General features: G+C 36.5%; 4 protein-coding genes across 8 annotated transcripts; all 4 read right to left on the reverse strand.

Moving 5' to 3' along the window:
- Positions 1 to 6,248: 6,248 nt before the first annotated feature.
- On the reverse strand, positions 6,249 to 8,236 carry LOC122036456 (remorin 4.1-like). 2 transcript variants are annotated; one of them, XM_042595771.1, is made up of 4 exons: positions 8,094 to 8,236; positions 6,865 to 7,966; positions 6,652 to 6,733; positions 6,249 to 6,566 (listed from the first exon to the last, which is right to left on the reverse strand). In XM_042595771.1, exons 2-4 carry the CDS (start codon positions 7,677 to 7,679, stop codon positions 6,354 to 6,356), a joined length of 1,110 nt encoding a protein of 369 aa, XP_042451705.1. In that variant the 5' UTR covers positions 7,680 to 7,966; positions 8,094 to 8,236; the 3' UTR covers positions 6,249 to 6,353. The 2 variants fall into 2 exon arrangements, with proteins under 2 accessions (XP_042451705.1, XP_042451704.1); XM_042595770.1 differs by having other exon boundaries at positions 8,041 to 8,198.
- Positions 8,237 to 18,670: 10,434 nt separating this feature from the next.
- Positions 18,671 to 23,930, reverse strand: LOC122036458. 2 transcript variants are annotated; one of them, XM_042595772.1, is made up of 7 exons: positions 23,768 to 23,930; positions 23,385 to 23,601; positions 23,203 to 23,287; positions 22,751 to 22,838; positions 21,937 to 22,665; positions 19,511 to 20,591; positions 18,671 to 19,213 (listed from the first exon to the last, which is right to left on the reverse strand). In XM_042595772.1, exons 2-7 carry the CDS (start codon positions 23,581 to 23,583, stop codon positions 18,846 to 18,848), a joined length of 2,550 nt encoding a protein of 849 aa, XP_042451706.1. In that variant the 5' UTR covers positions 23,584 to 23,601; positions 23,768 to 23,930; the 3' UTR covers positions 18,671 to 18,845. The 2 variants fall into 2 exon arrangements, with proteins under 2 accessions (XP_042451706.1, XP_042451707.1); XM_042595773.1 differs by having other exon boundaries at positions 19,053 to 19,208.
- Positions 23,931 to 25,798: 1,868 nt separating this feature from the next.
- On the reverse strand, positions 25,799 to 26,449 carry LOC122036455 (dirigent protein 1-like). The gene has a single exon (XM_042595769.1). It carries the CDS (start codon positions 26,419 to 26,421, stop codon positions 25,924 to 25,926), a length of 498 nt encoding a protein of 165 aa, XP_042451703.1. The 5' UTR covers positions 26,422 to 26,449; the 3' UTR covers positions 25,799 to 25,923.
- Positions 26,450 to 31,659: 5,210 nt separating this feature from the next.
- On the reverse strand, positions 31,660 to 37,174 carry LOC122036459 (thymidylate kinase-like). Of its 3 annotated transcripts, none has more exons than XM_042595774.1 (7): positions 36,905 to 37,173; positions 36,115 to 36,215; positions 35,382 to 35,717; positions 33,345 to 33,456; positions 33,203 to 33,262; positions 32,256 to 32,360; positions 31,660 to 31,889 (listed from the first exon to the last, which is right to left on the reverse strand). In XM_042595774.1, the coding sequence occupies exons 2-7, from the start codon at positions 36,132 to 36,134 to the stop codon at positions 31,770 to 31,772; spliced, it is 753 nt and encodes a 250-aa protein (XP_042451708.1). In that variant the 5' UTR covers positions 36,135 to 36,215; positions 36,905 to 37,173; the 3' UTR covers positions 31,660 to 31,769. The 3 variants fall into 3 exon arrangements, with proteins under 3 accessions (XP_042451708.1, XP_042451710.1, XP_042451709.1); XM_042595776.1 differs by lacking the exon at positions 36,115 to 36,215 and adding an exon at positions 36,577 to 36,674; XM_042595775.1 differs by lacking the exon at positions 36,115 to 36,215 and having other exon boundaries at positions 36,905 to 37,174.
- Positions 37,175 to 72,089: the final 34,915 nt, after the last annotated feature.

Genomic DNA, 72,089 nt, shown 5'->3' on the forward strand with positions numbered 1-72,089 from the left:
CTCACAAGGACAAGAGACCAAGCACATATATAGGGGGAGCTAAGGCAAACCCTAAGGTACCCTTTAAGGCACATTATTGCAATTCTAATAAGAAATATGCTAGTAGCTTTATTGCAATTGCCAATGATGATAAGCATGATAACCATAGAATTCGATACATGTCCTTAGGTGCCAAACATGTTAGTCTAGGTAAGGATAATACTAGAAATGCCAACCCTAGAATTAATTCATCTAAGGTTAAGGAAAACCTAGATAGGAATCCCAAAACAACTAGACATATGCCTAGGAATACCTCAAAGAAAAATGACAAATTAAAACTTGAGGTATTAGAGAAGGAAAATCAAGTCTTGAGGTCAAGACTTGACACCTTAGAAAAGACTCTTGAGAATTTGGAGAAGTCAACTCTAGGGTCTAAGGGTCAAAAGCAAAAGCCCAAGGACATGAGAGGTTTGAGTCACAAACCTAAGTCTCAAGTGGTCAAACCCACTTACCATAATGTTCCATTCAATTATGGAACAAGACCTAGGGCTAGGAAGACCATCACCAAGGTCACAAGGGGAGTCACCCCTAGAGTTGATCTTGATGAGTCCCAAATGACCAAGGCTTTAAAGCCTAGGAGGGTCATTAGGAGGGTTGCTAGGGAAGTCATCCCTAGTGAATATTTAGTGAACCCAATGAGCTCAAGTAGGTTTTGGGTTCCTAGGAGTGTGATTCCATCACGCTAGATGAGTTAGGGTGTGCCAACCTTAATTGGATAGGTAGTTAACCTAATCATGGCAAAAGGTGGCATTTTAGGAAGTTTCAAGGTATAACCAAGCCTTGAAAATGAAATTAAAAATTATTCCTAAGGTGATTAGGATGTGCCAACCACACTTGAGGAATTTTCTAGGGTCAATCTAATTGGCACATAGTGATCTAAAAATCTTTAGTATATGATTTTAGATCTATTACACTTAGGAATATAGAATTTATGGCAAAATGATCAAAATTATCAAAAATGGCAACTAAAGCTAGAATTAGGTATTTTCTATACCTTTATATGTTATTTGCCATATATTGTTTGCCATATGCCATGTCATGACATCATATCTAATTTACTATCATTTGAAATGTCATGATAATGCTTAGGTTAGTTATATGCCATGCCTTATTTAAGTTTCATGCTTTATGCCATGACATCATGACATTGACACATGTTTCCACTTATGATATTATTTTATGCCATGTCATCATCTCATGCATGTATGATCAATTAAATTAATTTAAGGATAAAAACACAATTTGATATGGAGATCAAATTGTTGTTTAGAAAATGCATGAGAACTTAGCTTAAGATGACCTAAACCCATATCTCACATCAAAATTGACTTGGATGTGTTTGATACACCTTAGATGTGTGTGAGATATTAGGATTATGAGTTAGGATCAAGGTGCATAATTCTTGTACCTAGATGAGCCTAATTCGAAATTGAGGATCATAGGGAAAGCTTGTGTACAAGTCATGTACATTTAGCCCTAAGATTGTGATCCTAAATTGAATGGTTTAAAATCATTTCAAAATTGATTTGAAAAACCTTGATGAAGCTTTTCTAGTGATAGCATTCATCATTGAGCAAGTTGATACAAAGATGGATTAACCTTGAACTATTTCAAAGTCTTTCGAACTTTGTATCAAGATTTGAAAATGGAAGTTGTTTTCATAGAAAACTATTTTTCCATGATAATATATGTTATGAGGAATGTATCCTCAAAATTTTACAATTTTTGGAATTTTCTGTGATTTTTTAGGGGTTTCTGAATTTCGGGAGAAAAATCAGAAATCCCTATCAGAGATTTATGGAACGATCAGAGGGGATGCTGATCGGTCCAGGGAGGTCTGGATCGGTCTTGTGACCGATCCAGTGAGGTTCTGATCGGTCTGGTAACCGATCAAAGCATGCCAAAATGCTGATTTTCGATTGTTGTCTGAAATTTCAGCTTTGGAAGTTGGTGTTTTTGATTTCTAAAGGGTTGAAACTCTCCAAGACATTGTTGGTGCAATGGTCAAGGGGGAGTTGACCTTTAGGGGGAGTTTTACCTATTGGTTAAAGGAGAGCTGACTTTTAGGGAGAGTTTTTACTCGATTTCTGAGGATGAGTGATATGGGATTATCACTAAGTTGATTATTGTCTTTAGTATCAAGGGGGAAATTAAGGGTTTCAATGAAAGGTATGAGACTTTCATTAGGAAGAAACTCTTAACCTTGATTCACTCTTTTTGATGTGTGTCAAAAAGGGGGAGAAATGTCTAGAGAATGTTCAAGGAAGAACATTGGAGTTTGGGGAGAATGTTCAAGGAAGAACATTGATTGGAGAACTATTGGAAAACTTAAGTTAGGTTATCGGGTTAACCTAACTTGATTATGGTTTTTGTCAAACATCAAAAAGGGGGAGATTGTTGGTGCAACCTTAGGTCAAGGTTGACCTGGTTGACCCTACTCGAGTTGACCTGACTCGAGTTGTATTTTGATGTTTGACGAGAATAGAAAAGTTGTATCTTGATGTTTGACAAGAATACAAACTTGGGAGATTGTGGGTGCAACCTTCGGTCAAGGTTGACCTGGTTGACCCGACTTGAGTTGACTTGATTCGGAAAAGTCCAAGCATGAAGACTTGGCACGGAAAAGTCCAAGCAGGGAGCTTGGCACGGGAAAAGTCCAAGTATGGAGACTTGGCACGGGAAAAGTCCAAGTATGGAGACTTGGCACGGAAAAGTCCAAGCAGGGAGCTTGGCACGGGAAAAGTCCAAGCAGGGAGCTTGGCACGGGAAAAGTCCAAGTATGGAGACTTGGCACGGAAAAGTCCAAGCAGGGAGCTTGGCAAGGGAGAAGTCCAAGTATGGAAGCTTGGCATGGGAAGTCGGAGAGGGCTCGGCAGCTCGTTCTCCGGACCAGGTCAGAGAGGGCTCGGGAGCTCGTTCTCTGGACCAGACGAAGTCGGAGAGGGCTCGGCAGCTCGTTCTCCGGACTAGGTCAGAGAGGGCTCGGGAGCTCGTTCTCTGGACCAGATGAGGAAGTCGGAGAGGGCTCGGTAGCTCGTTCTCCGGACTAGGTCAGAGAGGGCTCGGTAGCTCGTTCTCTGGACCGGATGAAGTCGGAGAGGGCTCGGTAGCTCGTTCTCCGGACTAGGTCAGAGAGGGCTCGGGAGCTCGTTCTCTGGACCGGACGAAGTCGGAGAGGGCTCGGTAGCTCGTTCTCTGGACTAGGTCAGAGAGGGCTCGGGAGCTCGTTCTCTGGACCGGACGTGGAAGTCGGAGAGGGCTCGGTAGCTCGTTCTCCGGACTAGGTCAGAGAGGGCTCGGGAGCTCGTTCTCTGGACCGGACGAAGTCGGAGAGGGCTCGGTAGCTCGTTCTCCAGACTAGGTCAGAGAGGACTCGGTAGCTCGTTCTCTGGACCGGATGAGGGAGTCGGAGAGGGCTCGGTAGCTCGTTCTCTGGACTAGGTCAGAGAGGGCTCGGTAGCACGTTCTCAAGACCAGGAAGGCCTTAGGGTTTAGGGCTGGGAAGCTCTAAAACCTACATAGGCATTGGATCGGTCTGTTGACTGATCCAGTGATACTTTGGTTTATCTGATCGGTTTGGTGACCGATCAGCAACCAAACAGAAGCGTACTGTGGGTTATCTGATCGGTCTGTAGACCGATCAGGAAGCGATGTTATCTGAGGAAGCGAGGGGATTCAGAGAAGGGGGGATCGGTCTGAGGACCGATCCACCTGTATCCTGATCGGTCCACAGACCGATCAGGGCCCTAAATCAACTCTCTGTGAGAGTTGGGATCGGTCTGGGGACCGATCAGCCTAGGCCCTGATCGGTCCCCAGACCGATCAGGGATGTCCTGGACCGATCAGGCCATAGCCTGATCGGTCCAGGCCTAGCCGTTGAGATACAACGACTAGATTTCTGTGTTGTTCTTTGTCTTCTTCTTCGCAGGTGCAGATATATCTCGAGGTCGAGGGCCTCTACAGTAATTCTTCTTGTTCCTCACTACTGCGATTTGAGCTTGGCTGAGCTCCTCTTTGCTGAAGCTTCGTGTGAGCTTCCCTCGACTGGTTGATCAGCTGCTGTTGGCATCATCCGTGAAGTTGCTGCTTCATCAACGGACTCCAGTCGACGAGAAGAAGGCAAGCAAACTTGGTAGAGTGTATTTACATTCATATTATCCATTGTTTCTTGCTTTATTTCTTGTACTCCTTTATTGCTGTTGCAAAAGAGATTGTGGCGAGGTTTCTCCACCCAGAAGGAGTTCATATTAGCCGGTTATCCGGGGTCTCATCCACCGACGGATTGATAGGCTTCGTCCATCTTACGGACACGCCGAGGAGTAGGAGTATCATCTCCGAACCTCGTTACATCATCGTGTTTGAGGTTTGATCTTCTCCACTTTCGTTTCTACATTGTATTTCCGCTGCGCTAACCTAAATTGTCGGAAGAAACGATAATTTGAGTTCGGCTATTCACACCCTCCTCTCTAGCCGCTATCCGAAGGTCCTAACAGAGATGTCGACGAAGAAGATGACAAGCGCTGGAAGAGAAATCGACGAAGAAGATGACAAGTGCTGGAAGAGAAGTCGGCGGAGAAGATGAGAAACATTGGAAGAGAAGTCGACGACGCTAGGTTTATAAAAATTATATAAGGATATTTTAGAGAAGAAAATTATTAAAATAAGATCTTTTTTAAAAAAGTAGGGTCTCCCATATTTTTTTAAAAATAGCTTATAAGCTTCAAAACAACTTATAAGCTGTTTGAAAAAAAAAATTACTAAACAAATTTGAAAAGCTTATAAGCTCCAAAACAGCTTATAAGCTATTTTAGAAAACTTATAAGCTCAGCCAAACACCCTCTAAGAGATCTGATTTGATTTAATAGATCCTTAGGAAACCAAAGCTCATGAAGGTATTAAATACTTTTTGGTATACTTGTATATTCAATTCATTAGACTCCATATTGTCAGATAGTGGGTTATTTATGTCTCCGCTAGTTCCACACATCTCTAGGTGGGACTGTCGTCTGATCTGAAAGAAAGAACTTGAAAAAATTCTACTTGCAGTTCACCGTTGCCATCTCACTGCTCAGGACGGAACACCCTCACTTCTTTCCATACCAACACCTGCCACCCAATCTCCCACACGTTGACCATCATCCCGAGGCCGTATTGAAATTAAGCGCATCTCCAATGCAAAATTTTTAAAAAGGTTTATAAAATGAAAAAATTAAATAAAAAATCTAATTATTATGGATGTAAGGTTTGAAATTTGTTGTTAAAGAGCAATAATGAAATTTCAATTTTTTTTTTTTAAATTGATGTAATATGTATGTAGTTATGTAATTACATATTATAAAATGAAGCACAAAAAAATCATTTAAAGCTCTAACTATTGGAGATGTTTCAATAAGTTTTTAAAATGTTTATATAGCATGATGTAACATATTGAGATCGTAAAAAAAAATTTTTTGTAAAACTCCAACTATTAGAGATGCCCTAAATATCTGATCACTTGGCTCTCCTCCGTTGTAGTAGCGTAGCCAGGGTTGTGTTGCACTGGGCTCCAGCCCTAGGCAACCCAGCTAATATTCATGTAACAAACACCTTCTGGCAATATTATTTACTTGACTCCAGCCTTTTGCAGCCCTGCTAATTTTCATGTAGCAACCATCCCTAATAATATTATTTTAGGTTAATATCAGAATAGGTTCTATATGAACTCCAAGTGATGGACAAATTAAATTAAGATTTAGACCAAAACGAGTGATAGAGAAATTGAACTAAGATTTAACCCAGACAAATGATGAGATCCTAACTACGCCATTACCTGAATTAATATCCCACTTCCGCCTCAGATGCATGCGTGTCTTACAAAACTAGTTAACTTGACAGGCCAAATTGGTTGTCTTTAATAACTCCGGAGAGCTTTGATGCATTCGATCGACTAGAGACCTAACACGAAATGCCCATAAATAGTATATTTTCGTACATAAATAATAAAGTAATATTTTTAAATTTTAACACACGCATAAAAGCTCTTGAAGAGTTTTTGAGCACTTGCCTGAGCTACCCCCACAAAAAATATTCTAAAGAATCGAAGTAGAGTTGGACAAAGGCTGCATGCTTCAACTCAAACTCAAAGTCATAATTTTACATTCTCATTATCAATGAAAACGAAGATTTTAGTTATGAAATGTAGTTGAATAAAATAAAACATTTCATGCAAATAGTAGAACTAAGGAAACATTTATTTTAGCGAAAATAATATTACAATATTATCTAAGACACAAATCGATACAAATTATAATTAAGGAGCAATGCCCTTTCAAATTTCAATTACAAAGAGAAGGCAACTTGAAGGAGAAGAAAGAAGAAGGAAGATGGCCGGTCCTTCTAATGAAATCCGCTTTCTCTGTGGTTCTCGCAGCTCGCTCGTTCAATTTTGCCTCCGCGTTCGCACGCTTCTCCTCCGCTACTCTCCGTGCGGCCGCCAACTTGTTCGTGTATCTCTCTTGGGCCCGTGACTTTATTCTCTCGGCCTTAACCTACAAGCGAAGTCTCTAACTTTGTATCGACACTATACTTATTTTGGCAAGAAAATATCTATAAAGTGTATGAGTTATGGAGTACCTCCATCCTCCTCATCTCTAATTCAGCCTTTCTTTTCTCATGATTTTCCCATGCTTGTATTTTCACCTCTTCGCGTTTGTATCTATAGATATATATATATATCGAGAATGGTTTAGCAAAGCAATGAAAAAAAATTAAATGATATTTTTTATATCATTTTTTTAAATATAAGTAATTAGAAATTGAATTATTTAAAAATATTTATTTGCGAACCTAGCCATGAATTTTGCCCGCTCGGCTTCGTCCCAGGCGACGGCTCGGGATTCCAGCGAATTAGGGTTCGTCTCTTTCTCCGCCGCCGCATTGACCTCGCCCAACTTGCAGCCATCGATCTCTGCCTCCGCCCTCAAGGCCCTGGGCCCGCCGCCTCCGTTCGCCCTCCCATAGGGCACGACGCCGCTTCTCCTCTCCACGCTCCTAATAGTCGTCGCTCCCGCCGCGGCTTGGTGGCCCTCCGGTTGCTGCCCGCCTGGTAGGCCTCTGCCTGGCGTGGAGGACCTCGACGAGATCGGGCTTTTCAGCACCGGCGTTGTTGCCCGCAGCGGCGTCCCTGTCCTCGACGGCTCCTTGCTCGCGATCGGCGTCATTTCGGTGCCCGTGTCGCGGAGGCAGATCGACCGAACCGCCACCGCCGCGTCCTCCACCACCGGTTTGCTGGCCCCCCAGTAGTCGATCTTCTTTGTCTCCCCTTCCTCCTGCGCGGCGATCGCGAGAACTATGTCGTCCCCGTCGGCGCTGCTGCAGGAGTCCCTCCCTCTCTGGGACAAAGACGTTAGCAGCCTGCGGTCGTCCGCGTTGGAGTTCCGTGGCTTGCTCGCTGTCTGCTTGTGCTCGCCTCCGGAGAACCCGACCAGCCACTTCTGCGCGTCGTCCCACTTTGAGGGTGTCGGCTTGGTGCGGGATCCCAAGGCTTTGTGCCGACGGAGTGGCTTGCTGCCATTTTGCAACTCGAAGTTGCTCGCGTTGGTGCCAAAGTTATGATCCTGAGTTGCTTCATAGTGGCTCCCCTTGCCGTCCACAGGCCTCATCCTCTCCGAAGTCTAAGCCAGTGTGATCAACAGATCATTCACTGCTCGATTTCTATGGAAGCTACTGAAATCTCAAGCGCCGTTAAAAATTTCAACTTTTAGATCCTCTCCAACACAATAAGTTCCTTGAAGCAAGAATACTGACTAGCGAATGACCAGCACATCTGAGACTGAGTAGTAATGGACTTTGTCAACTCTCTGCACTTTGATCTCTGCTTTTTACGCTTCGCTCATCAGGTATGAGCAAAGAACTTCCAATGTAGATGCCTTTTGAGCTCGAGCATTCTCTACAAGAAGGACAAAAAACCTTGTTGAGGATTCTCTAAGAAAGATTATTCTTGCTCAATCAAACCAAACCTACGGTAGCTCAAATTTCGGAAGGGAGTAGAGTTTTTCTCGCTGCACTGGACTCACTTGGTCATAGAAATTTTCTCAAAGAGAAAACAGAGACACCAACGTCCAGTGGAAACTCATCCCTTTGAAAGTATAATGACAGCTCGAGCATACATGCTCAAAAGTCTTGGTCATTGAGATCTCCAAAGCCACGAGCGATCGAGATCTGATGGAATAGGAGAGGACAAAGGCTGCAGCATGGATGTTAGTGTAGGGGAAGGACGTGGGGGAATGGAAATGTGGAGATAGGCTCTGTGGAGTGAAAAAGATGGAATTATCACACTTTGGAAACAGAGAACTTTTCTCACCCTAGAAAAGGTGCCTCAAAGGAAGAAAGATGAATCTCTATGAACTGAGGCTGCAATGTGATGGAGGGGGAAAAAAAATTATAGCAGTCAGGGCACTGTCTCAGTGTCTTTATTATGACTTCTGGTCCCCCATTTCACTGGTGTTACTAAACTATGAGCAGAGAAGGTAAGTGTTCAGAATTAAGCTTCTTAAAGATTGTTTTGCTTATTGTTCATCTCTAATCGATGCATATTTATTGGGGGTCATGTTCAACAGAACATTTCCTTGGTACCATTTAACTAGTTTCTTTCATTGTTTGAACATTGCATTGCATATTTTTCTTCACAATCAGATGCAAATTCTAGTCTTTGGATACTTCTCTAAACAGATAACTTTTGGTCAAACCCTGTCTGACACTTGTGGTTTATTGAATCATGTGATCATAAATACTTTTTCTTTTCCATAACATGTCATGAGCTAAACTATTTATTTCCAATCATATTTCTAGATTTCATACAGCATTCAATTGAATCATCTATAAATTTATTCTTTTCCGGCCTTGTTTCGGCTACTCAATCAATCAAGAAATAACCCCCAACAATAAAATGCTTTAAAAAGGTTTTGGATCACCGAATGGGATCCAGCATTCTTTAATCAGTGCTCTGTTGGAGTTTTAACGGCTACTGTTACACCACCATTAACTTATTAGCCGTTGGCTGGCAGGTGTCGGGAGCGTGGATCTGCTTGGCGAGGGCGGGGAAGCTGTCTCCACGTGGTCTGTGTCATGCGTGTTTGTGATGGAGTAAGAAGCACATGCTGACGCCGGGACCCACCTACAACTCTACAAGTCGCTAAGCTCTGCTGACCAGAGCTCTTTTCTCGTGAGACGCTGAACTGGCTAATTCAATTGGGTTAACCAACAAATCCATTTCAGATCCAGGTCTGTCAATCCTACTCGACTTGAATGAGGTGGCTCATTTAGCGTTTATATTCAGTGGATGGAGTTCTATTAGGTAAATCTGACGCAAAGCTTATATATTATGATTCAAATTTGATTATCTTATTTATTTCCTTAAATATTTTATAATAATCTTAAATCCTAACTCTAACCCCTGTGGGCTCTACCAAATTTATATGATGGGAGGTTTAAATTAATAGAGAGAATAAATTGAGTGAACTTGTTGTCTCTGTCACGAGTAGTGAATACTGGCAGTAGATACCAGGGTTTCTTGCAGCTGCCTGCTGCCTGCTGCCTGCTGGTGTTATTATTGCTGGTGGCAGAGTGGTGATGATATATTGAGACCCGAGAGGAACAGGACGATGGAGTCACATGAGACTGGGAGGAATCATAGAGGTTCTGCATAGGTTAATTATTGCATAAACTTTATATCAAGAGTATTCTAATTATCAGATCCTGAGTCCTGACCAAAATGATCTGGTGAATCATATATCAAACTATTGGGTCAATAAGTTCAATTATTGTGTATTTAATATATTTACAAAAAAAATATTGCAAAATTTGGCATTCTTCCATTTTTATCTCTTTTTTTTTTTTTCTTTTTTGATTTTATTTGAGGCTGGTCTTTGCTTGCTTTTGTTTCATTCCGGGTTCTTTCACGTCTCTGTACGAAATATGGGAAATGGCATCAGAACAAAAGTTGACGCCATCCAAATCCCCTTTAAGACTTATTATTAGTCTGTTCTACTGTTTTAATGTTTTTTTAGAGAAGGCAAAAAGTTGGAGTAGATTGAAATATATTCAAAACTTTAGTATGAAATGCTTAGAGAGATTTATGATGTCTGTTTTTGGAGTTTGACTTTGTCACAAGGATTTTTAAGATTTGGAGAGGACATGCTTTGTCTTGTTGCAGGATTTATATTCTTTGAAGTCCTTAGAAGATTGTCTAATGATTTTGAATAAGTACCGATTTAAACATATAGAAATCCCAAAATAAGTACCAATTTTGGACTTTCTTGATTTTACTTTTTCGAAGTTTTCTATATTTTATATAACAATTGTTATATAAATCTATCTTGTCAAATTTTATAAATAAACGCACATTGGAACCTCTCCCATTGTTTTGTATCTTTATTTTTTAGAATTTTTTATCAACTTTAAATCTACGTTATAGTTTTAATCAAAATTGCTATATTAGTCTATAATTATTAAAAATCATAAACAAGCACGCATTACTTAATATTTCTTAGAATTTTTTGAGTTGTTTTATATTTTCATTTTATAATTTTGACTTGTCAAAGTTTTATGTAATAATTTTAGTTAAAATTATTATACAAATTTAAGTTTTTCTATTTTTTTTTTTTCAAAAAAACTCCTTTGATCCTTAGAAAAGGAGAGACAGATTTTGCCCTGCCCTACATTCGTGGGCGCCTTCAATATAGAGAGGCGTCTCCATGCGTTGGATATCACCCAGGATATCAAGAACGTGCATATATATATATATATAATTTTTATTAGTTTAGTTCTATATATTATTTTTCTAGTTAAAACCATTAATTGATTTTTTTTTTTATTATTATGTTCCTTTTGCTCTGTTTACTCTGAAATGTGGATTAAAGATGGAAAGGAATATAACGTAAAAGAAAAATCTTAGAGAAAAATAAAAGAAGAACAATGAGAGGGGAAGGAAAAAAGAATAGACTCATGGAATCTCGTGGGTGTGAGCGAGGCAGTTTATGGCTCCGAGTTGCCTCTCTCATTAGCAAGTGACATCGTGGCAATGGGAGAGATTCTAGTAGGCACGTGTAGGAAGGAAAGTTCATTTTATCTAATTTTAAATATATAAAATTTCTCAAAATATAATCTACAGATAGATTTTTTTTTAATTTATTTGTTCGTTATTTTACAATAGATGTGCAATCCATCTTTTGTTTCATCCCTACTTCCGAATAATTAGAGTTTTTGAAGTCATTTTATGGGTTTGTTTTTTAATTTTAGCCAATTTAGATCCACATATGCATTTATCTAAACTAATAAACTAATGCTTAAATTGAAGTAGCGTCCATGTATTATATTCCTTGGAGACTGTCGATTCCTTCTATTCTTTTGCACTTGAACTAACCAAATTTAAAAATGGTTTCTTTTTCATCCTCTGTCTTTTTCCCAATTTATTTCACTTTAATCCATATAGATTTGGCTTAATCATTTATATGGACCTGAAATTGTTGGAGTGTAGTTCTAATTTGATCCAATTTCAAAGACCCTTTAATTGCTATTCGTATATATTTTACAATTTTAATAATATATGTCTTTTTTCAAAATGATCCTTCTATTGTTATTTATGATATTTTTTTATTTATTTGATAAATAAATTTTACTATTTTATCTATATGTATAATATTTTTTTATTTATTTAATAAATAAAATTTATTATTTGGTCTATATGTATGTGATTTGATTTTAAATTTAATTAATGAAGTTCATAATATAAAAATATAATATGATAGAAATTGTGATTGAATTACGACTAGTGGATATTTCATCATGTGTAATTATGTACGTACTGAAATCTTCGCTAGTCAATGAATTGATGATGTTGAACATCGTTAATTCTGTGAGATTAGTACATGTTATACTTCTTAGTTTATCTAAGCAGTCGATTCTTGCTGGTCGGAAACATAGGAATATTAAGAGTTAACATGTGAATGCTAGTTAAGGATAACTAGTTCATCGGATGTGACATGGTATGAGACTTCATGTAGTTTTTTTACATGTCAATGCAATTCTCAATATAGCTCGAGTGTAAGTCTCCTTAAACTTGAGGTATTCAAGTCTTCTTGGTCATGGAGGTTTCCACAATGGAAGGGAGTATTTCTCCCAAATATTTGTGGTCCCCATGTCCACATTATCAACCAAATATCTCACTCCTCAAATATCCCAAATCTCACAATCAAATATCCCTCAACTAAATATTTATGGACCTACTTACCAACTATCTTATTCTTAAATATCTTACATTCCATAATTAAATATCTCACCAACTTTATTAAAATATATATATAAAAAAAAACAAAGCTCCTGCTGCTGCAACAACATCTTCACTTTATTATTATTATTATTATTAAAATACCACCGTGGAGAGAAATCACCGGGTAAAGAATTATGCTCGGTGATTTCTGAATATCCCCATCACCTATCTCGACAATGAGAGATATTTAGAGAAATATCTCCTCCAAATATCCCTATTATGGGTGTCCTTAGCAAAATATCTCCTAGGAAGGGTAGGTCTGAGATGATTGAGTATAAGTCAATTATTGGTGCAATTTTCTTAGGTCAAGGTTAACCAGTTTGACTAAGCTTGAGTTGACTCAAGCTTTAGTCTTGATATTTGAGTTTTGATGTTTGACCATATATGGAGATTGCAAGTGTAATTGTTCATTTGGGGAGATTGGTTAAGGTTGACCAATTTAATGTGAGAAAAGTCAAGTGGGGCAAAGTTGATTGAATTCTTGATTTGGAAAGTCCTAACGGGAGGTTAGGCAAGAACAAGACCAACGAGATGGTTGACAGAAGAAGAAGAGTCGAGTAGGTCAAAGCTGACCAGATACTTTATTAGAAAGTCCAGTGAGTGAAGTTAGGTAGATTGGAAAATCCTGATAAGTGAAGCTAGGTGAAAGCTCTGGCGAGTGAAGGTAGGTAGATAGGAAAGTCCTGATGAGTAAAGTCAAACAGTTGAAAAAACTCTGGTGAGTGAAGCTAAGCAAATGAAAAGTGTTAGTGAGTGAAGTTAGACAGTTGAAAGTCCTGGTGGTTCAATAGTTAATTGGACACCTGGTGATTGGAAGTCCAAGTGGGTCAAGGTAGATCGAACACTTGGCATGAGATGGTAAGTCAAAGTGAGTCAAAGGATTGATCAGACATTTGGTAAAGAAGTCCCAACAGGTCAAGATTGACAGATGCTAGGCAAGCAGGAGTCCCAATAGGTCATGGTTGACCAGATGTTGGGTAAAGGAACCCTAGACTTAGATTTGGAAGTTAGGGTTTGGTAATCGATTAGGATAATCGATTATCATAACTTAAGCGATTGCCCTAATCACTTAAGCTTGATAAGCGATCAACTTGATCGCTTAAGCTAGGAATTCACAAATGCACAGAGAGTTTGGTAAGCGATTAAGCAGATGCTTAATCGCTTACGGGTCATGCTTGCGAAATAGAACCATGCTTAATTGATTAGGCATGCAATAATCGATTACGCTTTAGAAAAATAATTATTATACAGGTTGCTGACGTGGTAGTCGATTAAGGAAATTCTTAATCGATTAAGGCGCCTAAAGAGTACGATAAAAGTGTTGATGTGTGCGTCTTATATACACATCTTCTTCTTCGATTCTCACTGTCAGTTCTTGAAGTTTCTTGGAGCAAAGTGCTAATGCATTTCCAAATATCAAGAGGCATTTCTAAATAAGAAGAGAGCAAGCTAGGGTTCTATTGTTGTAAATCTTGTAAGATTTCATTTGTATTTGCTTCTCTTGTATTCTTGCTATATTGAGAGTTTGTACGAGGCTTCTCCACCTCCGGGGTGTTTCCGAGAATGAGTGTATTCATAGTGGATGCATGAGAGAGGGCCGGATCTTTAGAGTAGTCACCTCATTTGAGGTGAATACCAAGTAAATCTCGGCATTAGCGTTTGCTTAAGTGTTTTCTGCTGCAACAACTCATTGACCAAGCGAACGGAGCTAATCACCCCCTCTAGCTCCCAAAGTGATCCAATAATTGGTATCAGAGCAAAGCCGCTCTTCACCGAATTTATCACTAGAAGGGCAACGAGCTAAAGGAAGAAGAAGTTGAAGCCCCAATTTTATCAAGTCAAAGACTTCATCAAAATGCTCAACTTCAAGATGGATTTGCGAGATGAACTCGGATTCGACATAAGGATGCCTCCACCATCCACAATGATAAGTTTTGAGCTTTGAAAATCAAGGATCAAAAATTTCTTGATGATGGAGATAGATCAATGGTTTACTCTAATGGAAGGCTTTAAAGATCCAGAGAATTCAAAAGGCAAAATTATCAAGAAGAACAATTGGAGCAAGGAACAAATTCAAAGGTGCGAGGTAAATGGTAAGGTAACCAAATTATTAGTTAGTTTATTACCTAGCACTATTGTTTGCAAAATTAGAGAATTTCAAAATGCCAAGGAGCTTTGGTGCAGGTTGGCAAGAATCCATGAAGAACCCTCTACTACACCAAATCAAGAAGAATCCAAAAAAAAACGCAACTCATTGGATCGAGAGGAAGAGGATTAGGAGGTTGAGAGGTGCTCAATATCTAAGAAGGAGATTCAAGAAGATCCATCCTCAATGGAGTGTAATAATAAAGGTAAAGAGGGAGCATACTCTTTGTTTCATGTACATGAGAATGAAGATGAAGAGACCTCCACCTCTAGGATTATGGGGGAGCGACATTCATTGACATCGGAACAAGAAGAAACTTCTATGTCCAAGTCAAATTGAGAGCAAGTTGATGCCACCTCTATAAGTCAAGTAAAATCGAATGAAGGATGAAGTGACATCCTAATAAATTAAAAAGATGTGTTAGACGGTATTTTCTACAATCTAATATTTGAATATCTACGATTAAGTTTACTCGGAGGAGCATAGCACGTTATAAAACAGTTGGTCGACCTTTGTTTTATTTGGAGATTCAAAGACTACAAATACTAATTTTTGAAGCTTTGATCGATCCACACTCCTACGAAGATCAATAGTGGAAGCCCATGTCTTCTTCAAACTCTTCCCTTTCATGGAGCCTTGCTCTTTCTTGCCACACACGTACAAATATAGGGGCTAAGAAGAGTTGCATCACTCCCCTAACACTTTAAAACATGATGACAAAAGATAAATACACTCGCTCTCAGTGCCCTGTAAATCCGTCCCAGGGCCAACCCTAACACTTGAAAACATGCCCCACTGTGAAGTGGATGGCTGGTTGAAGATCATCAATTAGGTTCCCTTCCCTATATGAAGATTTAGTCATGAATGACAAGGACAAACCATGCAGGTGGAGCTGAGAATATGCTGGAGTTTGTGGATCAAGGCAGACCAAATTTCCAAAGTAGTAGTATCTCATTAACTTGGTGGGGGTGAGCATGCCTACTTTTTAGCATCATGCCATGAACTTCACTTGCAAGCTAAGGGTAATGATTTGATTGTTGGGGTGGTCCATGAAGAAGGAAGGACTTCTCCTTCGGTCAACAAGGGTAATCGGTTAAAATGGATGTGTAATAATAATAATAATAATAATAATAAATTGTATTGGCTCAAAGCGTTCTTATGGTATAGTCGAGTTGGTATTTAGATAATAAATTTCACATGAGAGTAAGAATTAAATCCTCGGAAAATATTCTCTGGGAATAAAATCTCTCTCTCAGTCATTGTAATTTACTCTCTTTATCTTACTGTGGGGCCGATGGTGAAAAATACTTGGGGTGGAATGAACAAGTCACCTTTACCACTTGTATTAGCTCGAAGCTTATTGTACATTGGAAGATTAGGGATTTTAAATGTTAAGTCTAAGTAGCCTTTTCAGAGATTTGTCCGCTTGAAAAACTATTTTTAGGGTTTTGAAATACTAACTATGTATTATTTTTCCATTTTTTTTTTATAAATATGAATTATATAAAATATTTTCCTTTCTTTAGTTGTTTTTGCTATATTTGTAATGATTATTTATTAATTATAATTTGTGATGTAAACTTTCTCTTGTTTATTTTCAAACGGTCTAACTGTCTGCTTGGATCACTTGGCTAGTTTAGGTAGGCCACCTTGACCACCACCTACCTAACTCGAATTGTTATCCAAAATTGCCTAAAGTTTGTGCTCATGCACCGGATAGTGTCTGCTTGAGTTTTTTATTTTTATTTTTAATTGGTATTGGATATTCGATTTATTTCGGTTAATGTTAGGGTCTTAGGGTGACCGATCTAATTTTACAAAAAAAATTTATCGACTATCAAAATGAATTAAAAAAAACTCATAATAAATGATCCATCAGTCCAACGTTTTTATATCAATCAATCGTCTATTAAAAAAATTTATAAGACTGAGAGGCCATCCTTAACTATCTGAAGCTTGCTTGCGTTTTTTAAAACTGTGCAATTGAGGATTGTAACTTTTCTAACACTGTATTCCAGATACACGTTAATATGTCAAAAGAATTGGCTTTGGGATACGGTAAATCCTCGTTAATCAGATATTAAAGTTTGAATTTCCACGGTAGTGCATTGAATCTAAGAACACTAGATATTAATTATCTAAAGCTTTCGTCGATATTTTCTAATTTATCTTAATGATATCACAAATTCACTTCCAAGGAGCTTAAGTGGAAAATCATCAATAAATTATTATAAAAGATGATTACGTTCATCTTAGATATCCCTAATAATTTATCTTTAGATTATGTGAAATGAAATAAATAACGGGATCAACTTATAGTTGACTGTTAAGTGGTTAAGAGGTGGAAGAAATTTTTTTTCCTAAGGACATACGTCTATCGAAAATTGATCCTTATTTCATTGTAATAAATATATCATTCTCTAATTAACTAAACACCCTATGAGGATTAAAAATCACCAACAAAGAAACTATAAAAAAAGAAAAATAAAAAATTACAAGCCATTCAGTTTATTTATAAGGGGGAAAAACACAGAGAATATCTCATTGATTGAATTAGAGATAAAAAGGTTTATCATTTTAAGTGGATAACAATCTTTGTTCTGATAAAACTTGCAAACTTTAAATTTTCTATAATGGAACTTTTTTCTCATGAATTTGCAAACTGTTTTAGTGAAAAATTTGAAGGAATCCAACTCTGTGGGAGGGAGGGTTCCAAGAAAAACTATGCGAGACTGTTGCTCCATTTTTTGTTTATAATTTACTTATCAAAAAATTGAACAACGACCTTTCGGCTGTCAATTGAACTTAGTAAGCAATCGTCTTTAGGCGAGTCGACTTCGAGTTGAGCCGAACCCACTCGAGAAAAGTCAAGAAGTATACTTATGGCTTTACTATGTGTTGATGATATGTATGGAAATAAGCTTCTCATGACCCAATGAGTAAGGATTTTGAGTTCAAAATCTTATTAATGAGACTAATTGAGATTATTATTTTTTTTAGTTCAAAACATTAACAACAAACTCGAAGGTCTTTATCAATTCCAAAAATTGGCACTTTCTTTTGCTATAAGAACTAAGGGTCATACTTTGGCATGATTCGATGCAAATTTAAGTGACTCAAAGGACTACTACTCGCACATCTAGGGGCTCCTAAACATTTCATCCTTGCAACTCTCCAAACCTAAAAATCTTTGACGACTCAAGGTCATATCATAGTTGACCAAAACATTCATCCTTTAAATAGGGCAACAAAGTAGTGTATAAAGGATATAGTTTCCAATATGAATGCTCTATCTAAAATCAATTCTCTTACAAGTTTTGGATCTCTTCCAAACATGTGTTAGTTATCCTTTATGATCAAATTATATTATTTTACGGTGGCAAAAGATGAAGCTGTCAGCTTAATGGTCTCACACTCTGAAAGGAAGTAAATCACAAGAACATATTTAGCCTTAGCTAAGTGACCTTCCTAGTCAAGGAACACTTGTACCTTCAATTAGTTCACCAAACTAGACAAACCTTGAGGCATCTTCCACAATCTCCTAATATTCGCCAAAACCAAATCATTGCATCCAGCATTCCATCCATCTGCCTCAATCAAGCTCCTAGTAGCTCAACTAACTTAGACCAAACTACTCTCCCAATTACTCGACCAAACTCAATCCACCTCGGTATTTCCCCAACTTGCTTCCTCCAACTTAGATCTGAGCTAACTCAAGCAATTGGCAAACATCTTTATCGATTGCATATATTCTACCCATAGTGAATTTTCCATAATGAACTCTAGGAAGGACCACCTACACAATTTTCACTGCTTGAGGGAATAGAATCAGACCATATTAGAGCTAGAAGAAGGGGTGCATTAGGTCTACACCAAGCCTAAACAAGATGAACTTGATCATAGTGGAGTCATACAACACCTTTAATTAGTTCATGATCTACTTGAGGTGGTAGTAATCTAGAATTGAAGAAAATGGATTGGAAATGCAAAAATGGAGAGGGAGGTGAACTGAGTCACCCTTACTCTCCAAATATCCATCTGTTCTTTAGGAGAGTAGATTCACTCGACAACTCGGCAGTTATGATCTCGAACCAATCCAAAGATGCATCATACATTAGCAAAACAACAGCGCAAATACAAATCACATGAAGGTTTTACAGCTATGTTGTGGCTATATATGTTTGGAACCAGCACATCTTTATCATTTTGATTACCATTGTAAACAATTATGAAAAAATGTGGCAAAACCCTATATAAGATTAGGATAACCGAGGGGGAAAAATACGACAACTATGATTAAGATGCTTCTCAAGCATCCTTTTTTCGTAAAAAAACAAAAAAAAAAAATCCTACCTACATCACAATGCAATTGCACTTCCTTGGTGAAATTATGGTAGCAGAAGATACCAGCTTATAGATTTTGGCACCGCTTCCGAAGTCCTTGTCTGTCTCCATCTTTTTTCTTGCATCGCTCTGTGAAATTTTAATGTGTATATTAGACAAGGTTTGGAGATCTTTTTCATCTTGTGTAGATTGCTCAACATGTGTAAATGTTGGCTGAGAAGCCTTGGAGAGGACCATTTCCTTTTCCATCTCAATGGTTGCAGCTTTGTAGGCCAAATCATGAATTATGGAACTGCAGAAGAGTATAGACTCAGTTGCTTCTTCCAAAGTGAAAAGTCTCTCACCACTCCTTTGAGCTTTAAGTGATATACCCTGTTCTGAAAGAGACTAGCGTCAGTTGAAAATTGAGGCAAATGATAGTGGTTACCATTGCATAATGAACATATTGCATTATCATCAACATAGCTTATGCACTTGAATTAAAATGAAATCAACATTGCATAGAACCCTTGGTTTGAATAAGACACAAACCAAATTTGGTAGCATTGTAAGTAGTTTCAGGCTTTTTGTAGTTCTACTGCTGTAAACTCTTGGTAGCTTCTGAATTCTAAGGAAAGATAAGATGCACTTGAAAATCAATCAAGTAACTTATACGCAAAAGTTAAGCCACATACTTGAGGTAGCATTTTCAGCACAATTGTATTCCTCTATAGAGGCTGAGTTGGCCTTGTCTGATTTCATCAATAGAGAACACTCCTGGGAATTGTCTACGCCATTAGGTATTTTAGGCTGTGAATGCAAATTCTGTGGGTCTTCAGAAAATGTATCAATTTTCTTCTCCGAGATCGCATCAGAATAATAAGTAGGTGCAGCATGCAAGACGACTTGACAATCATCAACTGAGTTAGAACCTTCATTGGCATTCTCATGCCTCACAACTTTTGATTCTCCAATATCCACTCCTTTTTCAGATCCACTATTGGAGTGGGTCGATAGCTCTGTCAGAACTCTTGAAGTTTCTAAGCAGGAGTTGGCACTTTCAACACTCTTGTCGTGGCTACTATTGATGTTGTCCCCCTCATCCTTAATTCCTCTTGGCTTACCGGGTGCTGAAGTCACAATCGTTTCGATAGGAGCCTTTCTACCTGGTGAATTCTTTCCTGTTTCCCCTTGTTCTCTAAAATTCAATAGCTCGCCTGTTGTGGCACATTCTTGGAAAAAATCGTTGTTTCCATCCAAATCCATTTTATGTGTGTGTTTCCCACATGTCAAATTAGTAATAGATACTCCACTGGTGTTAGTCTTAAAACAACCAGCCACATACGAAGACTGAAAATTTGATACAGTATTGACTGCATCACGTATACCACCTGCAGAACTTTGAAACTTTTGAAGATCGACTTCGGAAGTTCTGGATCCAACATAAAAGTCTCTAGTCTGTGTGCTATTTCCATGATGATAATCAAGGCTCAGCTTATCAATATTATCAAAGTTGGGAGCCTCTGCCTCTTGGATTCCATATTGTTTTGTTATTTCCCATTCATCGAATAGATGATTTCGCGTATGGCTACCATACTCCATGTTATGAGAAAAGCATAAATCACCTTCAGAGTTAGAGTTGTACCTGCCAGTATGTGACAACTTACCAGAGAGCATAGACCCATGCACTTTATTATTTGTTTTACCATCACAAAGCTTGGCGGCAGAAGCACCTGACAGAAGAGAGCTCATGCCATGGGAGGTTTCTTGATGATCCTAGGAAAGGGAAAAACTTATTCACGATGTCAAAATTAAGAATTTGTTACTTGAATAACAACAACCAATACATAAAATCACTACATGGCATAAATAAGAACACTTAAGAATGTAAGGCTAAACTACCACCAAATTTTATCAGATTATTATCGATTTGAACTATGAAAATATCGAGAGACATGAGGATGGAACCCTAGATGGACATAACTTTCCATAATTACTATTATTGTGAGCAATGGAAAGACCTCATATCTAATGAGTAATTTTCATCACACACTGTCTGGTCCACCAAGAAATGCTAACAGCAAAAACTTTCATGATGAATCGAGATGGAATGTGATATGGTCTCAATGTTTGACACAAAAAAATCAATCAACCAATGCTTACAAATATAGTTCTACTACTTGCTATGATGATAGTGTTGCATCACGCCTATCAGTAACATGCTATGCTATCCTTGAATTCATGATAACCCCAGGGAAGACAGATGATCTATGAAATCAAGAACAAGACTAGATGGTTTATGAGAGTCAAATTCGGCAATCAGTTTTCAACTTTTGCACGATGGAGACAATTGCCAACTTTCCATTGAAATGATGAAGCATATAATTGGAGTTGTGAAGCTTAAAATCCACTTAGAAGCACAATAATCAAACAAAATGTTTTAATAAAATTGCCAATCAACTTTACCCTTGTGAAAAAGAAAAGCATATGGGTAGTGAGATTGTCCATCACATAAATAAGCTTTCTCTTGAGCATTGGCTACAAATATTCTGTTTCAGAGGAAATGAGTAATGTCTACTCTCTGCTAGCATATGTACCCATTGTTTCTGTGAAGATGATAGATTTCTCAATATCATTTATCAAATTAAATTGTACAATGGTGAAAATTAACAATGGTCAATATGATAAATCAACATATGTTCTATGATTTTGATCTAACATGGTGAAAAAAACTAGGATGAGGAACAATGAAATGTCATATGCTCTTGCAGCATCAAAACTTAAGGATGACCATTTTCAGATTCTCAAGAGTGTCAAAAAATTGGTATTTCAGATTCAATACAGGCAGTCACTATTAGTAATTGTGAGCAGATATGGTAGCTAAAGAGAAGAAAATGCTGGATTACATGATGCATAACAACAAAACCCAGAACTTCATCTGTCGAGCAGAAAATGTTCCCTTTGCAAATTGAATTTTCTTTGATAGACATATTCACAAAGCACTAGCAAATTCAAGAAAAGGCAATTTCTTATCAAATAGGCTATGGAAATAATTTGCAAAAAAAAAATGAAAAACAAGTTTTTGTACTGGGTAAGTAAGAAATATTGAATTATCTCTTACCACATAACTAAAAGATTCTGTCGTGCCAGAGAATGAAGATGGCAATATGAAAGTTTTCTTGTAGGATGGCACATCCCTACTTTTCTCAGCAGAACCAGTTTTTCTTGTAGAACCTCCTGATAATCCTATACCACTGCAAAAAATTGAATCTGCATCATCATGACCAAATGATGTTGCCGATTCTCTGCAATGAGATTGCTGTCTTTCATGGCTTTGTGATGATATGCAGTTTCTGGCTGGTGATGGTGGTGTTGATCTTGTTCCAAATTTTGAAGATGGACTCATGGAAACTCCTGATACCGGAGAAGTACCACGTACACGTGACCCTGACTGATCTGGCATAAAAGTTCGGAGGTTTGGTGGTGTTTCCATGGAGAAACCAGAAAAGCTAGATCGTCGGCCTCTTGGTGTTGGTGATGCAAAATTTTGATGACTTGCCTTTATGGGGGATGTTCCTCTTGTACTAGAAGATACTGTCTGCCCATATGCGCCGATGCTAATCCTTTGAACTGTGGGACTAGATGACCTAGGACTAGGCGGGGAACGCTTGGTTGGAGGGGTCGAAGGCCTTTTCAAGGGAGTTTTTTCACTTACAACTGGAGTGGAGATGGAGTGAGGGGCTGATGATGGCCTAGCAGCTGTCTGGATTACATCATATGAGGATCTAGGAGATCGAATTTGTCTGGAAGGACTTGCATTGCTTCTAGTCGGCATTTGAATCTTCCCATTCTGTGTTTAAAGATGGACTTAGATCAATAGCTCAAACAAGAAAGAATTGCAACAAGCAGGAATGCCTTTTGACAAATATTCTCACTAGTTGTTCTCTTCTCCTTTCTTGACTAGCTCGAGACTGATCATCATCCAGTGAACGGAAAAGAGGAGATTCTGGAGGAGCTACTAGCCTGATTCATATCAGATTATTACTAGACTATGTCATGTGGCTAAAAGCAACTAGAGACCCTTAGAAACACAATGAACTGTACAGAAAGACAATTTTCCAGACACACAGTACACATCTCAATTCAAATCCACATGAACAAGCTGGCTACAAGTATAAAAAATAAGTAAGATGATTTTCACAAGCTAGAATGTTGAAAAACACATACTCGCACAAATGCTTTGTTAAAAATTAAGAAGTTATGAACCAGTTGAAGAACTTAAAGGAAGGCAATCAAAGAAAGGTCAAGAACAGATTTCAGTGTTAGCAAAATGTAACCTGGTTAGTCTGAAAGCAAATAAAGTGCAACCTTCATCTGTGTAACTCACCAATCATAGTCATTATTGTCACCATTTATGTTCAGTAGATTACAGTTGCCTCCTCGAGGTTGAATAGCGATCTCAACTTTCGAATCTGAAAATCAGGGTTTTTACGATAGAGTATCATAAGAAATCTGAAATAGTTATCTCATAACAAGCATATGAGTGAAGAAGACCAGAGATTGCATTACCTATCAATCCATCGAAATCGTTAGAAAAATGCACCAATAACTTCTCTCGGTCATGCTTGTTGATTTCATCAAACAACGCAAGTTTGTCATCTTTGTCCCGAGCATCAAGTCCGTTATTCAAACTATGGCTCCTTCCATGAGCACTCTCCTTTATGAGTTCCCTTCGAGGAGAAAGTCTCAATGGAGATGAAGGCGGCATCTTTGTTCATCCAGAATTCTCCTCAAACCGAAACAAAATCGTAAATTCAATCAAAAAATAGGGAACAAATTCACCATTCTTAGTTAGAGATTCATTGCGTAAACAAAAATAAAGAAAAAAAAAAAAAGCGAGAGAGGGGAAATCAAACTTCAAAAATTCATACGCATTCTATCATCTTTCTTACCTGCACGCCCCCCGCCGCGAGCTTTTTCACCACTTCGCGAAGCCAGGTGCTAAAGGCGTCACCTTGGAGCTACCCAGACCACCTCCGCCACGAGCTAGACCCGAGAACGAGCGGCGCTGCGCGATTGGCGCAAACACGGCGTTACCCCTGAAGTTATCCCTCCTTACAGATTACACTCATAAATATTCATTATTATGAAAAAAAAACACCGTTAAATTAGCGAAAAATTCCTAATCATAATATTAATTTTACATGTAATTTTCATGTCTATAAAATTTTATTTTCATTCTTACTTCAACTTCCTTATACAAATATCATTACCTAATTGTCTCTCAAATTTTTTTATTTACAAAAATTCAAAAATAAATATAATTCCTTTTAAATTCAACATTTTAAATTAGAATTGAGTATATTTTCTATCAAAATTGTCCCTCATACTTTTTAGTATAAAAAGTCCAAAAATATATAAATTCAGCACTTTAAATCAGAATTAAATATATTTTCTATTAAATTGAGCACGACTTTCTAATTGCCCCTCAGATTTTTTAGATATAAAAAATCTAAAAATATGTATAATTACTCTTAAATTCAATACTTTAAATTAAAATCGAGTATGTTTTCTATCAAAATTGGCCCTCATATTTTTTAAGTATAAAAAGTCTAAAAATGAGTATAATTGCTATTAAATTCAGCACTTTAAACTAGAATCGAATATATTTTCTATCAAATTGAGCATGACTTTTTTCCTAATTAATATAATTTCTCCTAAATTCAGTATCATTTAAAGAAAATCGAGTATTTTTCATCCAATTAAGATGGGAAAAGAGTCGTGCTTAATTTGATAGAAAATATACTAGATTCTAATTTAATGTGTTGAATTTAAGAAGAATTATATTTATTTTTGAATTTTTTATACTTAAAAATATTAAAAATAATTAGATAAATTATGTCTATTATAAAAGTAAGAAAAATTTATTAATCAGAATTGCATATAAAGTTGTCTTTCGGATTAGGACTGCATACACATTTTCCTAAAACACAACCTCATAATTTACCTTTTGATGGAAAAAAAACAGACCATAAGCATTCCTAATGAAAAAAATATCATCATCCAAGAATTTTATAAACCTTAAATATATAGAAATAAAAAAAAGGCCAGGAGCTATTAGCTAAGTTTTTCATGAATCATAAAATAAATAAAAAAGTACGACTAATTCCAGTTCAGATCCTTTGTCCTTAAATTTTTTTGTCTCTGTGTCTTCTGCCAATCGGACGGATCAGATTACATCTCAAGGCATCATGATATCTTTAAGATGTGTGTAGTATTATCGTGATGTGCAAGGCATCCTTGAGATATAATCTGATCCGTCCGATCAGTAAGAGAACATGGGGATAGAAAAATTTAGGGACAGAGGATCCGAACTTCGACTAATTCATGGTCCCACAGCTAATATTTTAAAATTATCATTTTTACTGAAAGAAATTAATTCTACAGTATATCTTAGTCGGGCATCAATCCGTGATTAACTATAAAAATATTTTATCATTGTACTATGCCTGATTTCAATCTCTTTTTTTTCTTAATAATTCTAGGGACTGATTCCACTCTATAAAAAAAATTTTATCAACTATTAAGATAAATCTGAAAATTTATATTGAGAATCGAACCACTAAAATATCTCTCTTTTAGGGAAGGGATAATTTAAATTGCCTTTATGCGAAAGATGGCATCAGAAAGGGCGAAATTTTTTTAAAAAATTTTTTTTTACTATTTTACACAAAAATCCATTGACAGTTATGAAATTTCGAAAAGACATCTCTTAACTTTGAAGAAAAGAATAAAGTAAGTTTACTGAAAAGCTGAAATGAGTAACATGATCAAATTTATCGTCCACTTCAAGTACTAAATCTAGTTAGATCATAATAACAAATGTTTTCTAAGTCCTTTTTTATATTATTTTTTAGAAGAAGGAAAAAAAATAGAAGCACTTAATTTTGCCACTAAAGAAAAGTGTTTTTGGAAAAGAAAAGTGAACAAATTGCGAAGGAAGCAACTTCTACTTTGAATCGCTCCTCATGTAGCTTAAAGTATACATGATGGCTTATTATGACAAAGTAATGATAATTAATATATAATTTAGTGAACTAATTATTCATTAGTAAAACGTGACGTAAGCATCCATCCGAGCTGTCATCGTCGTCGTGGGGTTGACTACTTGTCTATTCAGCACGTAGCCCCTCGCTTGTCGGAACTCGCCGGAGCCGCCGATGATGCTCCAGTCCGAAGTGTCAGCCGACCGGAACACTCCGAACACGGCGATCGAGCTCCCGTTGTGCTGGCCGCCGGTGAACACGATGTTGAACATGGTCGTGGAGGTGGCGTCGGTCATGTCGGAGGAAACCCCGAGGCCCTGCATCGAGCCGACTTGCGGGGAGCTCGGGTGGCGCCCCAATCGGAGGACATTGTCGAAGACGACGAGGTCGCCGAAGTTGCGGGGCTTGTGGAGGTTCAATGATAGCACCGCCGTGTTGTTGTGGACATAGAGGCGTAGGTGGTGGGCATGGTGGTGGTGGTGGCGGCCGGCGGCGACTACGAAGATAGTAGTTATAAAGAGGAAGAGGAATGAGAAGGATAATAATTGAATTGATGTCATTAGAATTCTACTAAATGAATGCAATATGTTGGGCGGGATTAGCTAGATCTCCATATATATATATAAGTATAATTATAAATATATGATAAATAAATTTAGAAATAAATAAACATCACAAAGACGTGTAGAGTAGGTTGTTTTGTGGATTTATTAGGGTTGTTATTAGGTGGTTGATGTGAAAGATGAAGAGGAAAGTGATGTGTGCCTTTGTTGTAATGTAATAGGTTTTCAAAGGAGAGCCAAGTCTACGAATAATATTCTCTAAGTGAAAGTCAACAAAAGAGTTTAGTGTATCAAAAGACAGTCGGTGCACTAAATTCCCATTAGTGCTGGTCCCGAAGAAGAATGATCGGATCAGATTAAATTTATTGTATGTAATTTTATCTTGTATTTTTTAAGATGTTTTTCTGCAATTCAAACATATGACTTCAAAATCGTGGCGCCACAGCTTCCTTAGTTTTAAAAGATTTTATTATTGAATTTTGAACGGCTTTTTACTAAAATATCCATTTTATAGATAAATTTTAAAATGAGCGAATCATGTATTTATTTTTGATTTTGTCCGTATGAATTGACTGATAGTTTAGAATAGTCAAATCGATTCAATTTATATGGAAGCGTCTAATTTTTAATTAAATCAGTGTGAGTGATTTAAATCAGTCGAACTGATTTATTTTTTTTATTTAAATCAAAATTAATTTTAGATCAAATTAGTTGTTAGATCAAATGATCTATGTGTTTGTCTATCTCTCGATTATATTCATATTCTTAAATATCAATTTGACGTTTGATATATCAATCGATTTTATCTAAAATCGACTGATAGATTAAACAACCTCGGATTAACATAAAACAAATTCTTATATGTTCATCTATTTTTTTTTGTTATATCCATGTCCTCAACTGTCAATTTGACTCAATATATTGAGAGTAGTGATTTTTTGAACACGAATATATTTGAAAATTTTAATTTATATTTAAAAAATCATTACTCTCAATACATTAGGTCAAATTGATGTTTGAGGATATAGATATAATCAAAAGAGGTAAAGGACCATATAAAAGCTCATTTCATGTCAATCCGATGTCGTTTGATCCATCAGTCAATTTTAGGTAAAAACGGCTGATGGACCAAATGAACTCGGATTGACATGAAACAAATTCTTATATGTTCATCTACCTCTCTTGATTATATATATATATCTCAAACTTCAATTTGACCCAATATATTGAGAGCAATAATTTTTTTAACATGAATATATTTAAAAAATTTAATTCGTCTTCAAAAAGTCATCGTTCTCAATATATTAGGTCAAATTGAAGTTTGAGGACATGAATATAATCAGGAGAGGTAAATGAACATATAAGAACTTGTTTTATGTCAATCCAAGGTCATTTGATTCATCAGTTTTGAACACTAATTAAATTTTTTAAATATTTTTGAGTTTAAAAAATTATTACCCTCAATATATGAGGTTAAATTGATGTTTGAGGATATGAATATAATCAGGAAAACTAGTTGAACATATGAAATTAAATTTAATTTCATGTCAATCCGAGGTCATTTGGTCCATCAACCGATTTTGGACAAAAACAACTAATGAATCAAACGACCTCGGATTGACATGAAACTAATTCCTATATGTTTGTCTACCTCTCCTGATTATATTCATGCCCTCAAACTTTAATTTAGCTCAATATATTGAGAGTAATAATTTGTTGAACATGAAAATATTTGAAACTAGACGAACACATAGGAACTAGTTTCAAATATTTCATGTTCAACAAATTATTATTACTCTCAATATATTAAGTTAAATTTAATTTTGAGAGCATGGATATAATCAGGAGAAATAGACAAACACATAGAAACTAGCTTTATGTCAATCCGAAGTCATTTGATTCATCAACTATTTTTGCCCAAAATCGACCGATAAACCAAATGATCTCGGATTGACATTAAACTAGACTCTATGTGTTCAACTAGTTCTCCGGATTATATCTATATCCTCAAATACCAATTTAACCCAATATATTGAGAGTAATAATTTTTTAAAATAAAAAATATTTAAAAATTTAATTTGTGTTTAAAACTGACTGATGGACGAAATGACTTCGGATTGACATGAAACAAGTTCTTATATGATCATCTATCTCTCTTGATTATATCCACACACTCAAACTTTAATTTGACCCAATATATTGAGAACAATGATTTTTTGAAAACGAATTAAATTTTTTAAGTATATTCGTGTTCAAAAAAAATTATTGTTCTCAATATATTGAGTCAAATTGACATTTGAGGGTATATATATAATCAAGAGAGATAGCCGAACATATAAGAACTTGTTTTATGTTAATCTAAAGTTGTTTGATCCATCAGTCAATTTTAGATAAAATCAACTGATGTACCAAACGTCAAATTGATATTTGAGGACATGGATATAATCAAGAGAGATAGAAGAACACATAGAAATTAATTTCATATCAATTCAAGATCATTTAACCTACCAATTAATTTAATCTAAAATCGATTTTGATTAAAAAAAATAATTCAGTTCGAATGATTTAAAAAACTCACCCGACTAATTTGATTAGAAAACAGACGTTTTAATACCGAACCATTCGACTACTCTAAAATATTAATCAATTGATAAGAGTAAAATTAGAATAAGTACATAATTTAATCATTTTGAAACTTCTATGAAATGAGTATTTTACCAATTCACTACGTGAAAGGGGTATTTTATAAATTTATTCATAAAAAAAAGTCGAATTTTGAATTATAAGTACAGAAATTATTGAGGTTTGTATTTATCTATCCCTATTAAAAAAATTTTATTTATCATTTTTTCCATTTAGACTTGTCGTATGTGCATAACCATTTGTATCCTGCCTATCTTATCCTGTGTACCTCTTTAAAAAAAATCGATTTTTTTTTAATATTTCATACTGTAACTCAATTATTAAAAATAAAGTCTTAAGAAAAAAAATAAATAAAAATAAACAACAAAACCGCCTATAAGAGTGCGTTGGATAAAAAGTTTATGTGACGCCTAACCCCTTTTAGTTATAAACCCAATTTAATGCTTGATATTGCGTGTCGATCGGTGCGTCTCTAGTAGGTTCTATGCAATTATTAAAAAATTGATTTAATTTTGAACAAAATATATTTGTCAACTCGGAGTTGTTTGTCTATAAATGCATATCAGAGATAGAGATATGTATAATTCAAGTTTCGATATCTAATTATACTTAATAATCAACGGGTACTTGCATTTTTGTCGAGTATCACCATAACTCGTGAATTTGTAGGGCCACCAACAGTTAATTCTAGTAAGTTTCTTAGTATTCAATCTTATTTGATAAAATAATAAAGTTAAATCGAATCTAATATGGACCAAATTATTAAAATAATTATTTAAAATTGACTTGATTTTTTCATGAGTATGAGTTTGGTTCGAATTACTTAAATTTGTTTTATTTAAATATTATCAAATTTTCAGTTAAGCTTGTTTGATTAAAAATTTGTTAGTTTTAAATTTACTTGATTATTAAGATTGATAATAAAAATTTATTTATTTATTATCATGTTGATAAGAATTTTATGACGAACATTATTAACAAATTTTGTTCGTGAACTTTGTTTACAAATAATTCATAATTCTTGTTCATAAATATTAATATGTTGAACACAATATATACTTAAGCTTATTCATTTAAATAAAAGGTTCAAATTTATCTATTTAATTAATTTTATATGTTTTAAATGAACATAAATAAATTTTTAAGAAATTCAACACCAAACTTACTCATTAACATTTAATACCCCTGTAAATTTGTATGCTTATTTGTTATCCTAATAAGGTATTTAAACGTTGAGTTGGAATGCAAGTATATCTAAAATTGTGGTTTTGCTGGGAGTATATCGATACTTTCGGCTGATTGATTATTCATTGGATGGAGACCAAGTGCTTAAGCTTTATATGATAATTTTTTTAATGTATTCAAATGATAACTTTGTTCATTTGAAATATTTTTCCTATATTTGGTTGGGTCGATTGTGCGAGTTTGTCAAACAAATAAGTAAAATTTATCCAACTATCTTGGATAGATCGAGTCACTTGTCTAATTTGATCGATTCATCTATATCGATTGACTAGCTTAAAATGACTTACCCTTCTAACCAATTGGCCCAATATTAATGCTAGGTTCAGCTAGATCAATCAACTCTATTGACCAAATTAGACCGACCTTTTTGCCAACTCACCCAGCTTAATCAACAACTAGGCTCAATCAACTTGTCTGATTCGATTCAATGGATTCATTGACTCACCAAACTTGTCGACTATCTAACTTATCTTAATCGACTCAATCACTTTTAACATTACTAGAGTGCGTCCTAACAAAAGGGTGTGGTCTTTATTTTTTTTTTTCTTGTTTTTTTTAAAATTTTTATTTTAGTTAGTACTAAATATCTAACTTACAACGACAAATCCCTATGAAAATTTCTCCCCTTAAATAAATCAATAAGTGCTCGCAACAAACGACCTATCAACCCTATGTTCTTATGTCAACCGCCCATTAAAAAAAATTCAACACAACTTAAACTTGATCCTTAATGTCTAAAAAACTAAGAAAGTGTTATACTTACCCAAAGGCAAATGTGGGTGGTCTTTGTCACAACACAAGTTGCAAGAGATGACCTCCATGATCAAGCAATTGGCTGGCCAACAATGACATACCATCAACTGCTAATGATGGAATTTAAGTTGAATTTAGGGCATGAAAAAAAAAATCAATGATGAATTATTATAGGTGGATAAATGTTATTTAATTTATTAGTTCGCTTATTTACTCTGGCTGTTGAAAAAAAATAGCCATAGAAAAAAAATGAAGAGATAAATTCGTTGGTCGTTGGTCCTTCCTCAAGGATCCATCACACTTAGCCTATTCAACTTGTTAAAGGCTTTCAAATCATATGATCAAACTAGGACATTTGGACCATCCAACCTATATGACTCATCTAAACCATCCACCACCCAACCCGCCTAGCTCTCCCAGCCCACTCAATGGACTCCACCCAACTGACCGCTGAAGCCACATGGTTGTATAACCCGGCCAATCCATCCAGCTAATGTAGCCCACCCAATCTGATTTACCTAATTGACTCATTTAGACTAACCTACTTGTGTTATCCAAGTTTCCATCCAAGTAAACAGTCCCATAGTTCTAGCATAGCTGAAGCCTAATGAATCCATCACACTAATCTAAAGGAAGCAATGTATATTTCTTTTCTCGACAAGTGTTTTAATGACGTAGAGGATTCCTTTTTATCAGGGAGGTGACTATTTGACTGACCATAGTTTGCTAAGTGGCTTGCCCTTTTGGCACGATAACACAGTGCCCAGAGCCAGCTCTCTTAACTGCTCCTCCACAGCTTCTACGGGCAGGCAGCCATCAATTATCTGCAGTGTGAACATATCAGTCATAGAAACATTATGGTGAAGTTGCAAAAGCATTTATGGTTCTAATCCACAAGTAAACAGTATAGGTGGATAGAATAATCAACTGAAGACAATTACAAAAAGAGTGATTCAATTGACATTGAAATAACAAAAACAAATTAGAACATGAAAAAGTAGTTGCTACAAGAGAGGGCAACTTAAGGTGTATTCAAAGTTTATCAGCATATTTGTGAATTAATTGCCCTTTGGAAAAGACATGCTCGTATGAAGAAAAGCTCTTTAATGAAGGTTTCATGCAATCAAGAGCAGTATCTTAGGACCCAACCGATTATATTTAGCACGGAAGACTGGAGAGGTATTACATACCTTCCAAGAATCATCATAAAGGGTGTGATAAGTCTCTGCAACTTTCTTCTGGAACTCCAGCTGCTCATACCTTTCAGCTCCATAGCCTCCTCGTTCCGATGCTTTCTGAAGATAATTGATGAGAGATTTCAGAACCAAGAATATTAAGGAAACTCTTTTGAATACTAAACAAATGCATGCGCTAGTTTTATTGAGTTGCTCAATGGCAAGTGTTTAATATGCCCAAATAATGCCCATATGAAAGAACTATCATCATCTTCATGTCTTGTTTGAAAATGAGAAACAACATGCTATAGAGCCATAAACAAAACAACTTTTTGTTGTCTTTGAGCTTGACCGAAAAAAATTCATTTGTAATTATTGGGGTTTGATAATGAAAGAAGCTTCATTTTTATTTTCAAAAAAAACATAAAAACAATCAACATGTGATTGGAAATAACACCAGTAAATTTGTCTTTCGAAGACTTATTAGAACTGGTGAGCAAATCATGAATATGTCCATTCACAAAATAAACCCTTACCAAGAGACACATGCCCTGCATATGAAAACCATAATACAAATATCCTAATCAATTTATTGGATAGATGATTGCCAATTTTTCTACGGATAACAGGAAAAATGCTGAACTACATAAATGCCATACACGTTCCTATTTATAGAAATTTTGCAATAATTAGAAATTAAAAAAAAGAGAGAGAGAGAGAAATGATTGTGAGATTTAAGAATAATTGAACTCCAAAACCTTTTCGGCCATTAACATGAGTAGTTTGTCATAGCTGAAAGATAGAAAAACAAAAAGGACATCCAAGTACTACTCAAGCACTATTAAGCATTACAGGAAAAAAAACTGTGAAATTTTCAAAAGATGATATGCTGGACTCTGGTAAATATTAGTATTTATTAGACAAATATATAGAATAGAAAATAGAGAAAACAAATAAGCTACCTCTGCTGATATATCAAGATATATAACCAGATCTGGTGCTACCAAACCCACTTCTGGAGCCTGAATAAGTAGGACATCAAGTTCATAAGCAAAACAGATTTATATCTAAAAAATGAAAACCATGGTTTTTCTGGTAAAGCACCTTACACCACTCTAGATCAAGCCCCTTAGCAGAAGAAAATGCTACTCCAGAGTATGAATAGCGGTCAACTATAAGAGAGATTCCACTCCTTAGTTTGCTCTCCATAAGTGATCTGTTAAACAAGATTGAACACTAGATACATTTTAGGGAGCACATGTTGTCTTATAAAAAAAAGCATAACCATAAGGGCTGGGCAGTCATTTATGATTTGGTGCATCCATGATTGACACAAAGATTGATGTTCACGGAACATATAAAAAAACAAACAAAACAGTTCAAAGGAGTAAAAGGTTGGGGAATAAAGGAAAACAAGTCAGAATAACTAGAACAGGGTTTAGCTAGAGTAACTAATATGGCATCATGCAAACTCTTAACACATGCACTAAATGTCAGGATGTGCCCAGAGTATGTTGCTAGAAACATAATAGAGACGTAGGAAAATATCCCAAAAGATAAAAGACAAACATAAAATTATTAACCTGGATTAAAGCAAACCCCGTGACCCTTTAACTAAAGAAAACTCATCTGCTAAGGATAGTTTCAAAAACTCAATATTCAAGATATTTTCAGATAGTTAGTCGATTTACAATCTGTGACATAGATTTTGTTATAGATCTGCCTTGTTTTCAAAGATCAAGACAAACATCAAATAGAAATGTGATTCCATTAATACTCTTAAGATGCACATTATATGAAACTTGTCTTACAACCCCAAAAAATTTCCTACCGACTACAAAAGCTTATACAGAAAAATATTTGTGGTGGAAATAAGATTGATCACAGTGATAATTATCATTTTATATGTTCTTAAATTCTATTTTCAAGATTCATAGTGATCCACATGTTGGAAGCAGAAAAAGAACGTGTCATTACAGCCTCTCAAACTATCTGGGCAGGTCTATACTTATCAGTTGATAAAGTCCCATAAAGGATTAATCCACAGACACTCAGCTCCGTATGTCAAGATCTATGTTACCAACAGATATTCATCAAAGACAAGGTTTACTATCCTACTGCTTTTGTATGTTCTGGTTATTTCTTATGGACAATCAATTGAAGGAGATATAATGTACTAAAATAAGAGGTCAACTGGGTAATACTTGTAAGACACATCTTTAATAAGAAAGAGAGCATGAGAAAATGACTGAATGTGTGTGTGTGTGTGTGTGTGTGTGTGTGAGAGAGAGAGAGAGAGAGAGAGGGAGGAGTTGCAGAAAGAGAGAGATGATAAGCCTTTTGCCTTCTTCAAGCCCCCATTGGTACTCTGTTCCTGTCTTGCTACTCACCAATTACAATGACCTGGCAACGAACTGGTTGGTTGCTGAATGGTATCAGTGTTAAATTCAGATTTTAGACAGTTATTACTGCAAAAAAATTCTTAATGGTGATAAAAAATATTGTCCTATGGATCATTGAACCATGATAATACTAATTGAAGAAACCAAATTGAGTTAAAGAACAGTGTGGAAGATGCATTGATTATGTGGCAAAAGGAGATTTGTTCACCCCCAGTGGCCTCGCCAACCTGTCCCTAAGCTAATATGGAGGAGGTAAATCACGGATGACTATTAGCCATTAGTACAGGTGGTCAAGGCATGAGGGAAGGCATGCTCGGACGCGCTGAGTTTCGATCCCAATACCTTATGTGGCAACATCTTATGTCTCAACCACTGCACCGCCCCAAGGGGATGGAAGCTGCATTGATTAGGAACTATCATGGAGTCGTCAAATCTTCCAACAATTAAGTTAATTATCTTAAGATATATGATTCATGTTGAGAAAATCCCAAAAAGATAGAACTAAAAAATCAACTGGAAAGTCTGAATGACAAATAAAACAGCAGAAACACCAAAATCAATCTTGTTCATAGTGTCAACAGAATGGCTAAGTGAAAAAAAATACCACAAATCAATTTTAGATGTACAAATGCAACAAAGATGTTAATAAAAGAATTTTGGAGTCTAGTACTTTACACCAAGCCAAGGTGATAAACGTCATGAAATATAGCAAATACGCAATAACTCAAGCATATATTACCGTTTCTCCCACCGATTTGCACTAAAAAGCAAGTGTATTGCTCTATCATCCAGTTCTGATTCATTTGCAAGATATGCAGATATCATTTGACCAACGGCAGTAGTCCTATCAGGAAACCGCCACAATTCAACAGATACTCCTTTGTCCTTCAAGTGTGAGACCAGCCTATGCGATTGTGAAGTTTTCCCACTACGATCTAATCCTTCTAGAACAATGAGGGAACCTCGTGAATTATCACTATTGCACCCAGCCATTCTGATTTGCATTGATGAACTCATGATTTTACATCTGAAAGAGATTCTTGGTTGTCTTAGCGGTCCTACTACTCCAAAGCTCCTACGAGTGGAAAATATTTATCAACAAAAATTATTGTTTCTATTGGACTATAAAATGATTGCTGTAAAAAAATTGAAGAGGAATATGCACCAGAATCACAATCATGACCATGTAAGTGAAATGAAATTTGAAAGAGATTTAACACTTCCGCTTAGCATACAAAAAGTTCATGACTCAAAACAGGACTTTTTTGGCATAGAGAAATTTATTCCAAGCTGGTGTCAGAAAATATGTAAAAATACATTATGCATAGCTAAGGTTCTGGGTTTTTACAGCATGCACATGCAAAATGATAGCAAGATACCTGAAACTGTCATATTGTCAACAATTAAGATCTTTGACTCACAAGACAACCAGGTGAATTTATTCTATGAACTCTGATCTGAATAATTTATACCTCAAGAAAAGTGATCCCATTGCTGAGGCAAATGGAAAGGAATTCACTAACCAAAGGATAGTGTTCTCACATGTAAGTCAACATGTGCCGCCACCTTTCACCTGGAGAAAAGATACCTAGCCAAGGTGAGTGGGGCTTCACAGCTCATACATGACAGAGTCCAGTAAGGCACAACCAAACTTCATAATCTACCATGACAATCAGTCCAAGACTAAAAAAGAAAAGAAAAAAACTACTACTAGAATTAACTCAAAACCTAGGAATTTGACTTTATTCTCTTAGACATAAATAAGGGCGAGGACATCAACCTACACAAGAAAAAGTAAGAAGAGAAAATGATACATATAACAATTGTTTGTGATGTTTTATTTTCGATAACAGAATCTCAGGGAACTGCAGAGCGAGAAGCATGCATCCTTTTGATTTGTTCAGAATTATTTACTAAATTAAAACTTGACTAACCAAGTTGTATGGTGGTGTTGATTGTTGACCTAATAGAGCATTGATATAATTTTCTTGAGACCTGAACATCTTTGGTTTATGATGCTGACTTATACACCCTGTACACATTCAAGATATCTCATACTTATCATCTATTATTACCGGGAAGTTCATACTCGAAAAACAATGATTCATAAAAGTTCATATGTGAAGTGTGAACCAATCCAAGGTTGGAGGTGCCGACCCGTGTGCCGCTCGAAACGGGGACCGGCTCGCGTGCGAGCTGCCGTCACAGTGCGCGAGACTACAGTCGATCGAAAGAAACAGCCTATAAATGCTGAAGATTTACCTGGAAGCAGCAGCGAGGGCGATCGGGCGAGAGATTAGCAGCGGCGAGGTGGCGACCACTCTTCGGACAGGTAAGCTTTTGTGTATTTCAATTTGAGGAGAGGGGAGATGGTCGGATGGCCAGTGATCGCTGGCGATCGTCGACAAAATCGCGACGGTCCGGCAACTGGCAGAGCGAAATCGCGAGCGAGAGAGAGGGAGGAAGATAATTAGGGTTGAAGTCCTTGCAGAATTAAAATTTAATATATAATTGGGCAGTGCCCTCGAGCGCGAAGGCGAACGCGCACATCGACCCCAATACTACTATATACTCATTCTTAAACACCATGTGAATATCTGTGTAATTTTTTTAAATGCTTTTTAATGTTTAAAATTTAGAGTGTAATATTTAGATTAAAGAAAATAAAAATTAAAAAAAAAATGACATTTGGTCTTTACCAATGAGTATGTAATATGTTACCCCTTTTTATTATCACATCATCCATAAATATCTAGTATTATTTTTTTTAAAATATATTTTTATTGACAATCCTAAATTCTAAATCTTAAAAAATATATAAAAAATAAAATAAAATAACACTATATGTTAAACGGATTTTTCACATATGGATGTATAGGATAATATTTAACATACTTACTGTTTATATTATACTCTAATATTTTTATAATTTTATATCTTTTTAAGAATACTTGAAAATAATTGAAATGTAGTTGTCCCACTAAGGAACTAGATAAAAAAAAAAGATGAACCATTTATAATTATGATTGGGTTGTTGTTCGATCTGACTATAATTGATTGTCATCTCTTTTTAAGTTCATTGTCCCCCAGATTATAATTTAGGTTGGGACGGGTAGTTGAACGTCGCCCGAAGGCCGTCGGCGATGAGCAAGTGGCTAGGTTGTCCGGCGCTAAGCAAGGGGCGGCCTTCAACAACCCGACCCGACCCAAATTATAACTTGGGAGGACGATGAACCTAGGGAAGAATCACAACCAATTACGATCAGATCGCAGCCACGATCCGAACGTAATTGTAAGTGGTCTATCCCCCTAATCCATTTTTTGTGAACAAAGAGATCTGGACTCCCTCACTAAAGTTGTACGTGGCTCCACCCCTGGTTGTGCGTAATATAATATATGAACATGTGCGGGGGGAGGGGGGGGGGGCGAGTAACGGACTCTCATTTATATAAAATTAATTTAATTCTTTGTATCATATATTAAACTGATAAAATAAATACTACAATTAATTTAATTTAATATTATATTTGATCTTAGCTAAAAAAGTCAAGAAAAGTACATTTTTAATATTACTAACCCAAAGTATCTACTAGCAATATTATCAATTCTAAAATGTTGGCTAAAGAAAACTCTAAATTTCTAATTGATTAATGAGAAACATTCTTTATAATGCGCAACTGAGTCTTGAATTCTAACTCCTTGATTGATTAATAAGAAAATTTTCAATAATTCACCGCAGTTGAATCTCAAACTCTAGATCACTGATTGATTAATGAGAAAATTTTCCAATAACACATCGTAGCTGAGTCTTGAACTCTAAATCCCTAATTGACGCGTTTGTAGAAATTACTGATAAACCTTGAAATTTTTTTCGATGTGAAAAGAAAAAAGAACGTCGAGCGAAGGGGTCGATCAGGCAGACGAAGAGACCGGGCGAGCTAACCAGGCCTGCGAGAGTCGCAGTTTTCTTGAAACAAATTCGCCCCACCTCCGGCTATGTTTCGAGGCTTACTAGGCTCGTCTATTTCCTATGATACAACGACTGCCCGTAAATCCACCAAGCACTAGTGGTCACGGCGAACTGAGAGTCACCCGATTGCTATCACGGGCACTCTGCCGAGCAGGAGTTGCACGACAGAGGAGGAGGGAACACATGTGGAGAGCTTTTCGTTGTTTTCTGCATGTGTAGCCTTTTACTTGTGGTCACATCCTCCTTATATAGAGTAGGGATCCTTTGGTCCACAAATTCTGGACCAGGGGATGACCCCTTGCATGAGGACCCTTGTTTTGGATAGACTCCACCTTTAAATAAGTAGGGTTCATCCAAATCAAGGGTCTAAAAAAGTGGACCAGAGGATCCATCCTCCCTTATATAGGAGCTTAGACCAATGAGCAGCATTAATGATCATTATTTGTCAGCTGTGTAATGACAACGTTTCACTCGGCTGCATTAATCTTTCTTTAATGCATCCGTTACACAAGTAGCAAAAATTTTTACGTGGCAAAATGTTGGTTGTTCCGCTTGGGCAAATTTTGCCCTGATCGGTCCGGCATTCGACGAGCATAGTCGTGCCTGCACACGAGTCAACATGGTTCAGTGCAATCCGGGCTCTGGATTTGCACCCCCTTGTATACCCACGGGTGAGAGAGAGTCTCTCCCCATGCATTTGTTCACATCCTCAATGCATGTGAATCAATATAAACTAACCAACATATCTTGAAGCTCCCAATGTTCACCACATTTGTCAAGAGCTACAAACTCAGATTCCATCGTCAATCTGGTTATTACGATTTGCTTAGAAGATTTCCAAGAAATGGTTGCACCGCTAAGAGTGAATACATATCCACTCGTAGACTTGGAGTTTTTTATGTCAGATATCCAGCTCGCATCGCTGTATCCTTCGATCACAGAAAGATATCTTGTATAGTGCATACCATATTCACGAGTATACCTTAAGTACCTCAGTACTCTTGTTATGCCTTTCCAGTGCTCAACACCGGGATTACTCATGTATCTACTCAGTTTACTTATTGTGTAGGCTAAGTCTGGTCGTGTACAACTCATTAAGTACATCAGACTTCCAATCACTCTAGAGTTCTCTAGCTGAGAGATACTTTCATCTTGATTTTTCGATAGATGTTGACTCGTATCTATCGGCGTTCGTGCCAACGCAGTATCACCCTTTGTGAATTTCTCAAGAATTTTGTCCATATAATGGAACTGACTAAGAACAAGTCCTTCTATGGTTCTAAGAATTTTGATTCCTAGAATTACATCAGCTGGGCCCATTTTTTTCATATCAAATCTTGAGTTCAACATATCTTCAGTGGATTTGATTATCTTATCATTACTCCCAACGATAAGTATATCGTCTACATAGAGGCACAAGATGACATAGTCATTCTCTGTGACTTTCATGTAGACACATTTATCACATTCATTAATCCTGAATCCAAATTCCTTCATGACATTATCAAATTTCTCATGTCACTGCTTCGATGCTTGTTTCAAACTATATAATGACTTCACCAATTTACAAACCTTATTTTTTTGTCCTGACACAGAAAACCCCTCAGGTTGCTCCATGTAGATTTCCTCTTCTAAATCCTCATTTAGAAAAGCTGTCTTTACATCCATCTAATGTATTTCAAGATTTCATAGAGCGGCGATAGCCAACAGTACTCTACTGGAAGTTATTCTCGACACCGGAGAATATGTATCAAAGTAATCGAGACCTTCTAGTTGTCAGTATCCTTTGATTACCAATCTGGCTTTGTGTTTATCGATTATGTCATCTGACTTCATTTTCTTCTTGAAAATTCACTTGCACTCTAGTGGTTTACTTCCTCGAGGAAGATCCACAAGTTCCCAAGTATGATTTTGCAAGATAGACTCTATCTCAGATACAATTGCCTCTCTCCAGTGAGGTCCATCATATGAGCTTACTGATTCTGAGTAACTTCAAGGCTCACTTCCAACATAAAAGTGATAAAATTTGATCCGTAGGATTTTTCTACCCGAGCTCTTTTTCTCCGTCTAAGCTCAGCCTCGATTGGTTCATCATCATCTTCTTGCCCTTTTGTTTCATATGCCTGCTTTGAGGAGCTTGCATCCTCTCAGGTCTTATACGGAAACACATGCTCGAAGAACGAGACATTTCTCGATTCTATTATCGAGTTCTATATATCTTTGGTGTTTGTGATTCATACACAACAAACCGATAAGCATTGATATTTTGTGCATATCTAATAAATACGCAATCAACAATCTTTGGTCTTATCTTAATTCTTCTCGGATCAGACATCAACACTTTGGTAAGTCACCCCCACAATTATAAATATTTGTAGGACGGATGTCTTCCATTCCACAAGTCATAAGGGCTCTTATCTATTTTCTTCTAAGACACCTTATTTAAAAGGTAATTAGTTGTAAACACAACTTTCCCCCACATGGGCTCTAACAATCCAGAGCTCAATAGAAGAGCATTCATCATCTCCTTTAAAGTTCGATTCTTTCGTTTAGCAACTCCATTTTGCTGAGGAGTATAAGGAGTGTTATTTCATGTCTGATCCCATGTTCAGCACACAACTCAGCAAACGGTGATACATATTCACCATCTCAGTTACTTCGAACCACCTTAATCTTTCTATTAAGCTAGTTTTCAACCTCAGTTTTATAGAGAGCAAATTTCTCTATAGCTTCATCCTTACTTTTGAGAAGATACACATAAAGCATTTTGTGTTATCATCTATAAAAGTGATGAAGTATTTATTATCACCACGTGTTAGCGTAGTTTTTAGGTCGCACATATCAGTGTGGATAAGGTCAAGTGGTTCGTTACTTCTTTCAATATGTTGAAAGGATGACCTTGTCATTTTTGCTTCAACATAAATCTCATACTTGTGTTTTGGGCCAACGTGGAATGCAGGTATACTTTGCATGTTTATTAATCTACGTAACACATCGTAGTTAACATGTTCTAATCTACCATGCCACAAACATAAAGACTCAAACATATAAGAGGAAGAGCTTTCATTTTTATTTATTTTGGGCCTAATGACCATTACATTGAGTTTGAATAACCCATCAGATAAATAGCCCCTTCCTACAAACATTTCATTCTTGGACAATACAACTCTGTCCGACTCAAAAATAATGCGAAAGTCATGCTTGCTTAACAGTGATCTGGATACTAGATTCTTTCGAATCTCCGGAACATACAACACATTGTTCAGAGTAAGGTCCTTGCTTGAGTTCATCTTCAACACCACCTTTCTTGGCCCATGATGTTTGAGGTTGCTGAGTTCCCCATAAACAACTTGTCTCCAGTGACTTTTTAAAAGTTGTGGAGCAGCGATCCTTATTGCAGCAGGTATGTCTAGTGGCTCCAGTATTGATCCACCATTGTCGCAAGTTTGAACCGATTAGGTTCAACTTAGAGACCATAGCGCAGAGGTCATCTATTTCTGGTCCCTCGTTCAGGTTGGCCTCCTGCTTCTTTTTCGGCTTCCTGCACTTCGAAGATTCACCCACTCTGTCACAGTTGAAGTACTTCCCAGAGAACTTCTTTTTGTTGATGCCTCCTTTGGGTCCCATCTTAGAAGACTTAGGGTTCTTCCATTTCAAGTTTTGACCGTGCTCGACCACGTTTGCTTTCACAGTAGTATGAGAGAACAATTTTCTCTCTGAACTCTTGTTGTCTTCTTCGATGCGAAGTTGAACAATGAGTTCCTCCACATTAGTCTCCTTCCACTTGTGTACTTCAGGTAGTTCTTGAAGTTCTTCCAACCGAGAGACAGTTTCTCAATGATAGCAGTCACCTGGAAGGTTTCACTCAGAACCATCCCTTCTGAGTGGATCTCGTGCAAGATCATCTGAAGCTCCTGGGCTTGGCTATTCACCGTCTTGGAGTCAACCATCTTATAGTCTAGGAATCAGCCCATGATGAACTTCTTGGCCCCTACATCCTACGACTTGTACTTCTTGTCCAAGGACTCCCACAACTCTTTAGTCGTTCTCTTCATGCTATATATAGCGTACAACGAGTCAGCAAGGCAGTTGAGGATGTAGTTTTGGCAAAGGAACTCAGAATGAGTTCATGCCTCCACTGCACTGATGGTGTATGTATCAGCATTCTTAGCACGCTTGGAAGGGTCCTCGGTCAAGAATCGAGACAGATTGAGCGTGGTTAGATAAAAGAGCATCTTCTGCTACCACCTCTTGAAGTTCAGTCCATTGAACTTCTCTGGCTTTTCCCCGTGGTTGATTGACATAGTTCCAATCGGGGCGGAGGGGGCCTGCACGTGTTGAGTCTGTTGCACCTCAATATTCCGTTCTGTGGTCATCTCAACAGAATCGAATTTGTTTCAAGATTGTTGGGAAAAATAATCTGTTGCCGGAGATTTTTAGGGACTTAGTTGAATTTAAAATTACACAGAATTTAAATTCAACTTACAATAGAGATGACCTGAGCGGATAATCTCAGACTGTCAGCAGGGGCTGATTTTTGCTATGTGTAGAAGAGCGACGGATCAGACTCAGTCGTCAACAGAGCAGATCTGCTGAGCAACAGGTCTGTGTTGCTGATCCGAGCAGTCGGGAGCACAGAGTCCGATCGAACAGAGCATCTAGGGTTGTAAATGAACCAAGCGTTCGTGAACAACCTTGGTGTTCAGCTTAGTAAAAGCTTGTTTATGTTCGTTCAATATATATAAGATTAATTAAACAAACAAGCTTGAACAACTCGTTAAACTAAATAAACAAGCTTGAACACATATGTGTTGAGATCGTTAACGTTCGTGAACAACGTTTATGAACAATGTTCACAAAGCATATTCATTAATAAAACTATTTTCAATATGCTAACTAAATAATAAAATAAAATAAAATAAATAAATAAATTTAAATTATCAAGCTCAATAACCAATCAAATGATTAAAAATTTTAAACAATCAAACAAGCTTGAATTGAGAGTTTAATAACATCTAAATAAACCAAGTTCGAATCAAGCTCAAGTCAAGCTTGAATTGAGAGCTTGATAACATCTAAACGAACCAAACTTAAGCTAAGATTCAAACAAGCTCAAGCTCATAAAAATAAATCAAGCCAAGCTTGAACACTCGTTTCAAAAACTTGGTTCATTTTAAGCTCGGCTCGGCTCGGCTTGGTTACCTTATCAAACAAGCTTGAACACCCCAAAGTTTAGCTCAGCTCGGCTTGTTTACAGCTCTAGCCATACCATCGATACTAGACAAGAGACAAACGCTCGACGTTGTCCCAGCGAGTGATCTTGCTCTCCTGAGCAACCTCACACCCTCTCCCAACCTTAATGGGAGTCGGATCGAGAGAAGGTCGAAGATAAAAAGGGCAAAAGTAAAATTGATTCTCTAGAAATGGTTAATATGATTTTGGGAGATCCAACAGATGACGATTCCACCCAAGCTCAGAAGGTTCATGGTCGCTGGTTAGAAAACTACTACGTCAACTTAGGTCATGGTATAATTAATGGCCCTGTAAATAGATTTGGGCTTAGTGATTTGGAAGGGATGAAAATTCCCCATAATGATGCTCAGGTGATTGATGTTCTTATTGCCAATTATATAGTAAAAAGGATGTTCATCGATATAGGCAGTTCTATCAACATTATCTTCAAAGAAGTCTTCGATCGACTACAACTAGATGGGGAGGAACTGTATCCCGTAAACACCTCTTTATTTGGATTCACAAGACATCAGGTACAACCGATGGGTTAAATTCATCTCTCTCTCTCTCCATAGGAGAAGAACCGGTGAGAAGGACAAGACACACACATTTTCTCATCTTAAATACGGAGTCAGCTTACAATGTTATATTAGAAAAACTAGCATTGAATGCTATCCAGGCTGTAATTTTTTAATTTCCACCAAAAAGTAAATTTTCGCTAGATAACCAAATCGGGGAAGTAAAGGGAAGTCAACTGAAAGCCAAAAAGTGCACGAGTTGATTCTCAAAAGGTTCACCAAACTCACAACACTTTTTCCCAAGTTACTAAGGAGACAACAATAACCCAACTTGAGAAGGGTCATGAAGATGTATAAATTCATCCTAGCCAACCAGAAGGGGTCACCCGGGTCACCATGGATCTTTACTCGAGACTCAGGGAAGAATTAATTGCATGTCTCTTACACAACTATGATGTCTTCGCCTGGTTGGCCAAAGAGGTTATAGGCATATTTCCTTCGGTAATAGTTCATCGACTAAACATAATTCTAGGAGCTTGACACATCTAGCAGAAGAAGTAAAAATTCTTACCAAAGCAAAATCAGGTGATTTAAGCAAAAGATCAATAAACTATTAAAAGTTGGGTACATACGAGAAGTTCAATTTTCTTCTTGGTTAGCTAAATATGCTACTAGTATCCAAACCTAGAGGCAAGTGACGAATCTGCATTGACTGCTGGAACCTCAATAAGGTATACCCAAAGGATTGTTATCCGCTCCCCTGTATCGACCTGTTGGTAGACTCGACTTTTGGTTGTGAGCTCATATGCATGTTGAATGCTTACCAAGTCTATCACCAAATTTTTTTACCTCTTGAGGATCAGGAAAAGATTAGTTTCATCATCCCTAATGGAATCTTTTGCTACACTATCATGTCATTCGGCTTAAAGAAGGTAAGGACAACTAATCAATGGCTTATGGATCAAGTTTTCAAACACCAGATCAAAAAGAATGTGAAGGTATATGTGGATGATATTTTAATCAAGTCTGTACGAATAGAGACCTTGATCTTGGACATTAAGGAAATGTGTTGCACTCTAAGACAATGCTGGATAAAGCTAAACCTTATAAATATCTGCATAGTTAAAAGCTGGAAATTTCTCGGGTATATCATTACTGAACGAGGAATTGAAGCTAAAGGTTCAAGCTCTTCATAATATGTTGTCGCCTCACAATCTTAGAGAGGCATAACGTCTAGCCAACCGCATCACGACGTCGTCTCGATTTATCTCTCATTCGACTACCAGAGTTTGCTATTCTTTACGGTGTTGAGGAAAGCCACTAAATTCGAATGGGATAAAAGATGCGATCAAACCTTTGTGGAGTTGAAGAAATATTTGTCTCGACTCCCGCTCCTCTCAAAACTAGCAATAGGCGAAATGTGTGGGTATACTTGTCGGCCTTTGACAGAGCAATCATTGTGGTCTTGTTACAATAGGAAGATAATGTACAACACTCGATATACTTTTTTAGTCACTTGTTAAAAAAAAAAATCTAAAAACAAGTACACTAACCTAGCTAGCATTCGGGTTGGCATTGTCTGCTCACTGATTAAGATCATATTTTCTTACTTACACAACCACAATTCCCACCAACAACAATCTAAGTCAAGTCCTAACTAACCCAGAAGCCTCTAGGAGGTTGATCAAATAGATCACTGAATTAAGTGAATATGATATTCAATATTAGCTAAGAACCACTATCAAAGTTCATGCCTTAGTTGATTTTCTCATTGAAATACCTGAGAGAATGCTAGAGGGGACATGGAAGGTTTATGTGGATGACCCATCTACTCAGTATGGTAGCGGAATCGAGATTTTATTAATATCTCACCAAGAGGATGTACTCCCTCTTTCCATCCAACTCGACTTTTGAGCGTTCAATAATGAAATAAAGTATAAAGCTTTGTTGGTAGGACATCAAGCAACCAAATAGGTGGGGGACTCTTGAGTCATAATCCACTCAGACTCCTAGCTAGTGACTCAACAAATAGCAGGAAATTTTAAAATAAAAATTAAATGACTATAATGCTATGCTAATGCCTTTGAAAGACTCAGATCCCACTTTCAAGAAGTTAGTCTCCAAAAAATTCTCGAGTAGAGAATTAGAAAGTAGATGAATTAGTAAAACTAGCTAGCACGCTATCAAACTAGAGGACTAAAGACGGCATATCTCAAGTTTTATTAATCTCTCAAGTTAACCAAACTTTAATCTAAAGTATACATGCCGACTGGCGAGTATCCATCATGACCTATCTCAAGCAAGAAACTATGTCTATCAATCTTGAACAAGCCCAATTACTCAAAATGAGAGTTTCTCGATTTAATCTAATCGAGGATATATTATATCATCGGTCATTCTCCCGACCCCTCCTCAAATGTCCGAGCCTGGACGATGTTGATTATGTTATGCGAGAAATTCATGAGGGCATATGTGGAAATCATACTGGGAGGGGGAGGGGGACATTAGCCTGGACCAGATTGGCCAGGACATTGGACTCGGGGGCCGAACGAAGAAAAATTGTTCCATCCCTTATGGGATAATGGGATGCCCTTAATCAAACCATGACCTACCCCAGAGAAAAAGAATACTCCATCATCTATCTTCTTGGGATAAAATAAATAGTGGAAAAGATGAGCAGTATTGGGAATTCGATATAATTGGAATAGAATAACCACTCTAGTCAAGATTCAGAAGAAGTTCGGTCCCAACTGAGATAAGAGAATACGAAAGTATTGAGATATTTTAGCGAATAATGTAGGAATGGAAAAGTGTAATTCGCTCAGTAGATGACTCCTAAAGAAGGTCACACACTCAGGGGGAGGACTGTCTAGATGGTCATTGACGTTGGGAAGTATTAGGCCATGATCGGCCGAAATCCCATAAGAAGTCCTTAATTGGTTTAAAGCACCACTGCTAAAACTTGATTCTACGGACCTATACTAGAGAGAAGATGACTATTCCACAGCCATCACCAACTGAATATTGGATCACATAAGGAAACAAGGAAGAAGGGTCGCCCAAGGAAGACTAATGTAACTAGCAGGGAAGACGAGACTTACTCTAAGAAGAAAGAAATAGCCCAAGAAAGACGATGGAATGTGGCGTACGCACGAACAAGGGTGGTAGAAATATGACAATAGCCTTTGATGCAACCTAATTTATATCCTTGTTAAATATGATATGACAGTTGGATCAGGGGTTTTATGAGAAAAAGGGGTAATATCAGTTGTTCGATCAAGCTAATTGATAACACCATGGAAGATGTTCTCGTCTTCCAGCCAAAAAGTCACCTCACATTAATGTGATATAACTTTGGAGACAATGGTGGTCTCTGGGCGCGAAAGTGAAGGCTAATAAAGCATGTTCCATATTTAATGACCATGGCGACATTTAAGGAATAAATCTAGTCAAAGCCTTACCCAAGATTTTCTCTTTGCCACGTGACAAACTAATCAAGATACAAGAAGATGTCTTGTTGCATCATATTAGTCAAATTAGTCGGATTATCGCCTCTTTCGACTAAATTTGAAGGAGACATTAGTGATATGAAAAGTAATCAAGAGCGGTCACGTAGCCTTAGGAAGTTAATATTCTTGCCACAAGAACGGCCACATAGCCCCAAGAAGTCAATATTCTTGCCAAAGCGACGGTCAAACGTAATTAAGGAAAGTCCTGACTCCCGATTCTGACTCCTGACTCCTGACTCCAATTTTGACTCTTGACTTGGGTTCCACTCAATTGACTTCAATTTTTTATTCCCGTTCCAAGCGCCCCTCAATTGAAACCAAAATAGCCCCATCTGTCAGAAGTTAAAACGATGAGCTATCATTTGATGAGAATGTGGGCAACGTGGTCGTTATGGAGAGGAAGGTGGGAAACATAGTCATTTATCCCAAAATAAATGAGCAACAATGACCATTTATTTTTGAAAAACATGGTAACGATGGCGGGGAACTAGGAGCGCGAGGAGAACGTGGAGGATAATCATGATCCTATAAAAGATAATCTGTCCTCAAGAGAAGGGGTGCATGTATAGATCACCAAAAACCCGAATTCCTTTGCGCTTCTTCCACTTTACTTCTTATTTGAGCATCGGAGTGGCTGCATCAGAGAACCCCTGGTCATCATTCTAACTTGCTCCCTTTGGCGTGTTTTTCCTCTTAGGCTCTTTGGAAAAAGCTTCACAAGACCATATGCCCGGGCAATCGACAAATTATCAGCTCTCAGTGACCAATCACTGTGAGTTGACCATCGACATTCTCAAGCGGGATCAGTATATAATGTGAAGTATTTAGTTTAAAAGTTGTTTTGAGTAGTTTGTTGACTGGAGTTTTAGTCTCTAATTTTACAGTGGTGGAAGCTTGTTTATGTTCTCTAATTGTTTTCATGTTTTTGTTAGAGATTAAGCTACGGTAGTCATTGGATAATTTTATTGCCAGAAATAGAGGGGAAATTGTTGAATTGAAATCGAATTCAACTTCAACTTATTTGTTGGGTGATTAGAGTGGATAATCTTAGATTGTTAAGTAGGGAAGGATGAGCTACTTGGATGGCTACTGAGCTACCTTATATGACCGAGTTTGAGTTGTTGAGTTACTTGAGTGCCAAGTTGGATGAATTGCTGAGTCACCCGACTGTCAAGTTGACCGAGTGTCGAATCACCAAGTATAAGTTAGCTGAGTGCTCCCGAGTGGAAGTTGAGTCCATGAGTAGATGAGTGCTGAGATGCTGACTCAGCCGAGTGCTAAGACGCTAAGTCAGCCGAGTGTTGAGACACTAAGTCAGCCGAGTGCCAAGACGCTAATTGCTTCGAGTGTTGAGTCAACCAATATGCCAAGTCAGTTGAGTGTCGAAACTGTACGCAGTTTCTTTAAAACAAATTTGTCCCCCTCCAATAGTGCTTCAAAGTTATGATGGATATATATTTCCCATGATACAACGGGAAGACTATGTCGACAACCAAACACTAATTGTTCATGGTGAACTGAGTGAGTATCCGGGCGTTGTCACCAATAGAGCTATCAAACGAGTGCAAGACAGAAAGAAAGAATGGGGAACGAAGATGGAGGAGTTTCTTTGCTAATGTGTCTCTTCGTTTTCCAAGATTATGGAGGATCTCCTTATATAGGAGCTTCATACCTTTGCTATAAGAAATGACCGAATAAAGATTATTTATCGTCATTACACATTGAACTGAAAATGTCAGTCGTCGATGACTAATGACACTCATCGCTTACAGAATCTCAATTAATCAGCGATTAATTTATCCGTTACACATCAACACATGCAAAAGAATTATCCATGTGATAATATATTTGTTGTTCCACTTGGATAAATTTTGCCCCTACCGATCCAGCATTCGACATGCGCAGGTTGTGCTCACACACAAGTCAACTTGATACAGTACAATCCAGACCCTTAATTTGCACCTATACGAGCGCACGTGAGAGAGAGAGAGTATCCTCGTACATTTGTTCATAAGAATACTTATGAATCAATATTAATCAATTAACATACTTTAAAATTTCCAACGTGGAACTAAAATATTCACAATGAAATCTTTTTTTTTTTCTCCACCTCATTTTCATTCACGTATATCCAATAATATTAACTTGATATTAAAATTGTATGGTTGACATCAATTTTAGATCAAAGAGAAGAATCTTAAGGTTTTCTTGATTTGTAACGTTGGGCTGTATGCAAAGTCTGTAACTTGTTGGATGGTTGAACCTGTTGCAAATATTTGTTGTAACTTATGATATTACGGTTTTGATTGCCAAAGCTTTGACTAGGTTAAGTTGCATTATTTTGCCATTGATTGTCAACTCTCTTTCCATTATTCAGGTTTGAGAAAGTTTGTGGATGATGCTTCCAAGTTTCAGAATGATAAGCTTACAAACGCTGTGGTTACAGTTGCTGCTTACTAGTTACTTCTAACGGATGCTGGCCATATTGCTGGTTTAGAAGTTCTTCGTATCATTAATGAGCCAGCTACATCATTGGCCTATGGGTTTTTAGAAGAATGAAACTATTCTGGTATTTGATTTAGGAGGTGGAACTTTTGATGTTTAAGGTAAACAGGCTTGTTGAAGTTTATTTGTTTTCTATTTTTTCTTGTTTATCTTGTTCCATTTTTAGTTGTCTTTTGTACCTTTTCTGATTACTAAGACTTTTAGGCATTTTAATCTTGTAATGAACATTTTGGTTGCTTGCAATTTACCCATTCTTAGTATTCGGTAATTAATCTTTGGTGTTGATTGCTTCATGTATTGAAAGAGCATTTTGTACTGGCATCTTGTGAGCTTCATGTCATTGACTTCAACTGTGTTCAAATCAAATACATACATATTATTTGAATAATTTGAAATTGTTTTAGCAAAAAAACAATATTGAACTAGTAACACTGAACCGGGATGACAAGTTCGGTCCCATAAATATTTTTCATCGGCGGTTAGGATAAATCAGAAAGCGCTTAGGATGGATGCCCGAAAAATTAAGCATTCTATAATTATACGTCCCAATGCACTATTACTAGGATTAAATAGTAGATTATTGAGTGATAATTTGATACCTTTCCATTGCAGCATAGCCAGGGTCGTGAAATTGGTTTTAGTGCACCTATTGTATGTTACAAGAATGAAAATTTAGTTGTTAACCTATAAATGAAAATTCAGATTACAGAACTTATAATACTATATGCCTCACTATTTTATCCATATGGAATACTTTCCGTGTTGACAAACATAAGGCTTTAGTTGTGTTGCCTAAGATTAATTGAATAGATTGGATGAGAACAGGTCAAAAATTGATTTCAAGGATTAATTTGGAATTGAGCAGTATGTTCATATTTCTGAAATGATTTAGCAGATGTCCCTCGGGGCGATACAATGGTTAAGATACAGGGTATTGACAAATAAAATTTTGAAATCGAAACTCGGCGCATTCAAGCATGCTTTCCTCTATATCTTAATCACCTGCACTAATGATTAGTAGTTATCTGTGATTTACCTCCTCCATGTTGGCCTAGGGACAAATTGACAGGAATATTGGGAGCGAGCGAATCACCTTTTACCATAGGAAATTATTTAGCCGATAAAGAAACTACTTCTATTTCTTCTAGGTTAAACTTCATGACATCATGATGATCCTAAGCAAGTTTTTTGAAAGTATATGCATGTGGGATGTCTGGAAGGAGATTACGGTGACAAAAAATTAATTTAGATTCATATATAAAAAATCGACAATAGAAACTATACATTTTCTCAGATAATGAATTAAAAAGTATCAGGAGCAAAAATAAAATCTACACATAGTATTCATTACTTAGAAAAAGTTTATGATAGAGTCCCAAAAGAAATTATACTAAAAAAGAGATGTATTAGTGTTAGTATAAGCCCTAAGAGCCAATCAAAAGTTAATTGACTTAAGACATATTATATCATATTCTATTAATAAAAGACAAAGTTTTGGTTACTATATTTACTTCAAATTTGTGCCGAATGAATAAGTATAATAATGTCCTAGGATAGTAGATTCTAGTCTACAACATGTCTGTCACGCCCCGGGGGAGTCCCTGTCTGAAGAAATTCTGGCAGCACCTCCCTTGTACAGCTGACAATCTGAATCATTTCTACATGCACAATATACCTCAGCCACAGACGGCTGGAATAAACACACAACCACACAGTTTATATGCAGCCTACTCGGTTGATACAATAAAAACATCACCACGCAGTTATATGTAAAACTAACAGCCCACTCGGCTGTACCGGAACCAAACACAGCGAAAATACAATGGACACACATACAAACTAAAAACGAAGACTGCTAGCCGACTAGGCTTACACCACACAACAAAACAATACTCCAGAAACAAAACCAGAACACAAGTTAAATACACAAATTCCATATACCAAAATAAAAAAATAAACAAAAGTGGAGACAGATCTTCTAATGTGACATGGGGACCAGCAGGCAGGATACTCCAAGCGACTCTATAAACAACCTGGTACCTGAAAAAGATAGTGTCCACGGGGGTGAGTTCAACAACTCAGCAAATACCTAGTTGACATGTATAGTAAACTATACTAAATGGACATAACTATGGAGTACAGTCTCCTGGACAAAAGTTGGAAGATGCGCATGTAATAGAAAAGGCTGAAGAGAACTGTACTCATCATGGCCTCCTATCAGAATAGTCAGGTCGTCAGACCGATGTTGGTTGCTACTCGGAAAACCTAACGGTTCCACTGTACAAAAATTTTGTACAAAGGTCTGAAGCATTTCCTAGCTACCATGTGTTCTTTTAAATTAAACTTGGATCACCTACGGAACTTAACATGTTTGATCCTAAGTTTAATTTATTTGTTCTTTTAGGTTTAGACTTGGATCTCCTGCAGAACTTAACACGTTCGATCCAAATCACCTAGGTCACGAAGACAATTAAATATCTATTTCCAAAATCGGCTTCCAGTACTGCATGGCGAGGCACTTGGCCTTCTTGGATATGGGAGCAACCACCACCGACTAGACAAAGCCTTTTAAGGAAATTAAATACTTAACCTTCCCATAGTAACCCTAGGTTAACCGCTAAGAATAATCAAATCACAAGGAAAATAAAAAACAAAAAGAATACAACTTCGAAAACTAATCCGAAAAACTAGAATCGCATGCCTCTTGTATTTGGTATTTTTACAAAGAAACAAAAACTAATATGATGCGGAAAATGATTATTAGTTATACCTTTCTTTGTGAATAACGACCTCTTGATCTTCTATCGTATTCCTCTTCTAATCTCGGACGTTGTGTGGGCAACGATCTTCCGAGACGAGAACCACCTAACTCCTTCTTCTCCTTCCTTCAAGTTTCGGCCAAGCACAAAACTTCCAAAGGATGAAGAACTTTTCCACCAACCAAGCTCCAAGGGATGCAAGCTTTCTCTCCTTCTTCTCCAAGCTAAGATCCGGCCACCACTTGATCTCCAAGAAAGATGAGAGGTTCAGCTACACCAAGGAGAGGAGAGACTTTGAAGAAGCCGACCACACCAAGGAAGAAAAGAGGGAGAAAATAGAATAGAGGTTGTTGTTGGTTGCTACTCGGAAAACCTAATGGTTCCACTGTACAAAAATTTTGTACAAAGGTCTGAACCTTTTCCTAGCTACCATGTGTTCTTTTAAATTAAACTTGGATCGCCTGCAGAACTTAACACATTTGATCCAAAGTTTAATGTATTTGTTCTTTTAGGTTTAGACTTGGATCTCCTGCGGAACTTAACACGTTTGATCCAAATCACCTAGGTTATTAATTCTATTAAATATTAATTTCCAAAATTGGCTTCCAGGACTGCATGGCGAGGCACATGACCTTCTTGGATATGGGAACAACCACCACCGCCTAGACAAAGTCTTTTAAGGAAAGATAATATTTAATTTCCTTAAATAACTTTAGGTCAACCGAAAAGAACAATCAAATCACAAGGAAAAGAAAAACAAAAAATACACAACATCGAAAACAAATTCGAAATACTAGAATCGCATGCCTCTTGTATTTGGTATTTTTACAAAGAAGTAAAATTAGTATGATGCGGAAATTAAATACTAGTATACCTTTTCTTTTGCAAGCAAAAACCTCTAGGTCTTCTACCGTATTCCTCTTCTAACCTCGGACGTTGTGTGGGCAACGATCTTCCGAGATGAGAAACCACCAAAGCACCTTCTTCTCCTTTCTTCAAGTTTCGGCCAAGCACAATGCTTCCAAAAGATGAAGATCTTTTTCCACCAACCAAGTTCCAAGGGATGTAAGTTTTCTCTCCTTCTTCTCCAAGCTAGAATCCGGCCACCACTTGATCTCCAAAGAAGATGTGAGGTTCGGCCACAAAGGATGGAGAGAAGAGAAGAAGAGGAAGAGGTCGGCCACACCAAGGAAGAAAAGAGGGAGAAAATAATAGAGGTTGTTCACAATGAAGCCTCCTCTACTCTCTCTTTTATAATCCTTGGTCCTGGCAAATAAGGAAAATTTAATAAAAACTCCCTTAATTCTTTTGCCATTGAAAAAGAAAATTTATTTAATTAAAGATAATCTTCTCTTCTCCAATTTATTTGGCCGGCCACTCTTCTCCCCAAATCAAGGAGAGTTTTAATTAAACAAGAATTAAAACTTCCTAATTTGTTTCCGGAAATTTATAAAAATTTCTCTAATAATTTTATCCCTTCATGATTGATTTATAAAAAGGAAATTTTATAAATTAAAATATTTCTTTTAAACATGTGGATAAAAAGAAAGTTATCTCTAAAAATTAAAATCTCTTTTAATCTACAAATAAGGAAAGATATCAAATCTTTTCTTAATCTCTTGTAGAAACTTATAAAAGAGAATATTTAATTTTTAAACTCTCTTTTAAATCATGAACATGGTTAAAAAGGGAAGTTTTCTTAAAATTTAAAATCCATCTTTTAATCAACAAATAAGGAAAGATTTCAGATTTTAAACTCTCTTTTAAACATGTAGATGATTTACAAATAAGGAAAGTTTTTACTAAAAATTAAAACCATCCTTTTAATCTACAAATAAGGAAAAAGATTAATCTCTTCTCTTAATCTTTTGTAGAATGCTATAAAAGGAAATTTTTAATTTTTAAACTTTCTTTTAAAACCATGATATCCACATAAGAAATAATTTTAATAAAAATCCTTTTTAATATTCTAGTGGTCGGCCACCTAAACTTGGGACCCAAGCTTTGGCCGGCCACCAACTTGGCTCATCCACTTGGTCTTGGCCGGCCCTAGCTTGGGTTCCAAGCAAGCTTGGCCGACCCCATTGGATGGGTAAGAAGGTGGGTATGTGGTGGGTATAAATCTTTATATACAAGAGACTACGATAGGGACCGAGAGGAGGAATTAGTTTTGGTCTCCCGATAAAATTAAGCATCCCGTGTTCGCCCCGAATACACAACTTAATTTTATCAATAATAATTCATTCCACTAGAGAACTATTATTGAACTACCGCACCAATCCCAAATTATATTTTGGGCTCCTTATTATGAGTGTGTTAGTCTCCCTGTGTTTAAGATGTCGAATGCCCACTAATTAAGTGAGTTACTGACAACTCATTTAATTAATATCTTAGTCCAAGAGTAGTACCACTCAACCTTATCGTCATGTCGGACTAAGTCCACCTGCAGGGTTTAACATGACAATCCTTATGAGCTCCTCTTGGGGACATTCTCAACCTAGATTACTAGGACACAGTTTCCTTCTATAATCAACAACACACACTATAAGTGATATCATTTCCCAACTTATCTGGCTTATTGATTTATCAAACTAAATCTCACCCATTGATAAATTAAAGAAATAAATATCAAATATATGTGCTTATTATTATATTAGGATTAAGAGCACACACTTCCATAATAACTGAGGTCTTTGTTCCTTTATAAAGTCAGTATAAAAGAAACGACCTCTAATGGTCCTACTCAATACACTCTAAGTGTACTAGTGTAATTATATAGTTAAGATAAATTAATACCTAATTACACTGCGACCTTCCAATGGTTTGTTCCTTTCCATCTTGGTCGTGAGCTACTGTTTATAATTTATAAGATACTGATAACATGATCCTCTGTGTGTGACACCACACACCATGTTATCTACAATATAAATTAATTGAACAACTACATTTATCATAAATGTAGGCATTTGACCAATGTGATTCTTATTTCTAGATAAATGTTTATACCAAAAGCTAGGCTTTTAGTATACATCCTAACAGTTGTATCCATGAAGACACCCAAACCCCCTCTTTTATAATCCTTAGCCTTGGAAAATAAGGAAAATTTAATAAAACCTTCCTTAATTCTTTTGCCATTGAAAAGGAAAATTTTAATTAATTAAAATTAAAATCCTTTCCTTAATGTATATGGACGGCCACATCAAACAAGCAAACTAGGAAATTTTTCGCTAGAAAAATTAAAGCTTTCTAATTTGCTTCCAGAAAAATTTTAAAATAAAATTTCTCTTTAATAATCCCTTCATGGTTGATGATATAAAAGGAAATTTCTATAATTTTAAAATTTATCTTTTCAACATGTGGATGATTTATAAATAAGGAAAGTTTTTACCAAAATTAAAATTAACCTTTTAATCTACAAATAAGGAAAGAGATTTAACTCCTCTCTTAATCTTTTGTAGAATCTTATAAAAGGAAATATTTTAATTTTTAAACTCTCTTTTAAATCATGTATTCCACATAAGAAAAATTTTAAAATTAAAATTCATTTTCTATTTTTATTGGTCGGCCACACATAGGTTGAACCCATGCTTGGGCCGACCACAATCAATCCCATCTAAACATGGTTTGGCCGGCCCTTGCTTGGGCTCCAAGCAAAGATTGGTCGGCCCCCTTTAGGTGGGTGTGAAGGTGGGTATAGGTGGGTATAGTACTCTATAATTAAGAGGCTATGATTGGGACCGAGAGGAAGAATTGGTTTTGGTCTCCTGATAAAATTAAGCATCCCGTGTTCTCCCCGAACATACAACTTAATTTTATCAATAATAATTCATTCCACTAGAGAACTATTATTGAACTACCGCACCAATCCCAAATTACATTTTTGGGCTCCTTCTTATTATGAGTGTGTTAGTCTCCCTGTGTTTAAGATAATGAATGTCCACTAATTAAATGAGTTACTGACAACTCACTTAATCAATATCTTAGTCCAAGAGTAGTACCACTCAACCTTATCATCATATCAGACTAAGTCCACCTGCAGGGTTTAACATGACAATCCTTATGAGCTCCTCTTGGGGACATTCTCAACCTAGATTTCTAGGACACAGTTTCCTTTTATAATCAATAACACACACTATAAGTGATATCATTTCCCAACTTATCGGGCTTATTGATTTATCAAACTAAATCTCACCCATTGATAAATTAAAAAAATAAATATCAAATATATGTGCTTGTTATTATATTAGGATTAAGAGCACACACTTCCATAATAACTGAGGTTTTTGTTCCTTTATAAAGTCTAAGTGTACTAGTGTAATTATATAGTTAAGATAAACTAATACCTAATTACACTACGACCTTCCAATGGTTTGTTCCTTTCCATCTTGGTCGTGAGCTACTGTTTATAATTTATAAAGTACTGATAACATTATCTTCTGTATGTGACACCACATACTATGTTATCTACAATATAAATTAATTGAACAACTACAAATAAATGTAGATAATTTGACAAAATGTGATTCTTTATTCAAAATAAATGTCTACAAATGCTTAAACTTTCAGTATACACTCTAACAACTGAGAGTATCATAAATCCTGTATGCATGTCAAACATATGCATCCATCCAAATGCAGCATATAAATGTAACAAACACAATCAGTAAATGCATAAATGCATATGCTGTCAATGACATGGTCACCCCTGACGACAGTCAGCCATCTCACACACAATGGTGAGACCGAGTGGGTAGGGCTGTGACAACTGTGCATTCTGCCGTCATTGCTCTGTTAGAATGTATACTAAAAGCCTAGCTTTTGGTATAAAACATTTATCTAGAAATAAGAATCACATTGGTCAAATGTCTACATTTGTGATAAATGTAATTGTTCAATTAATTTATATTGTAGATAACATGGTGTGTGGTGTCACACACAGAAGATCATGTTATCAGTACCTTATAAATTATAAACAGTAGCTCACGACCATGATGGAAAGGAACAAACCATTGGAAGGTCGTAATGTAATTAGGTGTTAGTTTATCTTAACTATATAATTACACTAGTACACTAAGAGTGTATTGAGTAGGACCATTAGAGGTCATTTTTTTTTATACTGACTTTATAAAGGAACAAAGACGTCAGTTATTATGGAAGTGTGTGCTCTTAATCCTAATATAATAACAAGCACATATATTTGATATTTATTTCTTTAATTTATCAATGGGTGAGATTTAGTTCAATGAATCAATAAGCCCGATAAGTTGGGAAATGATATCACTTATAGTGTGTGTTGTTGATTATAGAAGGAAACTGTGTCCTAGTAATCTAGGTTGAGAATATCCCCAAGAGGAGCTCATAAGGATTGTCATGTTAAACCCTGCAGGTGGACTTAGTCCGACATGACGATGAAGTTGAGTGGTACTACTCTTGGAGCTAGATATTAATTAAGTGAGTTATCAGTAACTTACTTAATTAGTGGACATTTGTTATCTTAAACACAGGGAGACTAACACACTCATGATAAGAAGGAGCCCAAAATGTATTTTGGGATTGGTGCGGTAGTTCAATAATAGTTCTCTAGTGGAATGAATTATTATTGATAAAATTAAGTTGTGTGTTCGGGGCGAGCACGGGATGCTTAATTTTATCTGGAGACCAAAATCAATTCCTCCTCTCGGTCCCTATCGTAGCCTCTAGTATATAGAGATTAATACCCACCGTATACCCACCTTCTTACCCATCCAATGGGGCCGACCAAGCTAGCTTGGAACCCAAGCTAGGGCCGGCCAAGACCAAGTGGATGAGCCATGTAGGTGGTCGGCCAAAGCTTGGGTCCCAAGCTTAGGTGACCGACCACTAAAATATTAAAAAGGATTTTTATTAAAATTATTTCTTATGTGGATATCATGATTTTAAAAGAGAGTTTAAAAATTAAAAATTTTCTTTTATAGCTTTCTACAAAAAATTAAGAGAAGAGATTAATCTCTTTCCTTATTTGTAGTTTAAAAGGATGGTTTTAATTTTTGGTAAAAACTTTCCTAATTTGTAAATCATCTACATGTTTAAAAGAGAGTTTAAAATTTGAAATCTTTCCTTATTTGTTGATTAAAGGAGGATCTTAAATTTTAAGAAAACTTTCCTTTTTAACCATGTTCATGATTTAAAAGAGAGTTTAAAATTAAATATTCTCTTTTATAAGTTTCTACAAAAGATTAAGAAAAGATTTGATATCTTTCCTTATTTGTAGATTAAAAGAGTTTTTAATTTATAGAGATAACTTTCTTTTTATCCACATGTTTAAAAGAAAGATTTTAATTTATTAAATTTCCTTTTTATAAACCAATCATGAAGGGATAAAAATTATTGGAGAAATTTTTATAAATTTCCGGAAGCAAATAAGGAAGTTTTAATTGGTGTTTAAAATTTTATTTGCTTGGAGATTTTATTTGTTATGACCGGCCATTGTAATTTGAAAAGAGAAAATTGTTTTAATTAAATAAATTTTCCTTTTCAATGGCAAAAGAATTAAGGAAGTTTTTATTAAATTTTCCTTATTTGCCAAGACCAAGGATTATAAAAGAGGGGGTAAAGGAGGCTTCAAGGCGAAGGACTCTATTCTATTTTTCTCCCTCTTTTCCTTGGTGTGGTGGTCGGCCCTTCCCTTTCTCTTCTCTCCTCTTGTTGTGGCCGAAATCTATCATCTCTTGGAGCTTGGAGGATGTGGCCGGATTAAGTAAGGAGAAGAAGGAGAGAAAGCATGCATCCCTTGGAGCTTGGTTGGTGGAAAATTCTTCATCCTTTGAAAGTTCTTGTGCTTGGCCGAAACTTGAAGGAAGAAGGAAGAAGGTGCCTAGGTGGTTCTCATCTCGGAAGATCGTTGCCCACACAACGTCCGAGGTTAGAAGAGGAATATGGTAGAAGATCAAGAGGTTTTTCTAAAAGGTATAACTAGTAATTTTTCTTTCCGCATCATACTAGTTATTTTTGGAAATAATACTAAATACAAGAGGCATACGATTCTAGTGTTTCGAATTTGTTTTCGATATAGTGTTCTTTTGTTTTTCTTTTCCTTGTGATTTGATTGTTCTTTTCGGTTGACCTAAAGTTATTTTAGGAAATTAAATATTAGCTTTCCTTAAAAGGTTTTGTCTAGTCGGTGGTGGTTGCTCCCATATCCAAGAAGGCCATGTGCCTCGCCATGTCAGTACTGGGAACCAATTTTGGAAATTAATATTTAATGGAATTAATAACTTAGGTGATTTGGATCAAACGTCTTAAGTTCCGCAGGAGATCCAAGTCAAAACCTAAAAGAACAAATAGATTAAGTTTTGGATCAAACGTGTTAAGTCCCGCAGTCGATTCAAAATTTAATTTAAAAGAACACATGGTAGCTAGGAAAAGGTTCAGACCTTTGTATAAAATTTTTGTACAGTGGAACCTCTAGGTTTTCCGAGTAGCAACCAACAATTGGTATCAGAGCTAGGGTTTTGCCTCTGTGTATTTGGTATTAGTTTAATTATGCACATGTCATACATAATTTAGGCAGGATAATAGTATGATGTGCTAACTTTGTGGATGCAGGATCCAACTATTATGGCTTATAGTTATTATGTGTGTGATTGGACCCTTGGACATGTCAAGGGCATTTATTGTGTGTGTATGATTGTATTATAAAATACAGCAGGAGCTGTATTTAGTTTTATTAGGATTTTATTTTTTGATCTAGTTTACATGTACATTCCTTCGAGGAATATAGGATCGAAAAATGTAAAATTCTATTTATGTCGCGGATCGAATCTTGCAAGGCGTGAAACCTTTTTGAGGACCAGAGGCGCAGCGGAACAAGGAGCAAGATGGATGCGACAACTAGATCCGGTGGCGGTGGCCAAAGATGGCAACAGCTAGGGTTGGTGACACACGGAGGACAGCAATAGATAAAAGTCATAATAGTTGAAAATTAGTTTTTCTATTTATTACTTTTTATGCTGTGTTGTGTGTGCTTGTTAGTATGCATGTTAGGTAGACTAGCATAGTCAAAATTCCTCACTTTAAATAACTAAGTGGGAGAGGGATTTATTTTAAATAAATTCCACGGTCTCCATTACTGGTTTATAAGTGATGTAACAAGTTTGCGCGTTGGCTCTGAGTGCCTTCCTCCATATCGGATGAGCTTGTTTGCAGATCACTAGATTAAACTTCCATTTTGGATGACTATAGGAAGTTAATTAAGAGCGTGTGATCTTCCCCATCGGAAGGGGCATAATCTTATTAATGGATTTAGTGTCAAGTAATGGTATACACTTAGGCACGTCTAATAGTATCCTCCCTATCGGAGTCACTGCTATTATTTGTGTGACCGAAGAAAACCAACTATTAATTTGTCAAATAAATAGGTTGACAAGATAATAAAATTAAAAACCCCTCTTACGAATGTTTGATTTTGTATACGCCCACACTATCATAGCATACAAAATTCACGGTGTTTGAGGTAATTTTATTTGTCATAAAGATTTATTGACAAGGTAATTAATGGGTAAACCCTTCTTCTTACAAATGTTTAAATTTGTATACGTCCACACTATCGTGGCATGTAAAATTCATGGTGTTTGAGGTGTTGGTGAATTTAAATAATATTGTTTGAGGAATCAATGTTATTTTTAAATTCAAAAAGTTTTGACCAAATATTTGATCAAAGACAGATCAACTATTAATTTTATTCGTCATAAAGTAAAGTTAACGAGATAATAAAATTAATGAATAAAATCTCCTCTTCGATTTTGTATACGTTCACACTATCGTGACATACAAAATTCATGGGGATTTTAAGGAGTTGATCTTGACCAAATATTTTTGTGATTCTTAGGATTTAAAATGTTTGTCAATCCCCTAGTAGTCATACTATAGAAAAGACTTAGTAGTCCAAATTGTAATGATTGGAAATAGGACTTGGACATTAAGGTAGACTGTATTCTTAGAATTAAGAACAATATAGGTGTATTTAATTCATTAGTTGAAACATGTTTAGTGGTGTTATCTACCAGAACCTGGAGTGTAGATACAGATGCCATTAATCATGTCCGCAATTCATTGCAGGGTTCCAGGAAATCCGACAAATAAATGAAAATTAAAATACCGTCCACATGGGCACTACTGTAAAAATGGTAGCTGTTGTAGTACTGGGAGATGTTTATTTTTTGATAAGAATAAAACATGGATTTTTGAGTAATTGTCTTTACGCACCAAGCTTAGAAAGAACTAGTTTTCAGTTTCTAAACTATTCAAAGAACTTGATATTCTGTCTCTTTTAATAACAAAGTTGTTATTAAGAAAAAGAGGGAAGTTATCTGTTCTGGTACGTTGGTTGACAATTTATATAACTCTCATGATGCAACAAATGGAAATTAGTAACACATCTTCTAACTTTAAGAGAAAGTAACCTTCGGAAATGAACCAATTATATCTTTGGCATCTAAGGCTAGGTTATATTAACTTGAGTAGGATTCATTGGTAGCTGATGAACTTTTGGATTCATTAGTAGTGGAAATCTTTCCAACCTGCAAGTCTTACTTGGAAGGAAAAATAACCAAGAAGCTTTTAAGTCTAAGGGGTATGGAGTCAAAGATATGTTGAAATTGGTTCATTCTGATTTGTGTGATCCTATGACTATCCAGACAAGAGGTAGTATTGAATATTTCGTCTATTTTATAGACAACTATTCAAGATACAAATAAATTTACTTAATGTATCGCAAGACTAAGTACTTTGATTAGTTCAAAGAGTACAAGGCTGATGCGGAGAAATGTTAAAGTAAAAGTCACTATGGTAAGATCGTAGTGGCAAGTACCTCTTGGGAGAATTTAGGAGTCACTTATCATAAGTAGGGATTCAATCCCAACTAACTGCACCTGGTACACCCCAACAGAATGGTGTAGAAAAAGGAAGGTATAGGACTCTTATGGAAATAAGTAGATTGATGAGTTATTTATAATATTACCAAAATCATTTTAAGGATATACTCTGGAAACGGAAATGAATATAGTACCTTCCAAAGACAGAACTCTCTACTCATATAGAATTGCTGAATGACGTAAGCCTATTTCGAAGCATATTCGGATTCGGGTAGTCCAGCACATATGCAGAAGAGAGACAATGATAAGTTGGACAGGAATTCACTTGTTTGTGGGTTATCCTAGAGAAATGAAAGTAGGTTTATAGTCTTAAAAATCAGAAGGTCATTGTTAGCATCAATGACCGATTTTTAGAAAATGACTATGTAATAAACCATGTGCCCATAAGAAAATTTGTTCTTAAGGAAAAAATAAAAGACATGTCTAATTTAGTACCAATTGTACAAGATGAGATACCACAAGGAAACTGCAACACGTATCACAAATGATACACAATTGCAGAAAGTGCCTTGTCGTAGTGGGAGGGTTGTTAGGCAACCTAAAAGGATTCATGTTTTGGGAGAGTTTTTTGGACTCGATCCCTGGAGGACATGAACCTGATCTCCGGACATATGACGAAGCACTCCAAGATAAAGATGCAACATCTTGGCAAAGAGTAATGAATAACAGAATTAGAATATATGTATTCTAATAAAATCTGGAAGCTTGTAGAAACACCAAATGATGTAAAAGCCTTTGAGTGTAAAAAGGTCTATAATAGGAAAAGAGGGATAGACAGGAAGGTAGAAACTTTCAAAAGCAAGGCTAGATGAAAAAGGAAACTTTTTCACTGGTAGCCATGCTTAAGTCTATCCGGATTCTTTTATCTATTTGGCAAGTGGATGTCAAGACAACATTCTTAATGGAAGTCTTGAAGAAAGCATCCATATAAAGCAACCAGAAGGGTTCATTGTAAAGGGCTAAGAGCATCTTGTGTGCAAGCTCAATCAGTCTATGGACTGAGGCAAAGCTTCAAGGTCTTGGAACATCCAGTTTATCAAAGTAATCCAGACCTATGAATTTATTGAGTAAACAGATAAGTCTTGTGTATACAAAAGGTGTGATGGAAACGTGGTGGTGTTTCTTGTACTATATGTAGATAACATTTTTGGTAGTTGGAAACAATATCAAAATGTTGTCAGAAGTAAAGGTATGGTTGTCCAAATAATTCGATATAAAGGACTTGGGAGAATGTATATATTTTTGAGATCAAAGTAATAAGGGATCGCAAGAAAAAAAAATATATTACTTATCCCAAGCTTAATACATCGGAAAAATCTTTGCTCATTTTTAGCATGCAAAACTCCTAGAAAGGTTTCTTACCTTTTAAGCATGGAGTGTCTTTATCTAAAGAGATGTCTCCGATGACATCAAAAGAGATTGAGGACATGTAGGCAGTTCTTTATGCTTCGGCAGTTAGACAACCTAATGTATGCTATGCACGAGATCAGAAATCTGTTTTGCCAAGGGTATAGTTAGCAGATATCTAAGTAACCCTAGATAAGGACATTGGACTGCAGTAAAGCATATATTAAAAGTACCTTAGAGGCACTAGAGATTATATGCTAGCTTACAAGGCAGTTAATTTGGTTCCTGTAGGTTGCACGAATTTTGACTTCCAATCGGATAGGGACAATAATAAGTCGACCTCGGGGTTTTGTGTTTATTTTAGGAGGAAAAGTCATAACTATGGAAGAGTGATAAGCATAGGTATTTTTCTGGACTCCACCATAGAAGCTGAGTATATGGCAAGCCTCTGAGGTAGCCATAAAAGCTGAATGACTTAAATAACCTCAAGATAGACTTAGATATGATTTCTAGTTTGTCCAAAGATTATTACAATTTATTGTAATAATAATGGTGCAGTAGCAAACTCGAAGAAACCATGAGTCTATAAGGCAAGTAAACACAATAGAGCGCAAGTACTACCCAATACGAGAAATTGTATAACGAGGAGAAGTTGTTGCCGCCAAGATTGCATCAGATGATAACCTAAGGTCCTTAAGGCAAGAGCTTTTTGAAAGACATGGGAATCAGATGTATGGCAGCAGATATGACAGCTTAGTCTTTTAGTATAAGTGGGAGATTGTTAGAATGTATACTAAAAGCCTAGCTTTTGGTATAAAACATTTATCTAGAAATAAAAATCACATTGGTCAAATGTCTACATTTGTGATAAATATAGTTGTTCAATTAATTTATATTGTAGATAACATGGTGTGTGGTGTCACACACAGAAGATCATGTTATCAGTACCTTATAAATTATAAACAGTAGCTCACGACCATGATGGAAAGGAACAAACCATTGGAAGGTCGTAGTGTAATTAGGTGTTAGTTTATCTTAACTATATAATTACACTAGTACACTAAGAGTGTATTGAGTAGGAGCATTAGAGGTCATTTCTTTTATACTGACTTTATAAAGGAACAAAGACGTCAGTTATTATGGAAGTGTGTGCTCTTAATCCTAATATAATAACAAGCACATATATTTGATATTTATTTCTTTAATTTATCAATGGGTGAGATTTAGTTCGATGAATCAATAAGCCCGATAAGTTGGGAAATGATATCACTTATAGTGTGTGTTGTTGATTATAGAAGAAAACTGTGTCCTAGTAATCTAGGTTGAGAATGTCCCCAAGAGGAGCTCATAAGGATTGTCATGTTAAACCCTGCAGGTGGACTTAGTCCGACATGACGATGAAGTTGAGTGTTACTACTCTTGGAGCTAGATATTAATTAAGTGAGTTGTCAGTAACTTACTTAATTAGTGGACATTTGTTATCTTAAACACAGGGAGACTAACACACTCATGATAAGAAGGAGCCCAAAATGTAATTTGGGATTGGTGCGGTAGTTCAATAATAGTTCTCTAGTGGAATGAATTATTATTGATAAAATTAAGTTGTGTGTTCGAGGCGAGCACGAGATGCTTAATTTTATCGGGAGACCAAAACCAATTTCTCCTCTCGGTTCCTATCGTAGCCTCTAGTATATAGAGATTTATACCCACCGCATACCCACCTTCTTACCCATCCAATGGGGCCGGCAAAGCTAGCTTGGAACCCAAGCTAGGGCCGACCAAGACCAAGTGGATGAGCCATGTAGGTGGTCGACCACTTGGGTAAGCCATGTGCCGACCACTAGAATATTAAAAAGGATTTTTATTAAAATTATTTCTTATGTGGATATCATGATTTTAAAAGAGAGTTTAAAAATTAAAATTTTCTTTTATAGCTTTCTACAAAAGATTAAGGGAAGAGATTAATCTCTTTCCTTATTTGTAGTTTAAAAGGATGGTTTTAATTTTTATTAAAAACTTTCCTAATTTGTAAATCATCTACATGTTTAAAAGAGAGTTTAAAATTTGAAATCTTTCCTTATTTGTTGATTAAAGGAGGATTTTAAATTTTAAGAAAACTTTCCTTTTTATCCATGTTTATGATTTAAAAGAGAGTTTAAAATTAAATATTCTCTTTTATAAGTTTCTACAAAAGATTAAGAAAATATTTGATATCTTTTCTTATTTGTAGATTAAAAGAGTTTTTAATTTATAGAGATAACTTTCTTTTTATCCATATATTTAAAAGAAAGATTTTAATTTATTAAATTTCCTTTTTATAAACCAATCATGAAGGGATAAAAATTATTGGAGAAATTTTTATAAATTTCCGGAAGCAAATAAGAAAGTTTTAATTGGAGTTTAAAATTTTATTTGCTTGGAGATTTTATTTGTTATGGCCGGCCATTGTAATTTGAAAAGAGAAAATTGTTTTAATTAAATAAATTTTCCTTTTCAATGGCAAAAGAATTAAGGAAGTTTTTATTAAATTTTCCTTATTTGCCAAGACCAAGGATTATAAAAGAAGGGGTAGAGGAGGCTTCAAGGCGAAAGACTCTATTCTATTTTTCTCCCTCTTTTCCTTGGTGTGGTGGCCGGCCCTTCCCTTTCTCTTCTCTCCTCTTATTGTGGCCGAAATCTATCATCTCTTGGAGCTTGGAGGATGTGGCCGGATCAAGTAAGGAGAAGAAGGAGAGAAAGCATGCATCCCTTGGAGCTTGGTTGGTGGAAAATTCTTCATCCTTTGAAAGTTCTTGTGCTTGGCCGAAACTTGAAGGAAGAAGGAAGAAGGTGCCTAGGTGGTTCTCATCTCGGAAGATCGTTGCCCACACAACGTCCGAGGTTAGAAGAGGAATACGGTAGAAGATCAAGAGGTTTTTCTAAAAGGTATAACTAGTAATTTTTCTTTCCGCATCATACTAGTTATTTTTGGAAATAATACTAAATACAAGAGATATACGATTCTAGTGTTTCGAATTTGTTTTCGATATAGTGTTCTTTTGTTTTTATTTTCCTTGTGATTTGATTGTTCTTTTCAGTTGACCTAAAATTATTTTAGGAAATTAAATATTAGCTTTCCTTAAAAGGTTTTGTCTAGTCGGTGGTGGTTGCTCCCATATCCAAGAAGGTCATGTGCCTCGCCACGTCAGTACTGGGAACTAATTTTAGAAATTAATATTTAATGGAATTAATAACTTAGGTGATTTGGATCAAACGTGTTAAGTTCCGCAGGAGATCCAAGTCAAAACCTAAAAGAACAAATAGATTAAGTTTTGGATCAAACGTGTTAAGTCCCGCAGTCGATTCAAAATTTAATTTAAAAGGACACATGGTAGCTAGGAAAAGGTTCAGACCTTTGTACAAAATTTTTGTACAGTGGAACCCCTAGGTTTTCCGAGTAGCAACCAACATGCTCCTGATGAGTGATCGAGTGGACGGGATGCTGTCGGAGTACACCTATTCTCCTACCCCAAATCATAAGTGGGGGAGCACAATGCTCTCATCTCCCGGTACATGATGACGGGGAAGAATCTCTGCCGGTTACCACGCTGCATCACACTACCCATGAGCGGACCAACGGAGCCAAACAAAGTCCAACCGTCTGCCGGCTACCACGCTGCTACACTAAACCAGCGGAGCCTAACAGAGCAGAACTGTTTGTCGGCTACCACGCTGAGTCACCGGACCAGCGGAGTCAAACAGCAGAACTGCCACACACCTGCCTGATATACCACTAACCCATGAGTGGTGGTGTGTGCAGATCCATGTAACTGGCGATGTGCTCAACAATAATGGAGCTGACTATCGCACAACATGCAATCATGCGAGATGATGCATGACACTAAGCACGGCAATATCCTGAACAACATAGCAATATCCATATATATATAAAATGTGTACCATAGGGCAATGAACCAAATCAAAGGTACACAAATCAGATAAGGTATAAAACCTAGATCCTGAACACAATAAACACATGGTCGTGTCACTACCCCAATAAGCATATATAATCAGGTAGGTACTATCATGAAGTGCATAATAAGTAAACGAAACAAGCATGTAACAGGTATCGGGTAGTGACCAACTGAAGCAAAGACGAGCATAATCATTACTAAAGGTTATAACCTACTAAACATATCAACATTACATTATCAAAGATAAGTCAAGGTACCCGCCTCCAATATGAAGGTCCAATCCAGTCCAAATCTGACGTCGAGATGCTCGTCTCGTATCAAAGTCCTGTAATACCTGGTATCCAGATTTACCTAATTACATATAAATAAATTAGCTAAATCAAATCCTCGAGAAGCTAACATAAATCCAGATACAATTATAAACCCTAATTGGATCATCTAACTCCTTAATCGTATCTTAACCAATCCATTCAAATTTGGACTTACAATAAGCATAGTCCATCACAACAACTTAATCTAAACCAATAATAAGAACTCACCCAAATCCAAGATGATCGCTGATGACTCACGGTCGAAGGGGTTTCCTGCCCAAAACAGAATGACCGGTGTTGTGGATCGCCAGTGAACAATGTTGGCCAAGCTACAAAGACTGGTAGACAAACAATCACAACCTCTAACTACAAATTAAACTCACATCACTACCAATCTGATATCATACTTCTTACCTCAACACCAAACATCACTGTAGGGTTGTCAACTCTCTACTCAGGGCTGAAGCAAGGACCTCCAAGGTAAGCTGTTGGATCAAAGAACAAACCACATCACACAAATTTCAAATCCACAGAACACAATACTTATACCTCGCAGTCGTGCTTGTTGCTCCACAACACTCAACCTCACCTTACAGCCCTTATCAAGTTGTTGTCCACCAACCGGATTAAGAAAAAATAATCAGAATTCAACAACACAATCTATCACCAACTAAATTCCCAGCAACGACTATGCATCTTACCTCTTCTCCAATCTTATTACCTCAATCCGCAAGCAAAGATGAGAAGGTGCAACATCTGATCAGGAGGAAAAAGGAATGAAACTGATCCACCCCATTCCCTTAAGGATCGATGCTAGGGCACGGAAGGTGGCAGTTGTGCTGCCAAATCGTTGCAGAGGGGCTAGGGCATGACCTCCGCGATAGAGGGGCTCCGCAGCTCCGGCGATAGCCGACGGCGTCGTTGATAGGAGAAGAACTGAAGATCAACAGATGGGAGAAGCGGGGATCGAGCAGTGTCGGTGCTGTGACCCCAAACTAGGGCATGGAAATCGGCCAGATGGAGTGGCGCGAGGAAGGAGGAAGAAGGGTTCAGTCGGTTGCTAGTGCTCGGGAGAAAAGAACAAGAGGGCGTCGGCGCGCAGAAATCAAGAGGGAGATGGAGTAAAAGAAAGAGACGACAAACTTCTCTTGGCCGGCGGTTTTTGGTGCGCGAGGGGAGGAGAGGAACGGTTAGGGCACATCCGTTTGGCGTCGGGGGAGAACTCGGGCACGCACGGGTTCACGGGGGAAGAAATAAAAGAAATAAAGAAAAGAAAAATAAAAAGCAAAGCAAACTTTTCCTCACTTAAATGGGTAGCCTAAATAGGCTTTCCCGGGGTCCAGTTTCTATCCCCGTAAACTCATCCATACGGTCTCCAAAAAAATTCAGAAAAATTCTGGAAAATTTCCTTATCATTATTCGTCATTTTTTTATATTTTACAATGTCAATTGGTTGAATTGATAGTGGAATATTGTAGTTATATATATAGAATAATACTTTTAACCATTCCTAGTCAAACATTAATATACAATAACAATATTAATACGTTAACACTAGCATGTAGGTTAACGGATGACTTAATCTCACTGGTCATGGATATGAAATATTAGATTGACATGTGAGCATATATATTAAAGAATTTGTATTGAATGACCCGCTATGAGAATATTTCATGGATCGTTATATGAATGTCATAAACATTCTCATGTGACTATTGGTATGAATAGTCCTTGGACCTGAAGTCACTATGGTTTTCTACATAAGGAGTTGTGTTGTACTTTGGTATCAGCAAACGCCATCTATAACAAGATGGACTATAAAGTCGATCACTGGGTATGCAATAAGTTATGCGGAGGGATGTGAATGATATATATGAGATCTATCCCTTCCATATGACGGAAGTGATATTTGTGGGCCTCTTGATTAAGTAGGACACAAGAATATATGTTCATGTTCAAATTAGTTAATATGATTGAGCTTATTTGATTGAGTGTGTCTACTTAGAGATTAAAAAATATAAAGATTGATAAGAGGATAACATGGTCCACGCCTTATTGATTAATCTAGATATCAAGAATAGAAGAATTGAGTCATACAAGATAATAGACACGGAAAGCTTAGGTCAGATCTAGACATTCTCGTTACTTAGGTAGTAATGATGCCTTGTTAGATACCTCTCATTGCTTATGTATCCAAAGTGATTTTAGATACATTGCTAATGTTATAAGAGCCTATTAGGTCATACATAAAAAATATATTGATTTGGAGATAATGGGTTTATTTTAGTTTGACAAAATGTGATAGACCTTAAAATCATTGGATTGAATCTAATCTGAGTTAGACTCATTGGGTTGGATTGAATCTAATCCGAGTTAGATTCATTGAGTTAGACTCAATTGAATCCACTCATTGAAGAGGGAAGATCAAAAGACAATGATGATTAATTTGGATTAATCATGCATTAATAAGAGGAAAGCCAAAGGGTAAAAACCCTTGGTATTTATTGGATGAATATAAAGTATTTTTCGCATTGTATTTTGGAAACAGAAAAATTATCTTCTGCCTCCTCCTCCACCTCTTCTTCTTGGCTGAAAATTCCTTGAGGGGTTACTAGCACAACCGAGGTTGTTTCTTCTCCAAGTTTGTGAGTTCATGAGACGGATGAGAAGTGTTAATGTGGATACTGAAAGAGGTGCGAACACTTGATTATGCTGAGATCCACCGATGATAAAGTTGTTGTCAGGAGTTCGTGTTTACGCAACAAAGGTAGAACTCTCAATTCAACTGGTATACGGTTTCTTTCGCATAGATCTTCTGGAAAGGATCTTGATAATATTGGGTTACGCTTGTGTTGTTTTGCACTCAAGATCCTTACAGTTAGTGTATCATATATTGAATTAATTAAGGATATGTATGAGGTTAAGTACCGAAGTATTTCTAATAAAGATAGGGTTACTTTAAGGATAAACTCTAAGTCTCTATCTTTTTACACTCATCATGGATGAACTCACTGAACACATTCAAGACATAATACCATGGGAGAACTTCAGATATTTTATGTGAGTGTAAACTACCTCTTAAATTTAAAGGAAAGTTATACAAAATGATGGTTAGACCTGCTATGTTATATAACATTGAATGTTATTGGACTATGACTCGAGCACATGAGCAAAAAATGGAAGTTACAGATATGAGGATATTAAGATGGATGTGTGGATATACGAAAATCGACAAAATAAGAAATGAATTCATTAGAGAGAAAGTAAAAGTTGCATCTATTGAGAAAAACTCTTAAAGACACATTTAAGATGGTACGAACATGTACTTAAATGACCAATAAATACTTTAGTTAGGCGATGTGGAACTATGATAAATACACACATCAAAAGAGGAATATGAAAATTAAAAAAAGACTTGGTTACCAATAATAA

This window comes from Zingiber officinale, unplaced genomic scaffold (assembly GCF_018446385.1).
Source record: "Zingiber officinale cultivar Zhangliang unplaced genomic scaffold, Zo_v1.1 ctg166, whole genome shotgun sequence".
NCBI lineage: Eukaryota > Viridiplantae > Streptophyta > Magnoliopsida > Zingiberales > Zingiberaceae > Zingiber > Zingiber officinale.

What these genes read in the sequence shown, in the direction of transcription:
- LOC122036456 (XM_042595771.1), bottom strand. Translation starts at nt 7,679, where the DNA reads ATGAGGCCTGTGGACGGCAAGGGGAGCCACTATGAAGCAACTCAGGAT. An exon ending in CGGGCAAAATTCATGGCTAG is followed by an intron (nt 6,734 to 6,864) that starts GTTCGCAAATAA and finishes ATATATCTATAG; the next exon opens with ATACAAACGCGAAGAGGTGA. An exon ending in TAGAGATGAGGAGGATGGAG is followed by an intron (nt 6,567 to 6,651) that starts GTACTCCATAAC and finishes CTTCGCTTGTAG; the next exon opens with GTTAAGGCCGAGAGAATAAA.
- LOC122036458 (XM_042595772.1), bottom strand. Translation starts at nt 23,583, where the DNA reads ATGCCGCCTTCATCTCCATTGAGACTTTCTCCTCGAAGGGAACTCATA. An exon ending in AAAGGAGAAGAGAACAACTA is followed by an intron (nt 22,666 to 22,750) that starts GTGAGAATATTT and finishes CTTTAAACACAG; the next exon opens with AATGGGAAGATTCAAATGCC. An exon ending in TGCTGAAAATGCTACCTCAA is followed by an intron (nt 19,214 to 19,510) that starts GTATGTGGCTTA and finishes AGTCTCTTTCAG; the next exon opens with AACAGGGTATATCACTTAAA.
- LOC122036455 (XM_042595769.1), bottom strand. Translation starts at nt 26,421, where the DNA reads ATGACATCAATTCAATTATTATCCTTCTCATTCCTCTTCCTCTTTATA.
- LOC122036459 (XM_042595774.1), bottom strand. Translation starts at nt 36,134, where the DNA reads ATGGGATCACTTTTCTTGAG. An exon ending in TTGATCTAGAGTGGTGTAAG is followed by an intron (nt 33,263 to 33,344) that starts GTGCTTTACCAG and finishes CTACTTATTCAG; the next exon opens with GCTCCAGAAGTGGGTTTGGT. An exon ending in TTTATGATGATTCTTGGAAG is followed by an intron (nt 31,890 to 32,255) that starts GTATGTAATACC and finishes TTCACACTGCAG; the next exon opens with ATAATTGATGGCTGCCTGCC.